This window comes from Doryrhamphus excisus, chromosome 5 (assembly GCF_030265055.1).
Source record: "Doryrhamphus excisus isolate RoL2022-K1 chromosome 5, RoL_Dexc_1.0, whole genome shotgun sequence".
In the NCBI taxonomy this organism is placed as follows: domain Eukaryota; kingdom Metazoa; phylum Chordata; class Actinopteri; order Syngnathiformes; family Syngnathidae; genus Doryrhamphus; species Doryrhamphus excisus.
The window spans coordinates 23486640-23558728 of NC_080470.1; the positions used below are offsets into that span (position 1 = coordinate 23486640).

Below are 72089 nucleotides of genomic sequence, written 5' to 3' on the forward strand. Positions count from 1 at the left end.
TTATGCCAGCTATAAATGCGGAATCCTTTTTGCGGCATCAAATGTTGTGACCAGTCAATGCAGGTCTTCATTGATAAAAGGCGCTGCACAGCATGTTACAGAACATGTTTACCAAGTAACGTTAAATACTAACTTAAAATAGAGCAGAGCTGAGCGCCGAGCTGTTTTAAACTTCCCAACTGCACCTTGTACGCGAATGAGGTCAGAGTCGGTCTCGGGAGAAGCGGTTGCTGTGTGTGACTGGCCAATCACGGAACATGAAGAGTGAATACATAATGAGCATTTTCTTTATAACGTTTCATATGGACATGTGTCATCTATCAATCAAGCCAGTTGGTTGAGGCAGATAGCCACCCCACACTGACTCTTCAGTGTGGAATTTGTCCTAATTTTGTCCAGCTGTGAGATTGATCACTGATGTTGGGTCTATTCGAGGTCTTCCATCCCAAACCCCAAACCAAGCATGCCAACAATTGTCCAAGAATGACTAATTAACTTCTTGAGGACAACCTGCGATTGGTTAATTGAGGGAATAAATTGTTCCTTTTGTCCGTGTCATACGTACATACAAGCCAGCGTGTTGAAAGGACTAGCAGATGTTCTTAGCCATGCTCAGCCAGCCTCAACAAACACACGTCATGCTTAATTGAAAGAAGGTGACAGAGGTCACGTCTGGGCCCGGTGCACCTGTAGAAACAAGCGCTCGTGAACCCGCGCCGTGTCAAGATTCCCTTTTTTAAATGAGTCTGAACACGTCCGCCTGTGACCTCACGCCGACACCGGGGGTTGAAAGGTGTGACAGGGTTAAAAACTCATCTGGCCTCTCTGCCGGCGTAACGTCCCAATTACGCTAACAATCTGAGCCGAGAAGAGGAATAGGACAGATAAAAGTCTGTCTGCCAGTGAAAGATAACTTCTTATCTTCATCTAATGACTTTGCAGCCTTAATTTGTCAGACCTGGCTCGCCTGCAAGGAGCACGAGTGTGAAAAAGTGAAGAGCGTCTTTGTAGGGTGGGGGGGGGGGGGGGGTGTGCTACATGCGCTAACAACAAGGAGATCTAACATTTTATGGATGTGTGTGTCTCTCGACTTGTGCTAACAGTTGCTAATTAGCACCTCATCGCCCTCCGAGGAGCTCCGTGCTGAGGAGACGCCAAGCTGCGAGTATTTATAACTTGTCTCCAGCGACGGAGACAAACAGCTCCACGTGGCCGTTGGCCAGCACCGACATTTTGCCCGTGCCGCCAAACTAATTAGCTGCATTGTTCGGCGGACAAAACGCGGCGTTTGTGAGGAAAACCGTTCGACGTAAGCGTACCGCCCTTATTTGCATCTCCAAATTCACAACCCTCCTGGTGGTATAAATGTAATATAAAAATCGCATCATCTTTTGCTAACAAGCAAATTAGGCTCCTGTCTCTTTAAGAAACAGCCGCCCACACGATTGGCTGACTTTTGGAAGCCACCGAGGGGCCTCATCGTTTTTTTGGCCGAGAGGAAACGTCAGTGAGGCAAATGCTAATTTAAGAAATGTACATTTTTAAGAAATACATACTTCTAAAGACTGCAACAATTATATATACTGCAATAATAAGAATAAGAATAAGAATAAGAATAAGAATAAGAATAAGAATAAGAATAAGAATAAGAATAAGAATAAGAATAAGAATAAGAATAAGAATAAGAATAAGAATAAGAATAAGAATAAGAATAAGAATAAGAATAAGAATAAGAATAAGAATAAGAATAAGAATGGCGGTCGTGTGGTTAGGTCACAGCTAGGAGACCAGGGTTCAATTCCACCCTCGGTCATCTCTGTGTGGAGTTTGCATGTTCTCCTGCGTGGGTTTTCCGGGTACTCCGGTTTCCTCCCACATTCCAAAAACATGCTAGGTTAATTGGCGACTCCAAATTGTCCATAGGTATGAATGTGAGTGTGAATGGTTGTTTGTCTATATGTGCCCTGTGATTGGCTGGCCACCAGTCCAGGGTGTACCGTGGCCTATCCCAGACAGCTGGGATGGGCTCCAGCACCCCCGCGACCCTTGTGAGGATAAGCGGATGAAAATGAATGAATCAATGAATGAATAATAGTATAGACTGTAGCAAAAAATCTAAAAAAATACAAAAATAAAGAGTAACAAATCCAAAGATATCATACTACAAATGATTATTATATTGACCGCAATAGTATAGTTTTATGTGTAGTTGTTATTTATTCATCATATACACTAATCCTCTGCCACTTTGTGGATTCAAACACCTGCATCACTTCTTTCCTGCGTGCTCATCCAGAACCAGAACCATGCCTAGCGGGCTCTAATAATGTTGAAAACACATATTTAGAAGGTTATAAACAGGTTTTCCAACTGTGTAAATATTCCATTTATAAATAAAGCATTCCACTTTGCAGAAATTTACTTATCACTGTCGGGTCTGAAACGAATAAAACGCAAATTAATGAGGGATTATTGTATTATTTAATTTAGGGATTAGAGTAGGGATTATTTCCACACTGTCTACACAAATTTCAGAAATGTTAACCACTACACGGGTAACAGTTTATTATTTTTTTAAATAGCTGTTATGAAGCTGTTACTCATGTCAGCGGAACCTCGTTTTTTGATCGTAATCTGTTTCAGTATGAAAACTGAGGCAATTTTACCCATAAGGAATTATTCCAATACAAGGCTATTTTCTTAGTCAATGAATCCGAAGCTTGTTGTTTCGATTCATCGAGTAATCAGTATGAATTTATCTATGCAGTTGTACTTTGCTGTTTGTTTCTTTTTTTTAATCCAAATTCATTTGGTCCCATGGTGGGTTATTTAACAGTTGCACTGAGACTGAGAATGAGAATATTAACTACAAATGTAAGGTGTACCTAGCAAAGTGTCCAGTCAGTATCACCACACGTTCTAAGATCTTTTGGAATGCGGCCTTTAAAAGATGGCAGCGATGGCGCTATGCTTTGCTAACCGAGGACGTCTGCTGCCTTTGACGGGACGGAGGAGTGGCGAGCGAGCACATTGTGCGCGAGCAAACCCCCGTGGATTAATTTGAAGTGCTCACTGACTTGTGATTCCTTTTAATTAATGAGAGAATTAGCGGCTTTGTTGACGCCCTCCTGGAGGAAATGAGCTGGCGGCGAACAAAAGGAGGACACGTCTCTGCTGACATTTGGAGCAACTTTGCCAGCGCCTTTTGCCTGCCGGGGTTGGAAGACGCTGTGGAGGGAAAGGAGGCTAAACTGGGAGGTGTTTGCATGGATGCAGAAAATGTTGCAGAAGTGTTGGCGACACGTTTGCTGCTGCATCTGATGCTGTGGAAAGATGTTGAAATAATCAACAATTAACTCAAGTGTGTTAACTTCTATTCACACTTGTATTAACAATGCGACATTGCCTGTACAGTTCATAAGTTTTAATAATGGTCCCAGTTTTACCTTGGAACAGACAAGCTTCTTGCGCTGGATGGTTTTTGTCAAGGTTGTGGTCTGTGTCAGAGTACCAGACTACAAGCGAAAATAGGCACCCTTAGAGTTTCTGCAGTATATTTGCGTGTTTTGCTACAAGGTGTTACACGAGGTGTTACACAATTCTTGAGCATGGGTGCATGGGTGATTCTTGAGCAAGTATTTTATTAAAAATATATACTCACAAAGACAAAAACAACATAGCAGAACAACAAAGTAGGCTATGTGTGTGTGTGTTTGTACAGTAATCCCTTGTTTATCACGTTTAATTGGTTGCAGACCTAACTGTGATAAGTGAGTAACCATGTAGGTAGTTTCTAATTTAGAAATGGAATTTAACATTATTAGAGTCCTCTAGACATGAAATAACACCCCTATAGTCACCTTTACGCTCCTGTTATGTATAATAGACATAACAGAAAATAAGACATAATCTAGACTCACACATGCTAGCACTGGGACAGTTCCTTGTTGTTCTGGTTTCTGGACAGTTCTTCCTGTGGTTGCTATTGTCTTGTCAATGTACAAAAACATTACTGACATCTAGTGACCAATGTAGAATACTACATATAATCAGAACGTCTTAGAATGCATCTTCTGAATGGCTCATACGTATACTGTAGTTCATTTAGTCATTTTTATGCTTGAAACTATTAATTTAGGCAAAAAAATAGGTCAAATGTGCTTAAATTTGCGGGCTGCACAGCGGTTGAGTGGTTAGCATGCAGACCTCACAGCTAGGAGACCTGAGTTCAATCCCATGTTCTCCCGGTGCATGCGTGGGTTTTCTCCGGGGAGAAAACATTCCAAAAACATGTTAGGTTAATTGGTGACTCCAAATTGTCCATAGGTATGAATGTGAGTGTGAATGGTTGTTTGTCTATATGTGCCCTGTGATTGGCTGGCCGCCAGTCCAGAGTGTACCCCGCCTCTTGCCCGAAGACAGCTAAGATAGGCTCCAGCACCCCCGCGACCCTTGTGAGGGTAAGCGGTAGAAAATGAATGAATTAATGCTTAAACTTGCATATTTTTGACTAATGGGCCACAGTCAAACACACTTGGTGGCTAACATTTTGGCAAACAGTCAGGAGATCTGGAAGATCTGGCTTTGTAGCTCCATTTTTGGGCATTTCTGTGAGGAGTTTGAATGTGTGGGTTTTCGCTGCATAGTCCAGCTTTCTTCCATGTTTCTAAAATATGCATGTTAAGTTGACTAGAGACTTTGAATTGTCCATAGGTATGACTGTGATTGTGAATGGTTGTTTGTCTATTTGTGCATTGTGATTGGCTGGCGACCAGGTTGGAGTCAGCTGGGATAGGCTCCAGCATACCGTGCCGTGACATAGGATAAGTTCATTCATTCATTCATTCATTTTCTACCGCTTTTGCCTCACAAGGGTCGCGGGGGTGCTGGAGCCTATCCCAGCTGTCTGGGGGCGAGAGGCAAGGTACACCCTGGACTGGTCGCCAGCCAATCACAGGGCACATATAGACAAACAACCATTCACACTCACATTCATACCTATGGACAATTTGGAGTCGCCAATTAACCTAGCATGTTTTTGGAATGTGGGAGGAAACCGGAGTACCCGGAGAAAACCCACGCATGCACGGGGAGAACATGCAAATTCCCCGCAGAGATGGCAGAGGGTGGAATTGAACCCTGGTCTCTTAGCTATGAGGTCTGCACGCTAACCACTCGCCACCGTGCCGCCCCACATAGGATAAGTGATATAGAAAATTAATGAATATTTAGAAAAACCATGATAGAGTGGCCCTGTGATTGCCTGGCCACCAGTCCAGGGTGTACCCCGCCTCTCGCCCAAAGACAGCTGGGGTAGGCTCCAGCACCCCCGCGGTCCTCGTGAGGAAAAAGCGGTAGAAAATGAATGAATGAATGAATGATAGAGTGAAGCCGTGAAGTTTGACGCTTAAGCAAAAGGACAACCCCTGATGGACTTCCTGGTTCGTCTCCTTCATGTTCCAGCTTGGAATGGCCCCACTGGGCCCCACCTGGCCCCACCTGGCCTCAAAGAAACAGTACTTCAAGAAAGGATGGTGAATGTTTCAGAATGTTTTACCTGTCAGGCCTGAACAGGAAGCACACAAATGTCACCTTGCACGAGCTTGTGCACCCCCCCCCCCCCCCCCTCAAAACACAAACATTAGCTTCACCCCCCTCTCCGCCCCAACTCCACTGCAACCTGCTCAGGCCTGTCGAGCATGATGTACGTAGCGGCGGTATCTCCCTCCGCAGAGCTGCGATTGTTTTGATATTTTTATTAAGGCGTCCTCAATCATAAATCAAGGCGAGGCCAGCGCCGCATCAGATTACATCCAGCAAGTTATCGGACGCCTTCCACTTGGACTTCCTCCTGCGTTTTTGTGCGTTTCAGACATTAGCATGGTGTGGAATAGCATATACATACTATTATGTAAATATTTCTTCTCCAGCAAGCATCTGCTGTTTATCACAGCAATTGGACTTCCTGTGTATCGCTTCAAATAACCTCTCAGCGGACGTCATCATGTGATGTTATCTGCCGGCATTGTTTAAAGCCACCGCCACCGCTGCGTCCATTTGCATCACAATAAGACTTTCCTTTCCCGAGTGGGGCGAGCGCTTGTGCACATTTTGCCGTCATGTGAAGTTGCCACCGTGAGCACAACTGTCAGCCTTCCTCACAGGCTGCGGCTGCGATGTGTAATTCCTTTAACGCGAGGGCCATGCCGACATCGTTATCATCGCGCTAATGGCCTGCGCACGCCACCCTGCATCCGCCGAGCTCGTACAGGGCAGCTGGTAATTCCTTTAATTTATTCAACTGGACCCGTGCTGTATCAGGCCGGGGACGCCGCCGTGCGCTGACGTACCAACACAGCAGCCTTCGTCCTTCACAGGCTCCTTTGAGAGACCATCAGAGGCCTGAAAAACATCATCGCTTTCTGGGCTGTATAGAGAAAGGCCTCATTTAATCAATACATCAATCAATCAGGTGTTTGATGACACCGATGGATCATAATCCTTCATTTAAAGAAGATATTTTAGACAGTTATATGTTTACAAGTGGGCGGCACGGCGGTCGAGTGGTTACCAGGGTTCAATTCCACCCTCTCTGTGTGGAGTTTGCATGTTCTCCCCGTGCATGCGTGGGTTTTCTCCGGGTATTCCGGTTTCCTCCCACATTCCAAAAACATGCTAGGTTAATTGGCCACTCCAAATTGTCCATAGGTATGAATGTGAGTGTGAATGGTTGTTTGTCTATATGTGCCCTGTGATTGGCTGGCCACCAGTCCAGGGTGTACCCCGCCTCTCGCCCGAAGACAGCTGGGATAGGCTCCAGCACCCCCGTAAGCGGTAGAAAATGAATGAATGAATGTTTACAAGTTTACAGGAAGATCCGATTTGGGTCCAAGTGCATAAGCAACATTTTTGGAAGCAGTTGTAGCTGCATAGATTCTTCACATTTCTGAGTAAATATGCTTTTAAAAGTCCAACCAAACTTCTTCAGAGTTCAAACATGATGTAATACATCTGCAAATCTTGCCACTTCACTTTCACTGAGCGAAATGGATGCTAATGAGCTTAGCTGTACGATAGTATGATGAGTAAACGTCACTCCCCGACACCTCAAGAGCTGTAATGGACAGTGACTTGATTGTTTGGGCTTTTAGACAAAATGTTCGGCTCATTCAGGACACATTAGCTATCCATCAGGACTTTCCAAAAAAAAAAAATATTGACAATGCCGAGACGAGACAACGCATGAGATTTGAGCTACAAGAGGAGACAAGATTTTTACTTACAAATTACACTCTTCTACACTCTGTGTGTATGCTAGAGGCCCCGCCACCACAGAGACCAAGAGACTGCATTACTGATAAAATGGCACATTCCGTTCATGCTGTCGTTCTAGGGAACAACGCACCAAGGTGGTGAATGACTTCCTGAAAGCGCTGCCTATGGATTGTGGCGATGGAACATACAACCTCCACACGCCAGGACGGCCTTTTGTACAACAAAGGGGAAGCTTGCATATTTGGTAACGGTGATGCTGTTGATGGAGTTGGCTCGCTCCTGTGAGTTGCTGCCGCTGCTCAGGTGGTTGAGTAGGTGGACCGTGAACGCGACCCATTTAGCATCCTTGTTGAGGGTCCTCGAGCAAAACACTCCAAGCCAAACGATTGGAAACACAAGTGTGAAGGACAGACGGCTTGTGTGGCTGCATTGTCTCCTAACCTTCATTAGATGTGATGTCCAATAAAAGTGCAGACCTGAGAGCCTACCTGCCTATCATCCACATCCAGATTCATCTTTTTATTCAAATGAAAAGTGAAGTGAAGCAGTGATGTCATGTAAGGATCATTATATATAAAGAAAATGGCTTCTAGTTTTATTGCCATCATAAAAACAAAATACAGAATATTTGGCATTATGGAATGGAATGGCCTTTATTGTCATTATACAAGATGTACAACGAAATTGGAAATTATTATTTTTATAATTTTTTTTTGTTGTACTACTTTTTCATATTTAACAATTGTGAACACCAGAATACACAATATATACTGTGTATGTGTATATAAGTACGGTACGCAACATTCATGGTTCAATACTTTTTCGATACAAAACGCATTCCATTGCATTTTTGCTTTGTTAGCTCCCTGGTATTATTTTCCTTTTTGGACGCCTGTTTCCACCTCCCATGGTGAGTTTATCTTAGCCATAGCTGTACCTCCAACAAAAAGTTGTGCTACTAGTACTTAGCTGCATATAAAAACAAAAAAAATGAAAGGCCCACAAAAACAACGGCATCGGTGAAATAGTTTTGTGAAGGAGGCAGCATGTTCGGAAACTCGGAATTATCCACAACAGAAAAGGGTTGCATGTTGTAGCTATTGCCCGAAAACCTGTTTACAACCTTCTAAATTAAAATGACATTATTAGAGCCCTCTAGACATGAAATAGCACCCCTATAGTCACCTTTATACTCCTATTACCCAGTGTAGGAGACATAATAAGAAAATACAAATTTGACTATCAAATGTTAGCATTGGGGGAGTCCTTTGCTGTTTTTGTTTTTTTTTTTTTTTTACTTCAGGGAATATGTTTTTATTCAGACGGCTATTGTACTGACACCCAGTGGCCAGTGTAGAATGCGACATATCATATTTGTACTTTAGTTCATTTGTTCATTTTTCTGTGCTTGAAAATGCTTAAGTTTTTTTACATAAATATGTCAAAAATTGCTTGAATATGCATTTTAAAAGGGCTGCACAGCGGCCGGCCGGTTAGTACGCAGGCCTCACAGCTAGGAGATCCGGGTTCAATTCCACCCTCGACCATCTCTGTGTGGGGTTTGCATGTTCTCCCCGTGCATGCGTGGGTTTTCTCCGGGTACTCCGGTTTCCTCCCACATTCCAAAAACATGCTAGGTTAATTGGCGACTCCAAATTGTCCATAGGTATGAATGTGAGTGTGAATGGTTGTTTGTCTATATGTGCCCTGTGAGTCTACATGATCCCTCCGTATCTGGACATTGTCATGATATGCTGTGATGCTGTATGTAGGGACGTTAGCACAACAATGGATATAACACACATCCTAACAATATATGGATTTGTGTGCATGCTGCTTTCACAAGAAAAAGGTTGAGTCCGCTGCTCGTCCTCAGGCAGCTGCGTAAAGTGTTGTGGACAGTAGCGTGAGGTGCGAGGACAGTGTCGGCCACTTTGGATCATGTCAGCGCTCGCGGTCAGACGCCATCGCCATGGTGCTCCCTTGTCACCAATCACATCCTTTTAAAACGCACAGGGAGCCCCCCCCCCCGCCCCCGACACACACCATTATCTGTCAGTGCTACTTAAATAATGTCATTAATGACTTAATTAACATTTCCATAATCTATTTTAATAAATCCGAGGCGGCATAATGAGCGTTTGAAAGCTGCGGGCGATGGTGGCGTATGAAAAGTAAAAGAGCGGCGAGGAGGAGAGGCCGCATGTTGTGTGACAGCTCCAGCCTGACTAATGTCATGTGACTGGGGGAATGTGTCCAATGATGGCAGGAGGACAAGGAAGGATCATCTTGGGCGGGTTCAACATGCTGCAAGGAAGTCAGAGCACAGAGCAAAGGTCGTATTTGTTTGTCTGTGGAGGCTTAAAAGGCCTTTTTTTCCAAGTATGGAGCAAGGGGTGTGGCCTGTTTTTTATTGGCCCATGGCACATTCTAAAAATATGATTTAACAAAACTTCTAAAACTGGAAAAATCAGCACTAAATTTACAAGACTAATGCCACGATATGAAAAAAGTTTTCACTAAACATGAAAAAAAACATCATTTTAAAAGAATAATGTTGTGAAATAATGTTGAAATATTAAAGAAAAAATACATTATTTTATAAAGTCATAAAACCAACAAAACAACTAATAATATATTTGTTGTGTTTTTTTATTAAGTTAGAGAAATATTTATAATATTGTAAGAATACTACCAAAATATGTGAATAAAGTCATAATTACAAGAACAAAACAATATATTTATAATTATATATAAACCAACCCCAATTCTACAAAAATAAATTAGGAATATTTATGAGGAAAAATAATGTCATTTTAATTTATAGAGTTGAAATATTGATAAAAAAAATAAAGTAATCTAATTTTGGGAGCATTCAGTTCGGGAAAAAGTTGTAATACCATGGGAATAATGTCAAAATATTACGCGATGACAATTTATCAAAAAATATTCATTCATTCATTTTCTACCGCTTTTTCCTCAAGAGGGTCACAGGGGTGCTGGAGCCTATCCCAGCTGTCTTGGGGCGAGAGGCGGGGTACACCCTGAACTGGTGGCCAGCCAATCACAGGGCACATATAGACAAACAACCATTCCAAGAAATATTTGGATACTAGAATAGACTGAATTCGATACTACAAAGCTCAGATGCAGGTTTTTAAATATATATAGTAAGTTCTATCTACATGTTTTGGAGGGGGGGGGGTATACCGTGTAACCTTTGACACAGGTGTCAGCCGCATGTCTGGTGCTGCATAAACGTTGGTGGGGGTTCTTATGATAGGCGGGCCTCACATCTTCGGGCCCTACGGCTCGTATGCCAGCGTCCTGCTGCCCCCTGTCAGGCTGCATCCCACTCACCCCTAGGGGGTGGAAGTGCCCCCCTCCCATGGCTTGCTCCCAGACCAAGCAATACATCCAGTGACCTTTTATTGTTGTGTGGTGTCTTCATGTGACTCCCTGTGCTAAATAACACGATTGCATCCTCTCCTAGCAAAGAGGCTCATTAATAGTGTTTTATTAGTTACTATGGCGACAGCATCATTGAAATAGCCTAAAGAACGTGTCTCCAGCTATGTATGTTGGAACGCCTACCTAAATTATACAGAAATGCGCTGCTAAGTCAGTCAAGGCATACATATTAAAATGATTCAATGCAATCATTTATCCTTGCTGGTGCTGTTTTAATTTTTTGCATTCATTTTAAAATGATTCAAAATAATAAACTGATTTAACTGATGCCATTAACTGGTTTATATTCATATTACATGTCCAATTTATCTATTTAATTATATTATATATATTTCATTCATTGTAGATTTTTCTATGGATTTTAAATTGATTTAATATATTTTTGTAATTATTATTATTTTTTAATTTGTATTTATTCTCAAATGATTAAAGTTTGAATAAAATAATGAATTTAAAAGAAATAAAGTATAAAGTATTGAACTGATTATTTCTAATACATACAGTATATATATTTTAGATTTGCTTCATATTATACGCTTGATTTATTTTTCTGTTTTTATTGATTTAATATATTTTTTTCATGAAATTGGTAAGCAGTTAAAAAAAAGCCAAGGTCAAATACACTGAGTAATTTGCTTAAAAATATGTATAGTTTCATACTTTTAATCATCATCACGGCGGCACGGTGGAGACCAGGGTTCAATTCCACCCTCGGGCATCTCTGTGTGGAGTTTGCATGTTCTCCCCGTGCATGCGTGGGTTTTCTCCGGGTACTCCGGTTTCCTCCCACATTCCAAAAACATGCTAGGTTAATTGGCGATTCCAAATTGTCCATAGGTATGAATGTGAGTGTGAATGGTTGTTTGTCTATATGTGCCCTGTGATTGGCTGGCGACCAGTCTAGGGTGTACCCCGCCTTACGCCCGAAGACAGCTGGGATAGGATAGGCTCCAGCACCCCCCGCGACCCTCGTGAGGAAAAGCGGTAGAAAATGAATGAATGAATGAATGAATCATCATCACAAATAGCTAAATGAACACCTGAGTCACTCACTGTATACAAAATACATGAAGTGCACATACCTGTACAATACAGAGAGTAATCATCCATCCATGTTCTATACCGGTTATCCTCATTAGGGTCACGGGTGCATGCTGGAGCCTATCCCAACTGTCTTTGGGCGCGAGGTGGGGTACACCCTGGACTGGTTGCCAATCACAGGGCACAAATAGACAAACAACCATTCACACTCACATTCATACCTATGGACAATTTGGAGTCGCCAATTAACCTAGCATGTTTTTGGAATGTGGGAGGAAACCGGAGTACCCGGAGAAAACCCACGCATGCACGGGGAGAACATGCAAACTCCACAAAAAGATCCTCCAATGTAATGAACAGTGCCTGCACAGCAGACATGGCATCTGTAGAACTGAAATGTAGGATTCATTTTAAAAGGAAAAAAGTACATCTAATTGTATGTTATGATGTTTATCTTCTACACAGCCTTCCATAAACCTTAATGTTGTTGTGTTGGACATTAAAAATAGTGATGTAAGCACTAGGATACCTTGAGCTTTAGGTTTTTATATTAAATACATGCCAAGAATAAAAAAAAAATGCATGCATATAAACATTTCCTGTCATAAAAGCGAGTGCATGCCTTAACGCCATCACAACGTAGGAGCCCATTAGCGGCATAGCCATATTTATTAATTAGCCTTCACGAGCCACATTCCTTTCAAAAGCGGCTAATGGGAGGAGAGAAAAAAAGTTACAAGCTTTGTTGATGTAAATTATAAACAGTCTTGCCTTCGCTCTTTTTAAAAAAGTACAGATGAACATTTTCATTTCGCCAAACAAGCTCAATTCGTTTTTAATTCAAAAAAATATATTTTTATTTTTTATTTTTATTTTAACAAGCCAATAATAATTGTTATTGATTTTGTTTATTTTTCTTGATACTACATTATTATTTATTTATTACATAAATATATATATATTTACACCTAATTCATGAACCATTTTTAAAATTAATTACATTTTTAATTCAGGTACATAGATGAATTTAGATCATAGAAATATAGTTTTATACTTTTTAATCATCATTTAAGTTGAGTGGTTTAGTATTTTGACTTTTTGTAATCTGATGACTTGAAGCGGCGCTGTGCGGGAGCAGATATTGTTTATGCCAGGACTTGAATTCATGACTTACATGATAGATGCTAATAAAAGCAGACTGCTCATTCACTAATGGCTCACATTTACTGGCGGCATCATTCCAATTAGCAATATCGAAATGGAGGGGAGGGGCGATTCACGAGGGTGCAGATGGGTGCGGGGCACTTTTTCTTCTCAAAAGGCATGAAAAGACGTCAATGTTGATGTTAACGTGAGTATTGATCAATAAAAAGTGGTGGCCACTTTTAATGTGGAGAGGCGGGGAGTCGCTGAAGGCAGTCACCATGCAGTGGTCCACGTACGGCACCAGGCCCAGTAGGATGCACACGAGCAGCACCGACAGCCACTGGAAGCCTAGTGAGCGCCACAGAGGACAGCGGAGAAGGGGGTACTAGACATTTTTTAGATTTTCAAGTGGGCCTTGAGTTGGTAAAGTTTTGGAACCCCTGTTATAAGAGGTTAGTATGTCGTTTTTTTTGTTTTTTTTTTAACTTGCTTCTAATGCACTTTCCTGGTAAAAAACAAAAAAACAAAACAAAAAAAACAGGGAAACCTCTCACACACTCAACAGTGGCCGTAAAGTTTTGGAACCCCTGTTATAAGGGGTTAGTATGTCGTTTTTTTTTTTTTGGGGGGGGGGGGGGGGGGTCAACTTTTTTAACTTGCTTCTAATGCACTTTCCTGGTAAAAAAAAAAAACAAAAAACAAAAAAACAGGGAAACCTCTCACACACTCAACAGTGGCCCCAGAAGCACCGCTTATCCTCACAAGGGTCGCGGGGGTGCTGGAGCCTATCCCAGCTGTCTTCGGGCAAGAGGCGGGGTACACCCTGGACTGGTTGTCAGCCAATCACAGGGCTCTCATTCTCAATGACTGGAAGAGGCCTACAGAAGGGCTGATTCAATGGTTGACCAAGGTAAGACCCTATTTGATCCAAGTAAAATTTCATCTTCCAGATATCGACAAAAGAGTTTTTGGAGCAAGTAGGGTCAGGGCAGTACATACAAGGCTCGTTGGTCTAGGGGTATGATTCTCGCTTTGGGTGCGAGAGCCCAAGCTTTACATTCTTACCATCAGGTATACTCTTACAGTAAACTGCAAAGGTTAACCTTTGCAGTTAACTCTAACCTGGATCAATGAGACACTACAGACACATTGGGTACTCATGTCGAACAAGGCGGTTTATTAGCCAGTCAAGGGTCTCTGCTGGCCATTTTTAATGACTGGAAGAGGCCTACAGGAGGGCTCTTTCGAGGGTTGATCACGGTAAGACCCTATTTGATCCAAATAAAATATCATCTTCCAGATATCTACAAAACAATTTTTGGAGCAAGTGGGGTCATGGCAGTATATCCAGGGCTCATTGGTCTAGGGGTATGATTCTCGCTTCGGGTGTGAGAGGTCCCGGGTTCAAATCCCGGATGAGCCCAAGCTTTATATTCTTCATCAGGTATACCTTCACAATGACTGGAAGAGGGCTCAGTCAGATGTTGGATGAAGTATACTTTAATGCTTCCATTCAACACTTGTAGTTTACTATAACCTTCATGACAGAGACTCTCCAGACACATTGGGTGCTCATGTGAACAAGGCGATCGATGCGCCAGTCAAAGGTTAACCTTTGCAGTTTACTCTAACCTGGATCAATGAGACACTTGGGTAGACATCATGTCTACCTTCACAATGACTGGAAAAGGGTTAAGTCAACGGTTGGATGGTGAATCCTCTCCTTCCCATTCAACCTTTGCAGTTTACTCTAACCTGGATCAATGAGACACTTGGGTAGACATCATGTCTACCTTCACAATGACTGGAAAATGGTTAAGTCAACGGTTGGATGGTGAATCCTCTCCTTCCCATTCAACCTTTGCAGTTTACTCTAACCTGGATCAATGAGACACTTGGGTATGCTGCCCATTCTCAATGACTGGAAGAGGCCTACAGAAGGGCTGATTTGATGGTTGGCCACGGTAAGACCCTATTTGATCCAAGTAAAATTTCATCTTCCAGATATCTACAAAAGAGTTTTTCGAGCAAGTGGGGTCATGGCAGTACATACAGGGCTCGTTGGTCTAGGGGTATGATTCTCGCTTTGGGTGTGAGAGGTCCCGGGTTCAAATCCCGGACGAGCCCAAGCTTTGCATTCTTACCATCAGGTATACCTTCACAATGACTGGAAAGGGGTTCAGTTGGATGGGGTATACTTTCATGCTTCTATTCATCATTTGTAGTTTACTACAACCTTCATGACCGAGACTCTCCAGATGCGCGGAGTCAAAGGTTAACCTTTACTCTAACCTGGATCAATGAGACACTACAGACACATTGGGTACTCATGTCGAACAAGGCGGTTTATTAGCCAGTCAAGGGTCTCTGCTGGCCATTTTCAATGACTGGAAGAGGCCTACAGGAGGGCTCATTCGAGGGTTGATCACGGTAAGACCCTATTTGATCCAAGTAAAATTTCAGCTTCCAGATATCTACAAAACAATTTTGCGAGCACGTAGGGTCATTGAGATGTATGCAGGGCTCGTTGGTCTAGGGGTATGATTCTCGCTTTGGGTGCGAGAGGTCCCGGGTTCAAATCCCGGACGAGCCCAAGCTTTACATTCTTGCCATCAGGTATACTCTTACAGTGACTGGAAAAGGGTTCAGTCAACGGTTGGATGGTGAATCCTCTCCTTTCCATTCAACCTTTGTAGTTCACTCAAACCTGTATTGAGAACCAACAGACACATTGGGTACTCATGTAGAACAAGGCGGTTTATTTGGTCTCTACTGGCCATTCTCAATGACTGGAAGAAACCTAGAGAAGGGCTCATTCGAAGGTTGACCACGGTAAGACCCTATTTGATCCAAGTAAAATTTCAGCTTCCAGATATCTACAAAACAATTTTGCGAGCACGTAGGGTTATTATGATGTATGCAGGGCTCGTTGGTCTAGGGGTATGATTCTCGCTTTGGGTGCGAGAGGTCCCAGGTTCAAATCCCGGACGAGCCCAAGCTTTACGTTCTTACCATCAGGTATACTCTTACAGTGACTGGAAAAGGGTTTAGTCAACGGTTGTCCTTTCCATTCAACCTTTGTAGTTCACTCAAACCTGTATTGAGAACCAACAGACACATTGGGTACTCATGTAGAACAAGGTGATTTATTTGCCAGTCAAGGGTCTCTGCTGGCCATTCTCAATGACTGGAAGAAACCTAGAGAAGGGCTCATTCGAGGGTTGACCACGGTAAGACCCTATTTGATCCAAGTAAAATTTCAGCTTCCAGATATCTACAAAACAATTTTGCGAGCACGTAGGGTCATTGTGTTGTATGCAGGGCTCGTTGGTCTAGGGGTATGATTCTCGCTTCGGGTGTGAGAGGTCCCGGGTTCAAATCCCGGACGAGCCCAAGCTTTACATTCTTGCCATCAGGTATACTCTTACAGTGACTGGAAAAGGGTTCGGTCAACGTTTGGATGGTGAATCCTCTCCTTTCCATTCAACCTTTGTAGTTCACTCAAACCTGTATTGAGAACCAACAGACACATTGGGTACTCATGTAGAACAAGGCGGTTTATTTGCCAGTCAAGGGTCTCGCTGGCCATTCTCAATGACTGGAAGAAACCTAGAGAAGGGCTCATTCGAGGGTTGACCACGGTAAGACCCTATTTGATCCAAGTAAAATTTCAGCTTCCAGATATCTACAAAACAATTTTGCGAGCACGTAGGGTCATTGTGATGTATGCAGGGCTCGTTGGTCTAGGGGTATGATTCTCACTTCGGGTGTGAGAGGTCCCGGGTTCAAATCCCGGACGAGCCCGAACTTTGCATACTTACCATCAGGTATACCTTCACAATGACTGGAAAGGGGTTCAGTTGGATGGGGTATACTTTCATGCTTCTATTCATCATTTGTAGTTTACTACAACCTTCATGACCGAGACTCTCCAGATGCGCGGAGTCAAAGGTTAACCTTTACTCTAACCTGGATCAATGAGACACTACAGACACATTGGGTACTCATGTCGAACAAGGCGGTTTATTAGCCAGTCAAGGGTCTCTGCTGGCCATTTTCAATGACTGGAAGAGGCCTACAGGAGGGCTCATTCGAGGGTTGATCACGGTAAGACCCTATTTGATCCAAGTAAAATTTCAGCTTCCAGATATCTACAAAACAATTTTGCGAGCACGTAGGGTCATTGAGATGTATGCAGGGCTCGTTGGTCTAGGGGTATGATTCTCGCTTTGGGTGCGAGAGGTCCCGGGTTCAAATCCCGGACGAGCCCAAGCTTTACATTCTTGCCATCAGGTATACTCTTACAGTGACTGGAAAAGGGTTCAGTCAACGGTTGGATGGTGAATCCTCTCCTTTCCATTCAACCTTTGTAGTTCACTCAAACCTGTATTGAGAACCAACAGACACATTGGGTACTCATGTAGAACAAGGCGGTTTATTTGGTCTCTACTGGCCATTCTCAATGACTGGAAGAAACCTAGAGAAGGGCTCATTCGAAGGTTGACCACGGTAAGACCCTATTTGATCCAAGTAAAATTTCAGCTTCCAGATATCTACAAAACAATTTTGCGAGCACGTAGGGTTATTATGATGTATGCAGGGCTCGTTGGTCTAGGGGTATGATTCTCGCTTCGGGTGTGAGAGGTCCCGGGTTCAAATCCCGGATGAGCCCAAGCTTTATATTCTTCATCAGGTATACCTTCACAATGACTGGAAGAGGGCTCAGTCAGATGTTGGATGAAGTATACTTTAATGCTTCCATTCAACACTTGTAGTTTACTATAACCTTCATGACAGAGACTCTCCAGACACATTGGGTGCTCATGTGAACAAGGCGATCGATGCGCCAGTCAAAGGTTAACCTTTGCAGTTTACTCTAACCTGGATCAATGAGACACTTGGGTAGACATCATGTCTACCTTCACAATGACTGGAAAAGGGTTAAGTCAACGGTTGGATGGTGAATCCTCTCCTTCCCATTCAACCTTTGCAGTTTACTCTAACCTGGATCAATGAGACACTTGGGTAGACATCATGTCTACCTTCACAATGACTGGAAAATGGTTAAGTCAACGGTTGGATGGTGAATCCTCTCCTTCCCATTCAACCTTTGCAGTTTACTCTAACCTGGATCAATGAGACACTTGGGTATGCTGCCCATTCTCAATGACTGGAAGAGGCCTACAGAAGGGCTGATTTGATGGTTGGCCACGGTAAGACCCTATTTGATCCAAGTAAAATTTCATCTTCCAGATATCTACAAAAGAGTTTTTCGAGCAAGTGGGGTCATGGCAGTACATACAGGGCTCGTTGGTCTAGGGGTATGATTCTCGCTTTGGGTGTGAGAGGTCCCGGGTTCAAATCCCGGACGAGCCCAAGCTTTGCATTCTTACCATCAGGTATACCTTCACAATGACTGGAAAGGGGTTCAGTTGGATGGGGTATACTTTCATGCTTCTATTCATCATTTGTAGTTTACTACAACCTTCATGACCGAGACTCTCCAGATGCGCGGAGTCAAAGGTTAACCTTTACTCTAACCTGGATCAATGAGACACTACAGACACATTGGGTACTCATGTCGAACAAGGCGGTTTATTAGCCAGTCAAGGGTCTCTGCTGGCCATTTTCAATGACTGGAAGAGGCCTACAGGAGGGCTCATTCGAGGGTTGATCACGGTAAGACCCTATTTGATCCAAGTAAAATTTCAGCTTCCAGATATCTACAAAACAATTTTGCGAGCACGTAGGGTCATTGAGATGTATGCAGGGCTCGTTGGTCTAGGGGTATGATTCTCGCTTTGGGTGCGAGAGGTCCCGGGTTCAAATCCCGGACGAGCCCAAGCTTTACATTCTTGCCATCAGGTATACTCTTACAGTGACTGGAAAAGGGTTCAGTCAACGGTTGGATGGTGAATCCTCTCCTTTCCATTCAACCTTTGTAGTTCACTCAAACCTGTATTGAGAACCAACAGACACATTGGGTACTCATGTAGAACAAGGCGGTTTATTTGGTCTCTACTGGCCATTCTCAATGACTGGAAGAAACCTAGAGAAGGGCTCATTCGAAGGTTGACCACGGTAAGACCCTATTTGATCCAAGTAAAATTTCAGCTTCCAGATATCTACAAAACAATTTTGCGAGCACGTAGGGTTATTATGATGTATGCAGGGCTCGTTGGTCTAGGGGTATGATTCTCGCTTTGGGTGCGAGAGGTCCCAGGTTCAAATCCCGGACGAGCCCAAGCTTTACGTTCTTACCATCAGGTATACTCTTACAGTGACTGGAAAAGGGTTTAGTCAACGGTTGTCCTTTCCATTCAACCTTTGTAGTTCACTCAAACCTGTATTGAGAACCAACAGACACATTGGGTACTCATGTAGAACAAGGTGATTTATTTGCCAGTCAAGGGTCTCTGCTGGCCATTCTCAATGACTGGAAGAAACCTAGAGAAGGGCTCATTCGAGGGTTGACCACGGTAAGACCCTATTTGATCCAAGTAAAATTTCAGCTTCCAGATATCTACAAAACAATTTTGCGAGCACGTAGGGTCATTGTGTTGTATGCAGGGCTCGTTGGTCTAGGGGTATGATTCTCGCTTCGGGTGTGAGAGGTCCCGGGTTCAAATCCCGGACGAGCCCAAGCTTTACATTCTTGCCATCAGGTATACTCTTACAGTGACTGGAAAAGGGTTCGGTCAACGTTTGGATGGTGAATCCTCTCCTTTCCATTCAACCTTTGTAGTTCACTCAAACCTGTATTGAGAACCAACAGACACATTGGGTACTCATGTAGAACAAGGCGGTTTATTTGCCAGTCAAGGGTCTCAGCTGGCCATTCTCAATGACTGGAAGAAACCTAGAGAAGGGCTCATTCGAAGGTTGACCACGGTAAGACCCTATTTGATCCAAGTAAAATTTCAGCTTCCAGATATCTACAAAACAATTTTGCGAGCACGTAGGGTCATTGTGATGTATGCAGGGCTCGTTGGTCTAGGGGTATGATTCTCACTTTGGGTGTGAGAGGTCCCGGGTTCAAATCCCGGATGAGCCCGAACTTTGCATACTTACCATCAGGTATACCTTCACAATGACTGGAAAGGGGTTCAGTTGGATGGGGTATACTTTCATGCTTCTATTCATCATTTGTAGTTTACTATAACCTTCATGACCGAGACTCTCCAGATGCGCGGAGTCAAAGGTTAACCTTTACTCTAACCTGGATCAATGAGACACTACAGACACATTGGGTACTCATGTCGAACAAGGCGGTTTATTAGCCAGTCAAGGGTCTCTGCTGGACATTTTCAATGACTGGAAGAGGCCTACAGGAGGGCTCATTCGAGGGTTGACCACGGTAAGACCCTATTTGATCCAAGTAAAATTTCAGCTTCCAGATATCTACAAAGCAATTTTGCGAGCACGTAGGGTTATTATGATGTATGCAGGGCTCGTTGGTCTAGGGGTATGATTCTCGCTTTGGGTGCGAGAGGTCCCGGGTTCAAATCCCGGACGAGCCCAAGCTTTACATTCTTACTATCAGGTATACTCTTACAGTGACTGGAAAAGGGTTCAGTCAACGGTTGGATGGTGAATCCTCTCCTTTCCATTCAACCTTTGTAGTTCACTCAAACCTGTATTGAGAACCAACAGACACATTGGGTACTCATGTAGAACAAGGCGGTTTATTTGGTCTCTACTGGCCATTCTCAATGACTGGAAGAAACCTAGAGAAGGGCTCATTCGATGGTTAACCACGGTAAGACCCTATTTGATCCAAGTAAAATTTCAGCTTCCAGATAACTACAAAACAATTTTGCGAGCATGTAGGGTTATTATGATGTATGCAGGGCTCGTTGGTCTAGGGGTATGATTCTCGCTTTGGGTGCGAGAGGTCCCGGGTTCAAATCCCGGACGAGCCCGAACTTTGCTTTCTTACCATCAGGTATACCTTCACAATGACTGGAAAGGGGTTCAGTTGGATGGGGTATACTTTCATACTTCTATTCATCATTTGTAGTTTAACTGGTAGTAGTACCATCTTCCGCTGCCTGTTTACATTCATGGGATGCACCATATAAGTCTGATTTTATTTTTCTGTTGTTATCAGTGGAATGAAACACTGCTGGTGTGTTGAAAAAGAAGAATGAGACCCAACGGCATGATTAAAAACACATCATGTACAAATACTACCAAAAACACACCTGATACATTTTAGTGAGTACAAATACTACGTTTGTTGTTGTGTGATCATAAATTCCAAGAGCACGTCCACATGCTAACATTGCAATAAAAAGCCAGCATTAAAAATCCCAGCGTGTTAATTACATGCTGGTGTTTTATGACTCTGACCTTTAAACACTAAACTAATCAATCAATACAGGAGGGAGGCGGTCTATTGGGAATATTTAGATATGCAGATTCCAAAAGTAGGGCACAATTTATCCCAACACAATCATTATTAATCGCCGGACAGTCAACCCAAATACATTTTCTGCATATTTTCCACATTGTATCCCCTCTCTCACTCTCGCTCTCTCTCTCTGCACAAGTAACGGCTAGCACAAATACCTGGGTGTTATTAATTAGCTGCCGCCGCTACAGTGCTGCAGCATATGAGACAATACAGTATCATCAAAAGTTCTGGTCAACTGTGTATGACCCACCTGGCTAACACAATGTCTGATAACAATGAAGTACAGTAAACTCTATTTTGTTGTGGTTCATTGGTTCCAGGCCCGACTGTGTTAAGTTCCATCAAGTAGGATTCCTTACTTTTATATTTTCATAGTTCAGAGCATAGATAACCTGTTCTGACCTCCTAAATATTATTATTACTTCCCTCAAGACATTGAATAACACCCCGGTCACCTTTACACTTGTATTAACAAATGTAGTAGTCACAGTAAGAGAAAATAAAACATTTTTGACATAAATACTCACATGTTAGTATTGGGAGAGTTCCTTGTTGATGAATCCTCTCCTTTCCATTCAACCTTTGTAGTTTACTCTAACCTGGATCAATGAGACACTACAGACACATTGGGTACTCATGTAGAACAAGGCGCTTTATTTGCCAGTCAAGGGTCTCTGCTGGCCATTCTCAATGACTGGAAGAGGCCCACAGAAGGGCTCATTAGATGGTTGACCACGGTAAGACCCTATTTGATCCAAGTAAAATTTCATCGTCCAGATATCAACAAAACAATTTTGCGAGCACGTAGGGTCATTGTGATGTTTGCAGGGCTCGTTGGTCTAGGGGTATGATTCTCGCTTTGGGTGCGAGAGATCCCGGACGAGCCCAAGCTTTACATTCTTACCATCAGGTATAGGGTTGATCACGGTAAGACTCTATTTGATCCAAGTAAAATTTCATCGTCCAGATATCAACAAAACAATTTTGCGAGCACGTGGGATTATTAGGATGTATCCAGGGCTCGTTGGTCTAGGGGTATGATTCTCGCTTCGGGTGTGAGAGGTCCCGGGTTCAAATCCCGGACGAGCCCAAGCTTTACTACCTTACCATTAGGTATACTCTTACAATGACTGGAAAACCTGTTCTGACCTCCTAAATATTATTATTACTTCCCTCAAGACATTGAATAACACCTTTACACTTGTATTATCAAATGTAGTAGTCACAATAAGAGAAAATAATTTTTTTTTGACATAAATACTCACATATTAGCATTGGGAGAGTTCCTTGTTGACAGCGTACTTCCTGGTAGCTATTTTCTGTCAATGCAACCTTATTGAGGGCCCCATGGTGGCCCAGTGGTTAGCATGTTCTCCCCGTGCATGCGTGGGTTTTCTCCGGGTACTCCGGTTTCCTCCCACATTCCAAAAACATGCTAGGTTAATTGGCGACTCCAAATTGTCCATAGGTATGAATGTGAGTGTGAATGGTTGTTTGTCTATATGTGCCCTGTGATTGGCTGGCCACCAGTCCAGGGTGTACCCCGCCTCTCGCCTAAAGACAGCTGGCCAGCATACTGATGGATAGATGGCTTCTCTCTGTGGTTCACTGGAGTAGCAAAGCTTTATAAAGGGCTTTATAACCTTCTCCACACTGATAGATTAATCAATTAATCTCAGTTTTAACTGTGGGGGGCAATCCCATCTTTACACAGGGCCATATGGGTTTGGATCGTCTCCCTGAGTAATAAAAGGTTGAATTCAAAAACTGCATTAAGTCATTTATATTTAAAGGAGGCTTGTTATGGTTTTACACATTGTTAGAATGTAGTATTCTCGTGTTAAACAATGACAAATTGTCAGATAATGAGGTTTGCACATTTGGAAGTGAGCCCTGAAAGAAGTTTTGGATGGCTCTCCACACTCTGATTTACAGAGTAAATCCACTCTGCAAACCAGATTTCCTTCCTTCCTACCCGGTAGAACCCCCCTGCTTAGCTCTTTATAGCATTAGCAATGACACAGAGGACATTTTTGTTTCGGTGTAACAGAAAGATAATTTTGTTTAGCTTTCCTAAAAAGGCAAGAATCAGGTAAAAGTGGTTGGAGTTCCTCATTCCCAGCCAGCAAAAGAAAAATATGCTCATCAATCAATGGCACCCGGGACTGTTTCGTGAACACAAAGGTGGACCATACAAAGTTGGACTATCCGCCAAGCTGTTGCTGAAGTCTTTGCAACGTTACTCTGTCGTATGGAAGCTTCAGAGGAGCACGTGTAAGTGTAAGTAATTGGGCAAAATGAGCTGTCCGGAAGTCCTCAAGAGTGCTTGGGGGTGTGGGAGTGGGCATACCTAGAGCGCAGTGGGCATACCTAGAGAACGGCTAGGGGTGAAGTAAACAATCTGTTCCAAGGAAACACTACAGAAAGAGGTGCATGATCTGGAAGATCTAGAAAGCTTTCTATGCGGGTTGTTGTGTGTAGCTACTCTATAGGAGTCTACAACTCAATACAAAGGGCCGAGAATAAGCACAATAGGTCCCCTTTAAATTTGTTTCAATTTCACAAACATACAAAAACCAAGAAGGGGCAAACACATTTGCACATTATTAAAAGTAATAAAAGATGCATTCATTTATTTTATTCTGTCCAATTTGATTCTGCATAGAAAATGATTGCAGTAGCTAATAGCAACTGCCCTCCACAAAAAATGGAGTCCTAAAACCAAAATGTAATCGTGGTGGACTGCCACAAATACCTGTATGTGGGAAACGCTGCCCTCGTTATTGTTTGTTTGTTTGATAGCGAGCAGGCTACTTCCTGGATGGCGGAGGGGGATGTTACAAATGAACAGTGCCATATTTAATCAAACTAACTAATTAAATCTTGCATAAAAGGTGTTGACGCGCAAACCACTTCTCGATTCTCCACCGTGTTTTCCTTGAACTGCCTCTCAACCTTTTTATTCGACATTCAGCACATCGACCACGAGGTGTGAGGCAATTAAAATCTATCTGGTTTGCTAACAAGCACTTAGCATCAGTGCACCGCCAACAAAGTCTATCAAGTGCTGGGGAGGGAAAAAAAAAAAAAAAAGAAAAGCCTGATGCAGACCCTCCCTCGAGGGTGATTGATGAGCACCATCAGGCCCTCGCTCATTAGACTCCTGACGCCCCCCATCTAGGCGGGGGAGGCGCTGACTTTTCATCCGTGTTTTTTTTTTTTTTTTTCCAGAGATAAGTCAACACGCCAATAGTCCATTTACATCAGAGGTGTCCAATAAAGGAATGGATGGGAAATATTGCAGTGGGCGTGATCACACCCTGGTACGTCATTTTTGTGCTCACTCCAAATGTTTTTTGTCTCCATTGGCCACAAAGGTCCGCTAATTAGTTTGCTGCTTAGCCTCTCGTAAGGACAGTGTGAACAAAGTGCATGTGTCATTCCGAAAGGTTAAATGTCCTTTATTGGAAAATGATTTAGGAGCAGACTGCTCATTGAACATGTGAGTCGTCTGTCACGCAAGAAGTCGCCCCGGGTGTGACTCATCCTAAGACACAGCAGCAATAAGTACAAACCAGCATGTAAACGTTAAAAAAACATGTTGGACTGCTTCCTGCTAAATGTGTTGCGCAGCGAACTATATTGATTGGACATGAATGGAAGTCATTTATCCGTCACGCGTTACTGTGACACCACCTTCCGGCTGCAGGTGAGCAGCTCATTGGTTTCTCTTTGGCTTTTTCTTGCCTTCTGGTCTGCTTCTTGCTCATGGTCTCTCTCTCTCCCCTCAGACCCCGGTTCGCCCTGATGGGAGGAGCTACCCGGCCAGCCATACGTGTTTTCCCGCTAGCTGCTCCCTGCTCGTCGCCCGCCTTAGCCTTACCTGAGCTTGTGCAACCTTGCTAGCCTTCTTCGTGGTGCCTTTGTGTTTTTTTTTGCCACACCATAGTTTTAGTTATTTTTAGTTGTTGCCACTACTACTTATAATTATTATTATTCCGATAATATTATGACTTATTTCTTATTATTGAGTTGTGGTCTCCTATAGAGCAGCTACACACAGACTCTTTAGATTTTCTAGAATCTGCACCTATTCCAGCTGTTCCGGCTTCCTGCCAAAACGGGCTGTTTTAATTTATTCCACCCACGGCCCGCCCCCCCAGGCATGCCCACTCCGCTGTGATTGGTCACACGCCCAAAGTGCTTGCACACTATGAACCATATGAGGAAGTACGTCCATCTGTGACATCACAAAGGAACGGTTTTACCACGCCTTTTCAAACAGAGCGTTTTTAGCCATCCCAAACTTCTTTCAGGGCTAACTTCCGAATTCACAAACCTCATTATCTGAAACTTTGACATTGTTTAACATGTAAATACAACATTCTAACTACATTTATAGGTTTTCCATTTCTGCTGCTGTTGTGTTTTCTGAGTCTACATTTTTCAACTTTACTCTTGAGTAATTTTCATAACTTTTTTCTCATAATATTATGACTCCATTCCAATGATATGATTTTATTCTCATAATATGAAGAAATTATTCCCATATTATAACTTTAAAAGTATTTTTTCTTCAACTCTATACTACTAAAACGGCATTATTTTTCTTTTCTTTTTCCAACTATTTCAACTTTAAACGTTCTTATTCTGGTAAAATTACTGCAGATTTTTTCATTTTTACTTTTGTTGTTTTGAGTTTTTTTTTTGTTAAATTGTGCTTTTAGAAACAGCTGCGGACTGCACTTTAGACACCCTGCTTTACATGAACCAAGGAGCTGCAGCGCTGTTGTCTGCACCTGTGCATTCCTGCCAGCCTTGTCACGTTTCTGCTTGGCGGACTCAGACTTGCCCGCCGCTCGCACCGCCTGTGTCGCACTGGCTCGTCTGTCAACAGAGACTCATTCATGTTGGCTTTTCTGGACGTGTCCAAACAAAGAAAGTCATCAGTGTTCGCGTTCATGTTTGTTTGATTAAACTCTTTTACCTTTGGCACGTGAACACAACCCGTCAGCCCCCCGGTAGAATCAAGCAGAACATTAATATCTATTGTACAAGGCCGCAATAAATCATAAAACACTTTTGACGATTATAAATAATGCACAGCTCCAACAAGGCCAAAAGGTGGTACTTTGTTTGGTTTGTACATTTGTTAGCTTGTAGCTAACTAACTAGTTTGCCGCCACATGGAATTCAAATTGCCCATTAATGACTAGGACTGCAATAACAGTAAAATATTTTTGTTGGTTGTTTTGTAAATGGAAGATGACCTACTTGACTATTTGACCTATTTGACTAACTCGCAAGTTTCCCCTGACATTAGGATCCATTCTGCAGGCGCACACTAAATCACAACGTTTTGGACAATTAAAAATGGAGCCCAAGCTCGGAAGTGTCTGATTGCGATAGTTACGATGCGTGTCGCCAGGGCCTGAATTGAACCTTTTACAATAAAATGGCAGGCGTCGTTGCACATTACGAGTGTTGAAATGATTCCACGCGGGCAGGTGGCCCTATGAGGGATAGATGGTGTCAGTGTGAAGAACTCTGAGCAAACCCCTGAGAGAGATAAACTTTCGCTGTAAAGTTGAACACAAGAAGTTTACACAGTGAGTCCAGGCCTGACAAGCCTGTTATTGATTGACTGATCGGAATCTTATGGGACCTCTTATTTTTGGCCCTTTATATTTAGCTGTGAACTCCTATAGAGCAGCTACACACAATAACCCGGACAGAAAGCCATCTTTATCTTCTTCTGTTCTTCTGTCGACTCTGCTTTGATTGGTCACACTCCCAAGGGCTCCCGAGGACCTCCGGACAGCTGCCGAGCTCTCCACTTTGTAATTTTGTCAGTGTAGGAGTTGATAATAAATGTTGAAACTTAGTATGCTTTTTCCACTTTTCTGACCTCTAAATGTTGCTAGAATGTATTATCGCGTTAAACGATGCCAAAGCTTCAGATAATGAGGTGTGTGCATCTGAAAAAAGTTTGGGATGGCTCAGTTTCAGAGAGTTTTTTAACACTGGCTCACTGTGATGTCACAGTGAACCGGACTTCCTTATATGAGCATGCCCAGGTACAAGCTGTCGGCTTGCCCTCCCACCCCCCCCGTTCTGCTGTTCAAAGATTTGCCATGTTAGCACGAAGCAATAGCTTCCACAAAATATTTGTTCAGGTTTGAGGGAACGCAAGCTTGCCTAAAGATGCAAACATCAGGCCGAGGTGGTTGGAGTTGGAGATTCAATATCGAGTATCAAAGTGTTCCATTTACCTTGCGAGTTTAGACAGTCTCAAATTTCTGAAGTTTGGACATTGTTCCTATATTTAGTGACGACAAAGCTTAATAAGAGATTCATGGTGACATAAAAGAATCCCCCATCTAAAAGCCTTCTTTGTGACATTTTTTTTTTTACAAACAAGCGACAGAACAAAGTTTATTTGTGCTTCGAAACTTACAGTATTTTTTTGCTACACCCCTCCCCCCACACACACTATCGCTACAAGTAGCTACATTACATCAGTGAAGTAAAAAAAAACATGAGCTGCAGACTAATATTGCATGTGGTTTAACTGCTGTCAACGTTCCACATAGATCAAACAAATTAAAAAGTCAAAGATTAAAGTTGTCACAAGCCTTACAAATATTTATATAATAATAATAAAAATAAAAATGCTTGGGGCTGTAAATGCCGGCTTACCTGTGAAAGGAGCCAATAAATAACTCCATCACATTTTTCATTTCGCCAGAGTGCTGAACAAACAGGAATCTGTGATTAACAGTTTTAATTAGGATTCTAACTTGACAAATTCTCAGAGCGTGCCTACAGGAAAATAAATCACAAGGCTGAGCTCACAGGAACGCCTCCACGGTTAGTCACACGGGGTTGACTTTCTATACCTAACATTATATACATTTTAGCCCTCTGGGTCATTTTCACGTCAATGCTGACGTGTCTCTCAGCTTTTAAAATGCAATCGGTATGGAACATGATGGTCTACTTCAGGGGTGTTCAAAGTTTTTCCACCGAGGATCACATTGTGAAGAATGACTTTCACTTGTATAGCGTTTTTCTACCTTAATGGCACTCAAAGCACTTTGTTACTGTTAGCAAATTTACCTACTGATGACACAGCATCAGGAGCAAAGGTGGGTTTGGTGTCTTGCCCAAGGATACTTCAGCATTGCCCTAGGTGGGCTGAGGATTGAACTAGCAACCCTCAGGTTGGAAGACGACCACTTTTTGAATTATAATCAAAACTAGCCAGCTACAAAATGTGACAAACGACAGTATTTCCTGAGTGTTTGAATTTGTTAGCGAAGAAGGATATGTGAAGAAATCAGTGATTATTTCACCACAAATGATGCTAATGTTCTTTCCCCTGGCGTTTTATTTCTCGCACGATGCAGTGATGATGTGACGCTGCCGATGCATTTCAGCCTAATGAGCTGAGACCAGGGTGAATTAGCAGCTCCCAAATTGATACATTGCTCGTCTTGCCACTGATTTCCCCACCGGGAGGCCCCCCGAGCTACTGGCGGCCCACCACTGGGAGGAAGCACATTTGTTGTCACACTGCTAAAACGAGGCGCTTATTTGTATGATTTTAATGTTTCTCACTCAAACGTTGAGGTTGATTAAAACATATGGCTGCAACAGGAGATCAAAATCAAGTCCACTAATGACAGCAAAGGAATAGTGTTGTGGGGAGGCACATAATACAAGCAAGAACTCAAAGATGTTGTTGTCCAATTTACATAATTATCAGTGACACACGTGGAATGAACACTGTAGGCAAAAGGAATATCATGGGAGACATAAAAACAAGTAAAAAACATAGAAAGCTGTTTTTTTTTTTAATGTCACAAACAAGACGCAGCCGCCTGCGAGTGCTTTTAGATGAGGGAGTGGCCACAGCAGCAACCGCTGCTTGTTAAGAAGAACGATGTGTGCTTTCATGTCTGTGTCCAACAAGACCAAAAATTGCCAGATAGTCACATTTTCAGAAAACAGAATCTATTCATTCATTCATTTTCTACCGCTTTTCCTCTCGAGGGTCGCGGGGGGTGCTGGAGCCTATCCCAGCTGTCTTCAGACGAGAGGCGGGGTAAACCCTGGACTGGTGGCCAGCCAATCACAGAGCACATATAGACAAACAACCATTCACACTCACATTCATACCAATGGACAATTTGGAGTCGCCAATTAACCTAGCATGTTTTTGGAATGTGGGAGGAAACCGGAGTACCCGGAGAAAACCCACGCATGCACGGGGAGAACATGCAAACTCCACACAGAGATGGCAGAGGGTGGAATTGAACTCGGGTCTCCTGGCTGTGAGGTCTGCGTGCTAATTATGTGGTCGCCGTGCAGGCAAAAAACATGAAAAGCATAAATATGTTTAGAAAAATACACATTTATTTTTTTCTTATTTTTAGATGAGGGGGCGGTGGCTGAAAAGAGAAATATGTGCTGTCATGTTCGAGTCTCAAAGTGTTTAATAAGGCCAAAAAAAGTGACAAGATTTCTGAAAAAAAGAAATCGAGGCATCTGAATAATCGCTAAATATAGCCACAAGGTCACGAAGTTGACGACATCGGTCCCTCCTGCTATGTCTTCTTATTCTCCGGCAGACTGGGTGTGCATGAGATGTGATAAAAAGCAGAGTTTGGATGCCATCTACTGTATGGAGTTGGAATCACATGCTACACAACACTCCTATTATAATGTGTTTATGAGAGAGCGCCAACAGGTAGCACCAAATCTATTTGTGACGATCCAAATGTATTTCTGTGCGGTCTCACTTGCCCAGACACCCAAAACTACTCGAGTCTAAATAATACCCAACCATATAAAAAGTTTGGATATGCCTATCCTATGGGAAAAAAGGTTTCTGGAATCCCAACATAGGTTGCAACGTGTTGCTGGAGTCAAAGATTCTATTGTGCGTATTTGTTCATCCATAACCACATTGTGTCGTTTATCAAAAGATAAAAGGTTTTATTGTAGCTTTCTGACATTTCCCTCGACTCCAGCGTCTAATTGCTGGAAGGTGGCAGATTAGCGTCTGTCACTCAAGCGGCGAGTGACCTCAAGTGTTCACCGTGCCGTGTGACGACCTAGCGGCGGCAAGCCAAGCGGGTCCGGACCCCGCGCACGTGGTGCCGCTGACCTTTAATTTCATTGAGAGCGCCGACAAATGTCTCCAGCCTGGACCACTTAGGGAGAAAACGGCAGAGAAAGAAAAGTGTGGACGCGATGGCGTGCGCTCTGACTTGGCATTATCTACTCGGCGGCTTTTAATGACTTCCTGCAGAGCAGCGCCCGGGCAGCGGTGCTAAGAATAGCATTAGTCACAAGGTTATCTGGCCATTACGCTCAGTGTAACATGCAATTAACTCCACTCCCCATTTTCATTACACAATCATTCATTAATGTCAATTTAATTTTATGCATTGTTCTACATGACCAAAGCCTGATTACGGCCTCTCTCGCTCCAATATCCCAAGTTAAGCGCTCGCAGGCCCACTAATTGCAATTTAGCCCTGGACAGCAAGTTGCTCTTTCGGCCCTCCTTAATGGACCCACTGATTCGGCGACAGGTAACGATCGGAAAGACAAAGTGCTGCTGGCTGTGAATGGAAAACAAATGGCCGTTGCCGCCAAGCTGTTTGCTTAGCGATAGCGCCTGCCGCTGCCCTTTGTATTCCAAGGGGCTGCAGAGCTTATACGCGTCCTCCAGTTCCATTTGTCCCGCCATTCTATCTCCGGCAGGATGTCAGACGGCCAGTGGGGGTCTCATAATGTAGTTTTAGGCGGGAGATAACATATTGAGGCATTAGGACACTAATTCTTTTTTGTGTAAAGAAGAACTTTACACTCCCAGGCTATTTAGGTGTACAGTAATCTCTTGTTAATTCGTTACATAAGTACATTTCCTCAAAGTAGGATTCTTTCTTTATAAATCTAATATTGTCTTAGTTGGCCGAGTGGTTAACATGTTAGCCACACAGTCAGGAGTCGGGAAAGACCTGGGTTTGATTCTCCGCGTGGAGTTTGCATGTTCTCCCCGTGCATATGTTTGTTTTCTCCAGGTACTCCGGTTTCCTCCCACATTCCAAAAACATGCTAGGTTAATTGGCGACTCCAAATTGTCCATAGGTATGAATGTGAGTGGGTCTACATGTGTACTGCAACAAGTCCTGACAGTCGGGATAGGCTCTAGCATACATGTAACACTAATGAATGGATATTTATGAATACAGTATTTTCATATTAAGAGCATAGAAAACATGTTTATGACCTTCTAAATACACATTTTACCATCATTTGAGCCCTTGTGATATAAAATAACACCTCTATAGTCACGTTTACACTCGTTTTACCCAATATAATTGGCATAGAATAATAGAAATCTTAGGCATAAATGTAGCACCCATAAAATGACGGGTGCTTGGGTTCGTTCAAACACAGGTAGATGCCACAATGGTGCACCTAATAGGTTGCGGACTCTAAACGAGTATGCAACGCTAACTTGCAGCGGAATAAGACACTCGAAAGCCCGGAGGTAACATTTAATTCAATGGTGATCCTGTATTAGAACATACCCTTTGGGCAAAAATATACATTAACTTTCCCGCGGCAAAAGATACGCCAAAACCCTGTGATATTTACAGTCTAAATGGGGATCACACAAAATATATACAATAGGAGCGGTTTCTCTTTTTTTCACCGTAAGAGTCGTCGTCCCACAAAATGGCGTCGGTATTTAAACACACACACATTCATGGTCAACTGTACAGATCTTTAGTTCAAAGTAACGTTGCAGGCCTGTTCCAGTGGGTCTTGCAAAACACAGAGCTTATCGAAATATCACTTGCAAAACATTGACAAAGCATTGAAACGTCGTCAAAGTCTTTCTTTTCCGCCGGTCGGTTAGCACTAGCCTCCACTCGCTCGCTAGCTACTTAGCTTCGGTGGATGCAGTGGCTGTCTCATTCACTCTGAGTATCAAACAGTCACAACAGTTCAATTCACAAAGTTATGTTTATGACATCAACACTCACTTCTGATACCAATATTTCATACTCAAATCGCTAGGGATGGCTGTCTTTTCCTCTCTGGAATTTTCGTTGCTTCTGCTTCCCCTTCCTCCTCCTCCTCCTCTTGTTCTCCCACCTTTCTTCCTCCTCTCCTCCCACTGGCCCCACCCCATTCCTCCTATCCACCAATAAGAGCTAACAATCACAGAGTGATAACGGTGGGAACCAATGAAAGTCTCCAAAACCACTTAGTATCATAACACATTCATGACACACATTGGAATTATTCTTTTACAATAGATAAAAACTTTTCCAAGTACAAATACTGTATAGTTTCACACAAGCAGGTGGTGATAAAATATATTTATATTAAAGGCCCATGTGTCCGTAGGGGGGCCGAGACATTGCAGGTTTTCTTTCCAACCAGTTTCTCCCAGGTGATTTAAGTGAAGTGATGAGCCCCTTCCCTCAAACTGAAGAAGGTTTTGATCATTAAAATCACCTGCTTTGGTGACCGGCTAGAAAGAAAAGTAGTGGCTCGGCCGTCCATGGCATGAGTTTGACACCCCTGACCTAAGGTGACTAACATTTTCACCCCAAAACATAAACAGTAAAAACACGTATTCTGGATGATAAAGATAACACCTTTAAGATGATTGTGGATTAACCACAAGCTTACTCAAGTAACACTGTATTTGTAAGTAAATAAGACATAATACATACTTATACATTAGCATTGACTTTCGTACTTCCTGCAGTGGCTATTGTCAATGTAGCGTTGCAGAAACAGTGATAATGTATTAATTCATTGTTTGAATAATCGCCATTGAGTGAGGGCGCAATGTTCAAATCACGATGTAGCGAGGGACTGCCGTACTGTATTTGTATTTTTAAAGTATGCCCCTTTCTCGACTACTATTAGAGCATAGTCAACTACCAAACCGCGATTTTTTTTTCATTCATTAATTTGTGAAAAACGGCGATAGACTCAGGGTGCGATACATAGTTGGTCCTGATGCGGTGTCATCAGTAGGTCAATGAGAGTGAAAATGAAAGGTTGTTGACCACATGTGAAACTTTTTGCGTTACAACGGATGAGGCAAAGATGCAAAGTCACAAAGTCCTGATGCCGGACGCTTTGGGAGCCGTGATGGTTTTATCTGAGCCTGGCAGCCTGCTTGGTTGGTTAGGGGGTGGAGGGGGGGGACAACAGACCACCAGATTCCCGTGAGACTGAGCTGAGAGCGGCCATGAGTGACCTTTAAGTTCTTCCCATCTGAAGGTAATTAGATGCTTTATGAGGGTATTAACACAACAACTGTTGGGGATTTTGCTCCCATCCGCTCTCTCCTCCAGCTTGAAGGTTTTTTTTTTTCCCTCTTTAATCACGCATGCAGTCATCGTGAGAAGTTAGTGATCATCTACTCCTGCTTTCATACACCTGATGGGTGATTCAATTAAAAGCTGATAATCTGCACCACCACCCCAGAGGGACAACTGGTACTTTTGTTTGTGGGCGCCACTGTCCAATCTATTAAAGAATTATAGGACAATACTGAAAACATAATAGACTGGAACCCCGACACAATCTCCCATTGGAAATAACAGAAATCTTTGGTCACTGAAAAGGTGACTAAGCTGCTTATAAAAAGTGTTTGTGCCCAGTATATTATAAATACATCTTGTATTCCAAGCTATTGTGGTTAATTGACCCGAAAGTGAGAAGTGAATATCTGCAAAGTAAGACATTATTAATATATCATTTTAATACACTTCCTTCATTCATTAATTTTCTACCGCTTATCCTCACGAAGGTCACTGGGGTGCTGGAGCCGATCCCAGCTGTCTTATTATATATTAATATAATGGTAATGGTTTTATTTCTTTTGAACATGCATCAGATTACAATTGAGTGCATCACATAATCAGTTCACAGTTCCACATGTCCAAAAGGAGTAGGAAGAAGCAAAGCTTATTGAATCCTACCCCTCCATCTGGTAGTTTTACAATTAGTAACTGTTACATTTGTTCACTTCCTGCTTTCCTAATGTAGTTTAAGGTTTTTTTTTGTTTGTTTGTTTATTTTTATTTTTTTTATTTATTGTTTTTTTATTTGTAATTATTTTAGAAATTTATTTTCATAGAACATAGAAAACCTGTTTAAAATTAAATTAAAATTAAATACCCCTATGGTCACCTTTACACTTCAATTTCACAATATAGTAGACAAAATAAACATAAATAAGACATATAAAACGTAAGTAAAAAAAAAAAAAAGTAAAGGTATGTGTTGGTAGCGGGTTGAGACTTCGGGATTCATACATACATATCATCAAAACGTCTTTGAATGCTCCATATTTGTTTGTATTTTGTTTACGTCAGCCATTGTTATGCTTTAAAATGCTTCATTTAGGCAAAAAGTCAGGAAATATGGTAAAATTTGATTTTAATAGGCTGTATTCAACCACAATTTACAAAAGCAGCATGAATCATTGATATAGTGTTTGTGACAAGCTGACAGTATAAGTGGAGAGAACGCATATAATGACATAAAAAGGTAAAATGATGAAGTAGAAAACAATGTAATAATAATAACAATAATAATAATTCTTTCTTAGGTCTGTTACTGTTGTCATATTTTTGGTTTTCAAGATGGCTCAAGTAATTCTAGTCTTTGGAAATGATGTCTTTTCCCACATTAATCGTCCACACACGCTTAATGGTGGGGGCCTGCAAATGGACATATCAATTGTCCTAAAAGCGTGTTTCATGCACAAAACAAGAAACGATAGCGAAAGACGGCGTTCGTGGTTACTAATATAGTACGCCATTGTTGAGCGAAAGGACTTGTGTGTATTGTTGGATCCTGCAGATTGTAAGCAGGAGGGCGACAATTACTGTTCATTTTCAGGCTGACAATCATCACTGGACACAAAAGAAAATGAGATAATAAGTGTACCAAACATGAAAGGAAAGAAGTGGAGTCTTCAGTCCAAATAAAAAGAGACATGATTAGCGCGTGGGTGAAAGCTTTAAATATATATTTTTTCAAAGCATGAATAGAAATAATCACCTTCACGTGGATTTGACCACAATAGGAGAACAACAAGGAGGGAATGCTCAGAAGCTAATTTGTGTTTGCTTTTACGCCATTGTACTGACTATTCAACGATAGCAACCTTCAACATTTGCTATAAGTTTGATGAAAAATGTTGAGGAATTTTGAATCTGCAGCCATTCTAGTTGCATAGATGCATGCAGCACGAGCTCAGGTGTTAGCAATCATGTCGCTCTATGACTTCCACCTGGGCCTTTTCAACATAAAGTGTCTTTCTCTTGCAAAAGTGCACTATCAAGAATAGTTTTATTTAGATTATCAGTCAGATATTGGCGGCTAATTGGCGGGGTTGATTTCCATCCAGCCTTTGATTTTCACTCCCTTCCTCGTAGTCAACCCCCTCCACGCCCCCCAACTCCCGTTCATGTTTTTGTCTTTTAATTAAAATCTGGTTGACTTCACCTCTGGCGGCAGCGTGCAGCAGGTCGGCACAAATGAAGGAGTGGCTGCCTGCAGGATGATGCACCCCCTCTTCACCGTTTGGCAAGATGAAACTACAACAGGCGCTGGCGGAAGAGAAGGAAAAAAGCAACTTCAACATGAATGGATGTAATAATTAACCCATGGAGTGTTTTTTGTTGTTAAAAATGTAAATATCACAGCCACCTAACTGGACTACAGTCATCTCTTGTTCATCGCAGCCAATTGGTTCCAGACCCAACCATCCATCCATCCATTTCCTTTGCTGCTTGTCCTCACTTGGATTGTGGGGTATGCTGGACTCAACCACCAAAAGTGAATTTTCATCAAGTTTTAAATATATAACTTTAAATAAATATACTAGAATATACAATTTTTACCATTATTAGAGCCCTTTAGACATAAAATAGCACCCCTATAGTCACCTTTACACTCCTATTATTCTCCATCTAGACCACTTTGTGCACTATTGGTCAGCCACCAATGTAACTAGTTAGTTTCCAATTTATTTGTTCTAAACTCAATAAGGGTTTCAAATGGAGTGGGAGTGAGAACAAAGTAGTCAACAACATATCACTTCCACACAGAATGGGAAGATTAAGGTAATGTAATGTCTAATTATGTCTGATGCCTAATGACCAGCATATTATGCACACTTTGTAACAAAATTTGTCATTAGCTGTGCTTGTGATAGCTGCCTAGCAAGAACAGGGCAGCTTATCCTCACGAGGGTCGCGGGTATGCTGGAGCCTATCCCAGCTGTCTTTGGGTGAGAGGCGGGGTACACCCTGGACTGGTCGCCAGCCAATCACAGGGCACATATAGACAAACAACCATTCACACTCACATTCATACCTATGGACAATTTGGAGTCACCAATTAACCTAGCATGTTTTTGGAATGTGGTAGGAAAACCACACACGCACAGGGATAACATGCAAACTCCACACAGAGAAGCCCAAGTGGAGATTCAAACACGTCTCCCCTGACTGTGTGGCTAACATGCTAACCACTCTCCCACTATGCGGCCCTCTTAAATATCTTATTATAACTATGTCTACTATATTGGGTAATAGGAATGTAAAAGTGACTATAGGGGTGTCATTTCATGGCTGAGGGGCTCTAATAATGTTTAAAAATATTTAGTAGGTCTTGAACAGGATTTCTATGCACTAACTATGAAAATATTCCATTTACAAATAAGGAATTCTACTTTGCGGAAATTCACTTATCACCATCGGATCTAGAACCAGTTAACCGTGCTAAACTAGGAATTGCCATATAATGAGACATGGTAAAATGATCTGAAAATGGACAAATACTGATCAACATTGGCCGTATGCATAGTCCAACCACTCAAATGACCATCATGAAGGATAAAGATGGTATCTTTGACCATGTAAAAGGATCTAATTTAAGTCAGCCATGCTCAATAAGCCTCTCCCTCCCTGGCAACATTGTGGAAGACAACCACAGGGATAACTGTTTTTTATGTTGTTGTTTTTTTAACACAGTTTTTCAACATTGGTATTACTGTTTTTATATGTCCACCATGTGTTGTGTGTACAATGTGAGTAACTAAAGGGTTCATTTTATCATTGACATCACGGTTATAGAAACGGAACACACACCAAAGGCCTAGCTTAAGCTATTTTTGTTTACCGCGTCGCCCTCAACTGGCCAGGACCTCGAATCTCTCCTAACAATATTTCACTAATAATCAATCTATAAACAAATAAGTGGCTTAGTCTTTTCCACGCACTCTGCCTTTTGAGTTTGCGGCGAATGAGACTCGTAAAGCCGGCCTTGGCATCGTCCCTCCTGTCTGTTTTGTCTTAGTGAAACATGGCTTCCATAACAACAATCAGTGCCGCCTCTAATTACTGTTGGCACTGGCAGGTTGCTCTCAAGGAGAAAAAGGACCAATTTGAGGGCTTTTAAAAATGCCTCCAACTACGTTTAAAGAGCCAATTACTTTGCTTATATCCACACGTGGAGTTGGTGGAGAGAAAAAAAAACATAAATGAGTAGTAGTTATAGCTGACGTGTACAAAGTTCTTTGTGTGTCTGTGTGTGTTTGGCTTGAACATGAAGTCAATTAGAGTGAGATAAACTTTATTGTCCCACAAATAGGAAACGTGTCTTTGTGCTAATAATTAAGGACCTCGTTTTGTTGGACATAAAAAGTGGATGGAAGCTGAGATTTGATCTTTTTGATCTATGTTGGGTATGTCGTGACACAGCCTTTGTAAAAGCGCTATAAAACGTGTAACATGTTCTTTTGAATTTGAATATTATGGGGACTTTATTCCAAATAATTACAGTTCTTCCTAAAGTTTCACACACCATAATGTTATTTGCTTGATTTTAATTAGCGCTTTTTAAATGTTTTACCAGCTTGAGAAAAAAGAAATATAGAGAAAAACATTTACAGAGTTTCTGCTGAGATTAAAATTTAAATAACTTGCCTATAATCACCTTTACACTCCTGTTATTCATTACATAATGCATGGTGCATGCTGATGGGACTTGAGATGGCTACTCGCTAGCTAGCGAGCATGCTAACTAGTTAGCCTCAAATTTATGTCTTTTAAACTTAAGAAGGCAAAAAAATCATGATTTTATGCAGCATTAAGGTAATGTAATTCAAAGTAATATCCCAATGTTTTGGCTGCACGGTGGTCGAGTGGTTACAGACCTCACAGCTAGGAGACCAGGGTTCAATTCCACCCTCGGCCATCTCTGTGTGGAGTTTGCATGTTCTCCCCGTGCATGCATGGGTTTTCTCCGGGTACTCCGATTTCCTCCCACATTCCAAAAACATGCTAGGTTAATTGGCGACTCCAAATTGTCCATAGGTATGAATGTGAGTGTGAATGGTTGTTTGTCTATATGTGCCCTGTGATTGGCTGGCCACCAGTCCACAATACACATTAATAATACAACATTTTAACTACATTTATAGGTCAGAAAAGTGAAAAAAAAACATTATAGGTCCCCTTTAAATAAGTTGATAAATATTCCACAATTCACGTGTCGGTGATGGAAGAGGAAGTAGGAAGAGTCATCGCCATTTTTATTCATACCTCATCAGTGTTCCCCATACATTTATACCGCCACAAATAGATTTGGCACTACCTATTCGCCTTTGCTCATAAATGCATCATAATGGGACTGTCCGTGAAACTTTGCTTGGCAACACACTAAGATGGAAGAAGAAGATGCAACAGGAAGGATGCAACTTCGCAACATTGCAACAAGAAGTAATCAGACCCCGGTGATACTATTTTTGAAAAACAAAAAAATGACTTCTACTGAAGAGACTTGAAAAAAACTATGTGGCGGACTAATGGCATTAGCGTAGCAGCGTTGGAGAAAGTTAGGTTCTTGTGGGCTTTCGAACAGAGACTCTGACGTGAAAGCGTGTGACACACAGGCTCAGCCTCCATGACTGATGGAAAAACACTGACAGACACAAAGTAGATCAACTGTTGTCACTCATTTCCTCACACAAGCTTAACTTTCACATCCACACAAACTTAACTTTCACTTTGTAGAGGGGCTGCTGTATAGAACTGCTGCATAGATTCTGTACTTTCATTCTGGTTGATGTAGAGCCCAGAGCAGTGTGACTACTTCTCTGAAAGCAATGCGGTCCAAGCTAACGAGAAGGATATTAGGTGTGTTTTTCCTATTTTAAATGTTGCTAATATTCATGGCTGCCATTGCATTGCGAGTTTCAGTAGTACGTACCTTTATGTGTCAGTGTTCTCTGAAGTCTAAGCTGCTCGTCGTCACGGTAGCGTGACGTTGTCGTGCGTTTAAATGGATTTGAGACAGGTGACTTACAAGCTGGTACTAATGCACGCATCCTCTCAGCTTACGTACAGTATGTCAGTGTGCCGTGCCGTTTCGCCACATGCGTGAAGAACCCGAGATAGCGACAAGGGCGTGTTGTGATGTCACAGCGATCCTGCAGCGTGAATGCTGCGTGGCTCAGGCCCAAAGACAAGCAGGAGAAGCAGTGAAAGGCTGATGTACGACCATGTTTGGAGGCAATAAAAGTGTCTCCACGGTGATTTAGATCAAGGTCATTAACGCTGATGTGTGGCATTGGGAAAACAGAAGATCCATTTCAAACTTCCACTGATTACAAAGAGAATTGCCGCTGCGTTGATCTTTGACCTCACATACCGCGGCCATCATCATCATCATCAAAGTCATTAGTGTTTTTGCTTTGCCAGAGACCAGACCAGGACATACGTACATTCTTGGACCATGATGGTCTTGGATGCGATTCCATTCTCCCAGTGTACACACTGAGCATTACTTCTACGACCCCTTTGCTTGTCCAATCAATTATTCTGATGTTTTACTGCAATTTCCCTGACTGGTTATTTTGTACAAGGTTGGCACTGGCAACAATCACATTCATTAAATGACACGAGCAGCGATCACTTGAATGTGGTTGCGGGTGAGCGGGCGTACCTTGTATTTGACTTTTGGATAATTTGGGGTCTTTCTATTGTATTTACATTATGAATTCAGTCAGTTGTCATGATATGATCTGCTTTGAGTGAACACATGACAGTCGTTTTCTGACTCTGCTACAGTGATCCCTCATTTATAGCTGGTAATTGGTTCCAGATCAGGGCGTGATAAGTGAATTTCCATTCAGTAGGGTTCTTTATTTAGAAATATTTTGTAGTTAGAGCATAGAAAACCTGTTTGTGACCTTCTGAATATGGGTTTTAACGTTATTAGAGCACTGTAGACATGGAATGTCACCCCTGTCGTTACCTTTACACTCCTTTTACCCTATATAGTAGACATAATAGGAGAAAATAAGATATAAATAAGACTCATGCTCATGTGTGTTGCTATAAATGTGTGGGCAGACAGGAAGTGACGTTCAGATGGGAGTTTTAGGTGGGTTGTGTGGGCTACAGTAGGAAGAGTAGCCCGTGTTAGGCTTGGCCCATTGTTCCAGCAATAAAGTCTGGTGCTTGTGTGTCTTCTTGAAAATTAATATAACATTACTGACACTGAGTGACCAGTGTAGGATTTTTATCATATATCAAGTATTATCAAGTCTTTGAATGTGTCTTCTGAATGCCTTTGTACTTAATTCAGCAATTTTGTAATTTAGGCAATATGCATATTTGTTATAAGCTGTATACATGCTGTACACTGCACTCGTGCAATGCACTCACAGTCACCAAATATACCGTACTTTAGGATGTTAGGGAGGCTCAGATATGGTAGGACTGGCTAGCAGTAGTATGCCAGTGTTTCCCATATCTTCATTTCTAAAAAACAAATTTGGCATGACTTGATTGCCCGTTATTAACGCATTATAACGTGACTCTTTGTGAATGTGTGCACTGTGAAAGCAGCTGAGAAGATCATTGGTGTCTCTCTTCCCCCCCTACTGGACATTTACCACACCCGCCTCACCCGCAAAGCCATCAGGGAGGAGACTACAGAGTCTCCGGGCCAAAACCAGCAGGCTCAAAGACAGTTTCTTCCAGCAGGCAGTCAGGATGCTTAACTCCCTCCCTGCTTTGCCACCACTTCCCCCCCGCTGGCCTCCACCATTGACTCTGGGCCCCTGACTCTGCCCACGTGCACACCTATCTCAGGACTGCACACCTCACTTTACCCTTGCTCATTTGCACTACCTTTACATATACCTCATGTCTGTTCATTTCACTTTACCCACTTTCACTTTGTCTGTTTATAATGTTTACATTGGTAATTATTTAGTTTAGTTGTTGTAATTTTATTTATTACTTGCTGCACCGAGGGTCCGAGAGGACTGAAATTTCATGGATGCTGTATGTCGAGCATGTATAGCAAATTTGACAATAAAGTTGACTTGACTTGACTTTGAAAGTAGCTTGTCGTTTCAAGACCATACAGTAGATGCCATTGTAAATCTGCTCCCTAACATATGCATCTGCCAGAGAATAAGAAGATGTAGCAGCAGGGCACAGTGTTGCCAACTTGTTGTTGCTTTATGTGGAGAGTCCCCTTCTAGATTGTCTTTTAAAAAACCAGCAACTTCTTCTGGTCTGATTGGACACTATTGGAGACATGAAAGCGCGTATCGCTCTTTTCACCGAGCAGCGGGTCATGCTGCCCCCCCTTCTGAATGTTGCTTTTGTGTGAGCATGTGGTCAGTTGATTGTGACATCATCAAAGTCAATAAGGTCATGACCACAGGAGATGAATTCCAGGGGTACGTGCTCCCAGATGGGCCTCATCAAGGATGCATCAACATGTTTTAATGTTTTTTTCCCCCCACATTTACTAGCTTTTGATACACTCCTAATTTCCTTACTGCATCATTATTAGCTTTTGATACCACTGTGCCATCTGGCAAACGTGAACGCACACGCAGATAAGAACTCATAATGAATACGCTTGACTCGCTGGCAGATTGTAATAAAAGGAGCGGGGATGTGACAATTATCGGCGAGTCGGAAGCGTGAGGGCATTCTGTAATGTGGCAGGACCGCACTCGCTAATTGCAAAAGCTGCTTGTACGCTTGCACCATCTCATTGATCCCCAGCCCCGTTTGTGTGCGCGCACATACAAATGTTTTGTTTCGTGGTCAGATGCACTTCTCTGATATGTGTGACCCTGTTTATTTTTGTCATGGGGACATTGTGCAGCCATATCTGAGGAAACACTTTGTGTCCCTTTTTAATTAAATGTACCTTTCCCCAGGCTCTCCACTGATCTCTGTGAGTCACAACCAGAACAAACACTCTTAATTAAATAAGTTTAAGCTCAAGATGAGCAGGTTCTGCCCCAGTGTCAGCTCTCATGTCATCAGTAATGAGTTTAGCATCTCTCCCCTTGAAGAAGCCTTGTAATAAACCTGAGAACAGATCACAGACCACCGCCGAGGTGAAAAAGCGTTGTAGAGCACCGTATTTGTGTGTTCGACCGTATGTTAGCACTATGGTAGCTTACTAAAGTAGATCACGAGGCCCATTTTTTGTGGATTGCAGTGCTTTGCCAAAAAATACCATATGAAAATATTTAGTTGGAGCATAGAAAACCTGTTTAGGACTTTCTATATACAATGTTTAACATTATTAGATAGCTGTAGACATGAAATAACACCACTACAGTCATTTTAGACATTTTTTAACACACTGCACAACTCTTGTCTTGTCTTGCGAGCTAGCGAGCTAACCAGTTAGCCTCAAATACAATTTTTCTAAACTTAGGAAACCAAAAACTTACCACTTCCACACAGAATGGGAGGAGAACTTATTTCACTCTGTCATGTCGGGCATCCCATGGTGGACTTCATGCAGTGTTAAGCTAATGTAACGTAAGGTAATGTCCCAATGTTTTGTGTCATTACTGCCACCTCGTGACCAGAATACTACATATTACTTGTATTGCTTTGTATTGCAAAACAGCAAGAATCTATTAATTAATTTTTGGGAAAAAACACGATATAGAAAGGGAGTGATAATCGAACCGCAATATTGCGAGGAACAACAGTTCCGTTGGAAGTTGCTGTTAGATATTGGTTGTAGGGGTGTCCCAATCTGATACTGATATCAAAAAAATCAGACTGATATCGGCAAAAAAAAATAAAATGATATCAACCTGCAGGTAAAATTTCCGATATTGGCCCTCTGCAACTCTAACGTGACAACGAAGCAGATTTTCCAAAGAAATCATAAAAACACATTGCGTACATTGAGTACTTGTCATGCACGAGTTTCTCGTGGTGGCACAGAACCGGGTAGCTAGGCTAGCGACTAACCCGTGCAAGCCGACTATTTCCACCAACGGTCCTGTGTTCTGTGTGTAGTGTTCGCTGGCAGGTGGAGTGAATCCTAACTGAAATTCCCCAAGAATCGTAGACATATTATGTACTGTATATGTTTTTACAAAACAGCCGTAAAATTCCCGGCTGTGTGAAAGGGGCTTATACATCCAGTCTTAACAATTGAAGGGGGTAACCGTGCCAAAGGGTAACCATTAACTATTGTAGCCACAGTGCTAACGATGTGATCCTGACTCGGTCATTGTAAGACTTGTCAACGTCTGATGAGGATTTAATGCCCTCAAGAGGGGGACTGGCTTTTCTGGCATTGTACCATGCATCTCACCTGGAACCTGACTCTTTCGGTGAAGGGTGTGGTACTGCTTCCGCCCTCCTCATTGTCCTCATGTGATAGTCATGAAGATAAATCATTTTTCCACAGCCCACACCCCTCACTAGTCACCGTCCTGGGAGTGGATTTTATTTAACCTAAGCCCCTAACCATGTAACCCCCCCTGTTGGCTGGTTAGGATTACACACTTTGAGTAGAGGTTGGGTTTTGTGCCAAGGAAGAACAAATTTTTTCAGGCAGATTGATTTTCTGAATTTCTTAGCACATTTCCAGGGAACACTATGAATCTTGGAGCCATAGTGTAGTGGTTAGCGTTCTGGATGCCCCAGCTTTGAATCTTCACTAGTTAGTGTCATCGGTATTTGTCCGGAAGGGGATCCGGAATATATAGGGCTCAAAAGGTCCGCTGTGGCGACTCTGTAATCAGGAAAAAGCTGAACGAAACAAACAAGGGTATGAATCCTGCAAGGGGTGGCGATCTAAGAACCTGTACACTTGGATTGTTTGGGACTCGCTGTGACTTGCCACTCATACGATTTGGCTCAGTTCTCCATTGTTTTTTTCAGTGCTGGGTGTGTCGGCGAGATGCCTGATAGCTAGCATGATGGCATCGTAGCATACCAAGAAGATTTTCACTAATTGAAACAGCAAAAAAATGACCAATGTCAAAAGGGGGTGCTGAAAACTCAAATAGTTCATCCATTCATTTTCCGCTTTATCCAAGGTTGGTTTGCAGGGGCAGCAGCCTAAGACAACAAGCCTTCTACCTGACTGCTTTGCACAGCTCCTTCTGGCGCATCCTGAGGCATTCCCAGGCCAGCTGAGAAACGTAATCTCACCTGGGTCTTCCTCGAGGAATCCTACCGGTCTAAGGTGCCCTGAACACCTCTCCTGAGACATCCTCACCAAGTACACCATCTGGCTGCACTCTGAATGTCTCCCAAATGACAGTGTTCTTCACCTTCTCTCTAATGGAAAACTCAAGCACCCAACAGAGGAAACTAATTCCGACTGCTTGTAACTGTAATCTGATCAGAACGGATATTTTTGGTATCCTTTGCAACAGAAAACCAATGTAACGCATCCCATAGTTGACCCTACCACTTGGTGGAGTCCCGAGTACTAAAAGGAATTCAGGACTGCAGAATATTGAGGTAAACGTCCAACCCAAAGACCATCATGGCTGCACTTCCTGGTTTTTGTCCACCTCCCGCTATGACGGTCCAGCACATGAAAGGAGCGCAAACACGGCAGCGATTTGCAAGTTAGCGGCAGAGCGCGGCACAAAGGGAGATTGAGGGAAGATTACACTGATGAAATAGTCACATTTATTATCTTGACAGCTGGATATTCCAATTTCTCCGCCGCTGAGCCATGTAGGTTTGCCAGAGTGCAAACACCTTGAAGTACTTCTTCTTCAGACTCGATGAAATCAGATACTGCTTACATTTCCATTTTTATTAACCCGCAGGTTCACATTTCTGTAATTTTAATCACCGCTGGCAAAGACTATTAGAGCGGCTTTCCTGTGAAGACAAAGGCAAGGGTCACTCAGAGAGCGGGCGGAATTAATCACACAATGTCACTTCAAATCTACCTTTCAATTGGCCTTAAAGCTGCCGTATGATTTACACGTGCACGGAGGAATTAGGAGCAGCGCATGCTTGAAGCTTCAGAAAAGTTGAGCGTCACACCTGAGCTGCCGTCGGATTATTAAGACGACTGGCTGGGCCTCGTTTCATGAGCTTTAATGGCGCCATTAAGGAATCCAAAGATTAACTGCTGTCAATATCGCCGCTCCCTCCTGCTCCCCCTCTCACGAGTCCACCTCGGCAACGCCCCCTTTCCTCCTCGTCCACAGGGCGAGTGGGCAAGTAAATGATATAGCGAGAGAGCATTAACCTTTACATGTGCAGTCTCCATTAATAAGAGTAAATAATCCTTGTGGTTACTCTTGGCTGGCCTTTATCTCCACCATGCGCTAATTAAACCCCCCCCAAACCAAACATGAAGAAGCAGTGCTAATGAGGAGCTGTGTGGAGGCATCGCATGGCGCCATGTGGGAATGTTGGGAGCTTTAATATGTTACCGTACATGTATCGCAGGGAACATTATGGCCTTGTTATTTCACAGTGTAAACCGCTTATGTCGACGTCCCTCGGACATAAGCGGTAGATTGTAGTCCTGTGCGTTTAGTCATCCTCAATTTTACTCTTTCCCTTCCCTTTTTTGTGGCTCATGTTTCTTTTTCTAAGTCCCGCCTTCCTGGTCTGTGAGTGTCAATGGTCATTGGCTAGCTATTTAGTCACCGGTCATCTAGTCACATGTTTACACAAAGGATTTAGTGTTCATTATTTGTTGTTTTTGTCTTATGTGAGAACTGAAATTAAAAAAAAAACTGTGTAAATTGATTGTTTCCCAAGGGGGACAATTAATCTGCTTTTGTTTTTCTTCTGCTCATCGTGGTAAACATAACGCCACAGGCTCCTGAATGCAACATCGGTGCTATGGTCCGTCGCTATTTTGCATCTCCCCTGTTAGCAGCAAGGGCGCTACATTAAGACGTGCACGGGTGCAGAAACCAGGCTTCTTTGGGCCGGAAAAAAAACCCAAAAATAAAATAGCAGAACGAAAGAAACCACCACAAAAACCTTGTCCAAAAACCATGTCCAAAGTAAATGCGCCATCTTTAGCTAACCTGACCTTCACTGCAGTGTTAGCGGTCACATCCATTGCCAGTGTTGGTGTTTTACAAGCTAGCACCCCAAGATGATCATCAAATTGCCTTCTATTTTAGCTTTCACAGGGTTTTGTAGGTTAAGGGTTTAATATGACCATTTCCAAAAAGCTATTTTTAATTACCTAAATTTCCAAACGATTAAAATTATACGAATGGTCTTTGAAGCAACAGATTCTGGGCTTTTAAGCGCTATAAGTGTCATTACGGTAATCATAGAGTAAGTCATTTGATAGAAAGCAGAGTACTCTGCTGGATAGCTTCCTATGTAGTTTTATTGGAAAACACGTCAGAGAGGTGGTCTGTGAAGTAAACGACAAAGGACTTTCACATCCTTTTGATAGTCAGTGTTTTATCATTCACATTGGAACCCCACATCCCTTATTCATTGACATTTGGGGTTTTTTTTCTCAGTAAAAACTCTGTTCCGCTTTTTTTATTTCAACTTTCTTCTTAAATAATCTTTGTATATTTTCTTGTCGTAATATCATGACTTTATTCCCGTAACATTATAACTTTCCCTCTAACTTATTCTCAAAAAAATCCAACTGTATTTTATTTTATCTCTCATAACAGTTTGACTTAAAAAGAAACTGTTTTTGTCTTTAATATTTCACTGTATAATATATTTTTCAGTTTATTCTTGTAAAGTTGGGACTTTTTTCATTACAACTGTATTTTATTTTATTTCTCATAACAGTTTGACTTAAAAAGAAACTGTTTTTGTCTATAATATTTGACTCTATAATATATTTTTCAGTTTATTCTTGTAAAGTTGGGACTTTTTTCATTACAACACGACTTGTTTCTCATAATATTTTGTTTTTGTTTTAATAAAATTACAGCTGGGGTAGGTTCCAGCATACCCTAGTGAGGATAAGGGACATAGAAAATGGATGGATGGAAGAATGGATGGAAGAATGGATGGAAGAATGGATGAATGGACGGTTGTTTCTCAATTTCTGTTGTTGTTTTTTTCTATTTCAAATATCTTCTTGTGCATTTTATTCTTATAATTCTGACTTTATTGATTATGGTTATGATTATGATTTATTGATTAATTATGACAATTATATTTTGACTTTATTCCTATAACATTTCCCATACATTTTTTCGCAACCTAATTTTCCAAAATGATAACTGTATTCTTGTTTCTTTCTCACAATATTCCAACTTTCAGTCATTCATTCATTTTCTACTGCTAATCCTCACAAGGGTCGCGGGGGTGCTGGAGCCTATCCCAGCTGTCTTCGGGCGAGAGGCGGGGTACACCCTGGACTGGTGGCCAGCCAATCACAGGGCACATATAGACAAACAACCATTCACACTCACATTCATACCTATGGACAATTTGGAGTCGACAATTAACCTAGCATGTTTTTGGAATGTGGGAGGAAACCGGAGTACCCGGAGAAAACCCACGCATGCACGGGGAGAACATGCAAACTCCACACAGAGATGGCCGAGGGTGGAATTGAACTCGGGTCTCCTAGCTGTGAGGCCTACGCGCTAACCTCTCGTCCGTTGTGCAGCCTCCTCATAAAATGTAATTCTTGTAAAATGACAATTTTCTTTTAATATTTCTTGATTTTTTTAATAGTTGCTGCTGTTGGGCTTTTTCAGTTATCTCAAATTCTAATCAATGTTTTATTGTTAAGTTACATTTGTAGTATATGCAGTGAGCCAATGTAAAAATAGCAGTGGGCCACAAATGGCCCCGTAGCCGCACTTTGGACAACCCTGCTATATCCCAGAGTAGACCATGAGTCAGGTCTTTTTGTCCATTTGTGTTTCCTCCGTCCCCATTTGTGTCTTAACGCTGAACAAGACGGGAACCTCCATTAGTCACAACCAGGCCTGCCCCCTGGTGGTTGAGCTTTTCACTCAAGTTAAGGTCCTCGTCTGTTGCGACTGTCCTCTTTCCTCATCGTGATGAGTCCCGTTGTCACCTCGGCCCTCGCAGACATTTATTTCTCACTCTTTATGGCCTGCAATAACCTCCTAATGACCTCATTTTGCTGATTTATTGGCATTAAAAGTGAGCAATAACATGCACTGACGTTGAGCTGAACCGTGCTGCTGTTCAGTTCCCGTAGAACTTTTTCATGCTTTGGCTTTTTCATTAATTAATATTTTTTCATTCCTGTAAGCCACGCCCCCCCGTACAGAGTCGTTCGGGCAGTAAATTGGCTAACGAGGCGGCGGCGGCGGTGGCCACATTTCCATCAACATCCAGCGGTCGTTGGCGGCGGTGCCGTACATCAGGAAGTCGACGCTTTATTAGCATCCCCGGCGTATCCCCGCTGTAACGAATGAGGCTACTTAAAGAGGATTTACGATATCTTTAAAAGTTGATTGCTGAGAATTTGAGAATTATTCATAAGAGCGAGGCGTCGTTCGTCACGGCGCCGGCGCTGTTTTGCGGCGAACAAATGCTTTTGTAGTAGTTGTCAGATGAACTCCTCTTCACGCACTCTTGCAATTAGCTATTTGTATGCATGCGTGTGCATGCCGACGCTGTAATTAAAGCTAATGTGTCTCAGGTGACACGTTTGTTGTTTTTTTTTTTGCTCACATGGATGCAAATGATTGGGATTTTGAAGTCGTCTGCATATTTGGAAGGATGGTAGTTGATGTGGTTGATGTAACCGTTCTCTTCTTTTAACATACAATGCACTTAAGGAATGAAATGATGTGGCCTGCAGTCATGGCTGCGCTCTCTCAGCCGTGTGAGGCAGGGAGCATCCTCATCCTCGCCTCGTTACAAAGATTATTGTGCCCGGCCTCCTCGGGCGCTGTGAGCAGGCTTTGTGTGCGATGCCCCGATCATCTCGCAATTACACCCAGGTCCTGAGGCGCAGGGTGGGGACCGGTTATGTTCACACACACACACACACACACACACACACACTCTCTCTCATGCATGGACGCTGCCGTGGCTGCGAGGCACAGCTTATTATGGCCGCCACCCAGGCCAGAATGAGGCCTCTCAGGATAGATTTACACACAAATAAAAAGCGGTCTTATCTTGGCCCACATGTGAACGCCAGCTGATTACACGGCCTACATTTCAATGCTCACATTAAATGGACTCAATTTCCCATGCTCTATTTAAACCAGCAAAGCACAATGAAACAACAAATTTGATATTTTTTTGCACTCCAGGGCGAGGTGCATGGGGTTGGGCTCTCAAAAGAAACTTCTGAAGTTTGGTTGTGTGAAGCTTATTTAAATTTGAACCTCAGGGCGTTAGAAATGAGAAAGCGGTCATATTTCCCTTGCATTTCAAATATTGTATCATGTCATAGAATCATCACATCTAAACAAAAGTCACACTCGAACTTCTACTCTTATTTATTGGGGTTATTAGATTTCCTTATTTATAAATGATATACGTATGTTCATAGCTCTTAGCCTGTTTACAACCCTCAAAATGTTTTTTTTTTAACCTTAATAGAGACCACTAGACATGAAATAACACCCCTATAGTTAGCGTAACATTCGTATGATCCAATATATAAGAGAAAATAAGACATTTAAGACATAAATGAGATGCATGCTCATGTGTGTTGCTGTAACTGCTAAGGGTCCGCGCTACTCAGTGCGGACAAATTATGTCATTTTCGCACCCACGCCCCCTGAAGTGGCCCCTTTCACACGCAAAATCTCTGCAACGCAAACCTCCATCCGCACTGCATGGATGGAGACACGGCAAAAATATGGAAGACGAGCAGGAGATGCTCGTAGCTTAAGTGCAGAAATAGCTGCATTTATGAGGCAGCTTACAATGACGGTAAGGCTGGGCCATATTTTAAAAAATATCAATATTTCTGTTAAGCTCGATATCAAAAACATATCCTTCATATTCATATAGACTGGATTTGATGCAGAGGTCTCATGTTTCAAGATGGCGCCACCTGAGTGCAAGCTAGTTACGATAGCTCCATGTCTCCTGCAGCGTTTTTAGTGTTTAATAGTGCTTTATTTATGACTTCCTTATTGTTTAGTGGCAAACTGACCCCTTAAGCAAGTGTGAAGTTATGGATGTTCATCTTATTACGTTTGTAGCTTGCCGCTTGCGCCATTGTTGACAACTCAGGGGCAGCTGTTAGCATCCCTTCGCTATGTCAAATGATCGGATATCCCCACGGAAATATGGAGGTGGAGAGGCTGCATAGCGGGTGTGAACAGTGAAAAAGACGGTATAAAGGTCTTCAAAGACGCCATCAACCAATCAATGTTTACCTCCTCTCGTCATGGGGAATATTGTTAGGGATTATTGTGCCTGTTGCGAGATTTTACAAAGGTGCAATAAAATCCTGTTTTGCCGGCGATCAAGTCTGGTGCTTGTGTGTCTTCTATCTCTCTTTCAGTTTTCAGATCCGTGTTTTGCATTTCTCACCAACGCCAATGTAGGTCTAACAAGATACTAATTATTATTACCATCATGTAGGTAGGTCTAATTTTCAGCATTGTTGTCTGAAGACAAAAGCAGACTCAGGCAGGGGTCGGTATGGTCAGGAGAAAAGTAGATTTTATGGACGTTAATGATAGATGGATATTCAAAGCTGTTATTAATCGCGGCATCTGCTATTGGAATCACTGGTATCAAGTGGCATCGTATCACTGTGCATCATTAACACTTAGACCCAACCTGCTATGCTTGTTGGAGACACAGCCTTGTCCCCTTTTAACAAGCTGTCCTAAATGAGCTGAGGTAACGTCCCTGGAAGGAGGTGCAGTCTCACACACACACACACACACACACACACACACACACACTCACACACACACGTAAGAGCAGGGTAGGAATTCCTTTCAAGTGTCGTCTCCTGTCAAAGTGGCGGCTTAGCAATGCGTCAGAAGGCCTTGACACCGTGTCCTGCTTTCAGTCAAAACCAGCTAATCTTCTGGCTAAACTGTACAAATATGAACTTTTCCCATCAACGATGGAAGTGTCTAGTTTCTTTTAGGGAGGTGCTTGGCGTTGGCTTTAAAAAATTGACTTCACTGTTGACGGACTGGGTAGAGCGTTCAACACGCGGTACTTTGTTACATTTATACATAGGAGGAGAATGTTCTTTATTTACTCAGGACAGCATCATATGTATTTATTTATTCATGTTCAGCTGCTCACAAATACCCAGGGTTGAATAGCAGTCTTTTAATTTTTTTATTTTTTTTATTTTGTTATGTGCTGCTGCTGTCCAAAAAAACAAACAAAAAAAACAACAACCGCCCCCCCCCACAGTGGGAGGAATAAATAAAAATACAATGGCGGCCATGTACTCTCACATTTGAAAACAATATCTACTATCATGTTCCGCATGGCAGGTTGAGCTTTGGCAGGTTTTTGTATGTTCCTCCTTTATTTCCTGCATAGTGATTTTGTTTTGTATTTCTACTTCCTGTTTGGTACCATTGATGGCACCTTAACTTTTGACTGAGGGCTGTGAGCGCACCTGGGGAGGATGTTTTGATCAGGGTTTTATCCTGCTGATACTGATACCGACAATCCATGAGTGAATTCGGCCAATACCAATACCAATACCAATACCAATACCAATACCAATACCAATACCAATACCAATACCAATACCAATACCAATTACAAAAATGCAGTGTAAATGTTTAAATGTACTACTGGCTATATTTGTCACGTTCGGGCATGGTTGTGTAGTGTAGCGACCCCAGGATGAAGAGATGAGGACCCAATTGCAGGTAAAAATGTATTTAATGAGAAGGAACTCTTCCAATGTTAACGTGTGAGTGTATATTAAGTCCTATATGTCTTATATTATATTATTTTGTGCCCCGCCTTGCTTTTACTCATGTTTTAACTGTGTATTAACGAATGAATGTTGTATTTTGGTGTGTCTACTAATCTGTTTACTTGCTTTTATTCAACTCCATTCTTTTGTAAAGTGTCTTTGAGTATTTTGAAAAGCGCTATACAAATAAAATGTATTATTATTATTATTCTAATAATCTAATAATGTCTAATAATGTAAAAAAAATTGCTTACTTTAGGTGGTAAACAGGCTTTCAAGTCTTAAACTATGAAAATATTTTAGAAATCTTTCATTTATAAATAAAGAATCCTACTTTGTGGGAATTCACTTACCACGGTCAGGTCTGGAACCAATGAACTGTGATAGGCGAGGGATTATATATTTCTTTGCTTTATGTTTATTCTCTTTTTGCTCGCATGTTTCCCGTTTCCACGTTCCATGGTGAGTTTTATGTCAAAGCCAGCTGGGCCTCCTAGACTTTCGTCATGATTTTTGCTGCTTTGATTTTTTTGTCTTTTGTGAGCTAAATTTTTGTTTCATTGGCGATACAAGCCAGCGTGTCTTCCTGAGGTTTTGATGACTTTTTTTGTCAATTGGAGCTGAGTTTATTAGTGCAACCGGAAATCAGTGCATCATCATCGGTATCGTAAGCAACTGGAGGGTGCCCGTGGGGTTGTCTAAAATCATTTCTGGTTGATTTTTGCACAATACTTGGTGATACTTGATGGATAATGAACCATTTTCTGTGTAAGAAATCATGAAATATCCTTTCGTTTTGACACTGGCGCTGGTGAGATATTGATGATGACGTGATCAGCCATGAATGAGCTTTCATTATCGTCATGTGCATCAACTTAATGAATTAGGACTTTACAACACAAACGTTTTTTTTTTCCTTTGGTGTTGGTTATCTTCTCACGTGAATCACCGCCCCTCCCACTGACCCTCCGCCCCATGGCGTGAGCGGCCTAATCAGGGCCAAAGACAGGAAGTCTCCCTCTTGCAATGTCCACCCCCCGCCGCCGGACTCGGCCGCGTCGGAGCGCGGAGGCCGTCAGGCGTCTCGTTAGCGCTGCGCCCTCCTGGACTGACCGAGCACCAGCTAGCCCTGCGCTCTTTGTGCTAATTAGTCCAGAATGTGAGCTGTCAACATGCAAACATCGTGCCAGCAGGGACCCCCCCATCCGCCCCCACGCCCCCCCGCTGCAATCGGCATCCAGCACCTTGCCTCAGCACGGCGATGCGTTCGCATCCTATTCCTCCCTCGGCGACTCGTGTCACATCCAGGTCCCTCCCAACAAAATCTTAATAATTAACTGGCAAATTTTAACATGATTGCTTGTGACACACCTACTCTGGTAATTATTGCTGTGAGGCCATGTGCTAATGAAATTAATGCATTCATTGCCCCAACAAATTAGCATAACTCATTTGAATGGCCCACATTCCACGCCGCAGAAGAGCCAAAGATAAATAACGCGGAGTTGGGCCTGGATGAAGGTCTTAATAGCGCAGACGTCTTAATGTTAAGCAGGCAGGATGGCGTTAGAGTGATAGCAGTGATGATGATCATCATCATTACGCTCATTGCTGGCCTGCATGTACACTACATCTCTGTATTAAATGGCAGTGCCAGCGTACGCATTAAAATGTTATTATACTGATAGATATACTGCAATGTCTGTGTCGATAAAGAAGAAGCTTCCCAACAATAATGCTCGTTTTGGACCTCTAACCCCCACTTCTAAAAAAAAGGAAGGCTTGGGTGGTGGTGCTGTGTAAAGACCCGACTCCCTACTGTGGTGCAAATGTGTTATTTTACCGATGTGCTGCTTTTATTTTGAAGGCTTTCATGGCTTCCTGCTGTGGATGAATTGGCCCGTGGTGGCACATTTCAAATAATATCACAATAGGCGCAGTAGTAATAGTAATAGTAGTAATCCCCATAGCTTATGCTGAGCGAAAACTCAACTCTGAACCCTTGATGTCACTTCCTGCCAGCCCCCCCCCCCCCCCCCCCACACACACACACACACACAAAACATTTATTTAACAAATAAAACCACAAGTCTTATTTACTTTTATTATGTCTACTATATTGGGTAATGGGAGTGTGAAGGTGACTATAGGGATGTTATTTCATGTCCAGAGGGCTCTAATAATGTTTAAAAAAAACACATTTAGAAGGTTTTTTACATGTTTTCTACACTCCAACTACAAAGATGTGCCATTTACAATTTACAAGGATATAAGGATTCCTACTTGGTGGAATTCACTTATCGCAATCCGGTCTGAAACCAATTTACCGCGGTAAACGAGTTACAACTGTATATGGTCTGGTTTTAAGGAATCCTCTGGACCCCTATTCATACATCTTGGCAGGTCTGCACTAATATTGAAGCTCTCCCTGCCTCTCCCTGTTAGCTCACTGCACCCCTACAGGGGGGCCAACCCCACGATTTGAGAAGCAGCGCCTTAATTGAATGTACACAATCACTTCTGGTAACATTACGGCCTTGGTGGAGGTCTGCGCTCAACTGAGTGATTTAGGTACAGTATATCACATCATTATCAGAATGGAGGGGTATGCTGGAACCTATCCCATGCGTCAAAACATCGAGCGAGAGGCGGGGTATACACCCTGGACACTTATAGACAAACAACCATTCACACTCACATTCATACCTATGGACAATTTGGAGTGGCCAATTAACCTAGCATGTTTTTGGAATGTGGGAGGAAGCCGGAGTACCCGGAGAAAACCCACACATGCAAACAGAACATGCAAACTCCACACAGAGAATGCTGATGGGTGGAATTAAACTCTGGTCTCCCAGCTGTGAGGCCTGCAGGATAACCACTTGTTCGCCGTGCAGCCCACCATTGTTCATATATTCATTTACTTTTGTAACACGCATGATTTGGCTTTATGCCACGGAGCCTGAACATCTCCAATGGCTTGTGTGTTGTGGGCCTGGTTGGGAATCAAACCCATGGCATCTGCACCAGAATGCAGCAGCGTGTATCATTACACCTTTAGAAGATGCTTATAGTATGGCTAAACTAGGACATAAATATGTTTGCAAAGTAGCATATGTGTCAATAATAGGGTGAAATGGTTCATGTAAGGGTTTTTGAAGGTGTTGAAAGAAAGTTAAAAAAAACAACAAAACAATGAGCCAGTTGCCCTTTGACCACAAGCGGTGTCAGATTCCAAGATGAATCAACAACAATCACCGGACACCTCCCACCATACCAAATGTTTCATTTAGTTTCCATTAGCGTGGATCATGTTTAAAATCACCTGGCGAAGACACTGTGACATTTGGTGTCAGCGCCATGCATACACACAGCAAGCACTTCCCCTGAATAAAACACTGGGCCTCCGCCAGCTCGTGGCGCTCTGACCCGCAGCACCGGCATGAATACATCCAACACATCAGCGGGGAGGCTCGGCAAAGCGCCTCGTCCGCCGTGCGGGCCCATCTGTGGCGCCACATCCGCCTGCCAAATAAACGCACAAACACAACGTGCCGACGAGGACATTAGCATGAGGAACGCGCAGCGGCGGTGGAAAAGCGCGATTAACTCGGGTGCATGAAGCGAATGGCGAGTTTGTCATTACACCGCTCAGCAAACGTAGCGCGGTTTCTCCGGTGTTGTGCTGAAAAAATAATAAGGAATAAAAGGCTCAACCGTCAAGCAAAACAAAGACTCGATGATGAACATTAGCATCAGCCACAGGCTAGGGTGATATCTGCTTTATGGCATGTACACGCTGTTTAATGATTTCTATGCTGTTTGTTTAAATGCCAACTGAAGCTTTTAGTTTTACTGCAAAACAAAAACATACCTTGGCTTTGCATACTACACAGTGTAGCCTGTCTTTACTGCACCCACCCTGCAAGGGAACACGTTCGAAGGTTGGAAAATACATTCAACAAGCTCAAACGTTATCACGCAAAACACACGTAAAAAAGGTTGTAGTGATGCATCATGATTTTTTGTGGAATTATAAGTCATTGTAAGACTTTAACAGGGCGGCACGGTGGACGAGTGGTTAGCGCGCAGACCTCACAGCAAGGAGGACCAGGGTTCGATTCCACCCTCGGCCATCTCTGTGTGGAGTTTGCATGTTCTCCCGGTACTCCGGTTTCCTCCCACATTCCAAAAACATGCTAGGTTAATTGGCGACTCCAAATTGTCCATAGGTATGAATGTGAGTGTGAATGGTTGTTTGTCTATATGTGCCCTGTGATTGGCTGGCGACCAGTCCAGGGTGTACCCCGCCTCTCGCCCGAAGACAGCTGGGATAGGCTCCAGCACCCCCGCGACCCTCGTGAGGAAAAAGCTGTAGACAATGAATGAATGAATGAAGACTTTAACATTCATATCCACTAGTTCAGTGATTTTCAACAAGTGTGTCGTGAGAAATCGTCACGTGTGCCGAGAGGAATTATTCAATGTCACTTTTTTTAACTATCATGTATTAATAATTTTCTGCAAATATTATGTCATTGTCACGTGTCATTGGTGTAAAGACTGGCAGAGCAATGTAACATTCCTAGCTGATTGCCTCGTTCCTCTAATAGACTTAGTGATGCACGTGAGAGGTAGTGTTGACATGTTGGAACATTGTTGGTTAAATTAGTATGCGGATCAAAAGCGGATCTGCTGTGGCGAGTCCGTAATCAGGAAAAAACAGGAACGAAGCAAATAATGTTGGTTTTTGGTGTGCCGTAAATTTTTTCCAACGTAAAAAAACGTGCCATGGCTCAAAAAAGGTTGAAAAACACTGCACTAGTTTATGTAGCACAGTTGCTAAATCCAACTTCGAAATCAATTAACAGCCCTTGTGTTTACATACAGATTTGTTTTCCATTGCTTTTGGGGAAAGAGAGAATCGAGAGTAGTCGCAACAAAGTTGCTAAGTTGGCGACACCGGTCCCTCCTTCTACATCTTCTTCTCATGGGTGAAGTGTTTTGCGAAGCAGCGTTACGGTGGCATCTGCTGTGCGGACTTGGAAGGACAAGCTGCATAGACAGATAGTCCCATTATAATGTGTTTATGAGTGAGGGGGGTAGGTAGTGCTAAATCTATTTGTGGGAGGTCAGAAACAAATTCCCATCAACTTCCCTAATCATCAATCAAAGAAGTTCTGTTTCCACCCTGCTGTCCACGGACCAAAGAGGCAAACAACAACCAGCGAGACTCAAACGCACAGCTCCCGTGCGTGGCATATAGCTGGATGCTAATGGCGTATAATTAAAGAAGGCCGCTATTAGGCAATGTGATTTTACAAAGAGGGCCATTGCCCCTGGCCCTGTGGCCTGATTGCGTGTCGGCTAATGAATGTGAAGCAAGTCCCTTTGCTGGGATGAGAATTAGCAAGCCATCAGGGAGCATCAACGAGCATTTATAGATCTAGATAGATTTGATCTTTGGTTGACTTTTTGCGAAAGATGTCAGCATCAACGTCTGCAACTAGTTAGTCTGTCCAGGGTACCGAGTACAGTAGCCATGTTAGCTAAAGCAAGCTTTCACAAAGCTTCTATTCCTGTTTGCACATCATTATGACTCTGCTGCTGCTGCCATAGCTAATTAGCTAATCAGCTAATCAACACCCAGTTATGCTTTATTCTAATCTGTGCCTTTTGCATTGAGCAGCGTGGTGCGGCAGTTTAAACATCGTATGCCGCTTCATTCACTGCCATATGTGAAAAACAGTCACATTTTAACATTACATATTCATATTCATATTCATAGAAGTTAAGCCCCTATTGTACAGATGCAGTAATCCCTCTTTTATCGCAGTTCATTGGTTCCAGACCCAACCGTGATAAGTGAATTTCTACAAAGTAGGATTCATTATTTATAATTTGAATATTGTTGTAGTTTGAACACAGAAAACCTGTTTAGGATCGTCTAAATACATTTTTAACGTTATTAGAGCCTACCCGTCCCCTACAGTCACCTTTACACTCCTATTAAGAAATATAGGAGACATTTAAGTTGCGGTAAATGTGTTCTGGCGTCAGACAGGAAGTGACGCTGGCGGTTCAGAGTTGGAATTTAGTTTGGTGTAGGTTACAGATGCAACAGTAGGCTGTTTTAGGGATTATTGCTCTTGTTTGTCTCACCCACAGTAACATTACTGACACCTAATGGCCAGTGTATAATACAACGGTGTCTTCTGAATGCTGTTTACTCATTCATTCATTTTCTACCGCTTTTTCCTCACGAGGGTCGCGGGGGTGCTGGAGCCTATCCCAGCTGTCTTCGGGCGTAAGGCGGGGTACACCCTAGACTGGTCGCCAGCCAATCACAGGGCACATATAGACAAACAACCATTCACACTCACATTCATACCTATGGACAATTTGGAGTCGCCAATTTTTGGAATGTGGGAGGAAACCGGAGTACCCGGAGAAAACCCACGCATGCAAACTCCACACAGAGATGCCCGAGGGTGGTCCCTGGTCTCCTAGCTGTGAGGTCTGCGCGCTAACCCCTAGACCACCGTGCCGCCCCTGCTGTTTACTCATATTTTAGTTAATTTAGTCAGTAAAATTAACTGAGAAGTCATTGAGAAGTAGAATGTACTTACATATGCATAATTCTTTACTAATAACAGTTGGTATTCAACCACAAAACAGCATTAATTCATATATATTTTAAAAACCTGACAGAGTCAAGTGGCCAAGGTCAACTGGGATAGGCTCCAGCATACCCCCGCAACCCTAATGGATGGATGGGCAGAGTGAAGCCGCAAAATTGAAAGTGCGACCATACTGTGGGCAAGTCATGTATGTAGAATAAAGCTCTTAATGTGGCGGGTCAGCAGAGGAATCAACACGGCGTCCTTGCCGTGTCACCTCCAGGCCCGCATGGACCATCCGGAGTGCCAGAGGTGGCGTATCAGGCCCGACTGGGCTGGTGCGGCCCGGCACATGCGCTGCTCCCTCGCCCTTGCACTTTCCACCGGGGGGGTTGGGGGGGGGGATCCACCCCTCTAGGAATGCGCTCCCCTGTAATGAGGGTCAGGGGTCAAAGTGCTGCAGCGCCTGGAGGCCGGGATCTCCTCGGTGCACTGACTGTGTCCCTATATTTAAATCCTGCCTGAGGACATGTTTTTCAAAGGGCAGCTTCTAACTAGTTCCTGGTTACTAATTAGTTTTTGCTCATGCTATTTGTCTTTGGGAACCTGCACAAATGAGTGGGTCTAAAAAAAGAAAGCGTATGGCTCGCCTCACTGCACATGATAATTATTCACATAGTCCTCTACTGCCAGCACGCCAACTTGCGTGTATGTGTGTGTGTATGTGTGTGTGTGTGTGTGTTGTCTTTGGATTGTCCACCGTCGAGACGCAATATCGCCTTGTCTTTGTCAAATGGAGAATTTGTCTTTTTCTGCCTGGCAAGTCCCGTCCTCCTACAATTTGTGTCGTCACGAAAGGCCGCTAAGTGGCACTTTCTACACGTGCGGAGGCAAAGTGACAGGTCAATTGGTGATTTGTGTGCCGCTAAAAAGGCCAAAGAGGCTCGCTAGCTAAAAGCTCTCCGCTGCAAAGTAGTCTGGCTGTGCCCGTGCTCACACTTTAGCACGTTTGTGTGTGTGTGTGTGTGTGTGTGTGTAGTGATTGTATAGTGGCAAGACGTGCTCTTAATGGAAGTAGCGCTCCACTCTGACAGCTGGGAGGAGCAGAGGAACGTTGTCAAGCATCAAGAACATTTTGCTTTCAGTTGACCCACCGTGAATGCAACCAATAATAATCGTTGAAATTGTAAACATCAAGGGTTTCAGTGTCTGAAGCACAGATGGAATCCCTCGCCACTTCACACTTCAAATTTTGTGATTTCACTCAAAGCTCACTGTTTTTCAAAAATATATGAATTAATAAATCATGGTGATGTGACAGTCAATCAGTCAATTAGCAAAAAAATATACATATTTAATCCAATATTACGTATTTTATGCCTAAATCACCCACTGAGCATTTTTGGGATGCTCTGTATCAGCGTACAGTTTGCGAGTGAGCATGTGTCTCAAGACCCTGCAGTTGCGCAATATGTTGTAAATAAGTATAAAGTATAAATGTGACTATAGTCGTGTTTTGTCATGTCTACAGGGCTCTAATAATGCTTTGTTATTTTTAATCTGAAAAAAATAATTTGTCTACCCACCAACTATATGTGGTTTCTTAACTTTTTATTATTTTCCGTTTTATTATTATTATTATATTTATTTATTTATTACTGATTGATTGATTTTCTTTATTCTTGATTTGTTTATTTATTTTTCATCTTATTTTGTGTAGAAAAAAAAAAGTAAGATATTTGAGAACAGTGGAATGTTTTATCAGAGCTTTTCTTGTAGAAAATTGGAACCAAAGCGAAGTTTTAAATTTTTTTTTGTTTTTAATAAATGCGTTTTTTTTTTTGGAAAACCTGATGCGGCCCAGTCTCACCCAGACCCGAGCTCCAGTGCCCCCCCCCCCAAGTAAATTGAGTTTGAGACCCCTGCATTATAGTCTTAAATTTCTGGGATTCGTAACAAAAATATAGCAGAATGAGGGTCATTCAACGACTTGTGGTTGCCAACATAACCAACACCAGTGGGGGTATTGCTTGCATGTTTAATTGAGATTTTGTCCAGAGACAAAAGGAGAATGGGTGATAATGAAGTATGTTTGGCCCTACGGCAGTTTTTGGACATGGTTCTTCTGCTTTTATCATATCTGTATTTTGATTCTTGTGTTTCATATTTTATACTGTAATCTAACAGAGCAGCTACGCTAATTTTATCCTCATCGATCATGTTCTGTTTTAGCCTATTTAAAGGTTAGGGGTCTCCCCCACGTGTTGCTTCTTACCGACTGGATCCACGCTGAAATGACGCAAGTAAGTTCTTGCAGTCGCAGAAATTCCTCTAGCGGGTCGCTGGGCTGCACTTGAATATCCCTGCATATGAAACACTCGGGGAGCTCTCAAACACAACAGGACAAGTCATCGTCGTATATTAACGTGATTGACAGTGGATGAGTTTTCCTTGTCGCGGAAAGAACCGTATCATTTTCACTAAGACAGTGTGCAGCTTTTACTCAGCCCGCTAACACAAGGAACGTCGGGTTGTAGCTGTCAGATGAGAGCCGTGTACCGCACGTTTGATTTAAAGGCAACAACATCTCAGGTGGACGAGGCTTTGAAGCAAAGATATCGGACAGTAGCCCCGAGCCACATTCGCTGGTTCCATCCCATAATAACCACTGGCTGTCATGTCAACGCTGCCTGAGTGGCGGACAAAGTGCTGCCTCAGAAGCCGCCGTCTCTTCTGGGCCTCTTGGTGAACCACTTTGCCGCAGGTGAAAATCCATGAAGAATCTTTTAATCAGAGGCAGGCTGTTTTTTTTTTTATACCTTCAAGTAAGCCAACAATCTGTGTAAGCAATTTTTCTTACTGACCACGCACTTATGATAAATCTTTCAACTTTCTTCAACTCGCTTTTTACAACTTTGCACCACAAATTGCGATTGCAACTAAACAAACAAAAATATAACCAAAATATTAGAAACAGGACAATAAAAAATATCATTAAACGCACGTGTCAACCAGAATTCAACAGCACCCGTACTATCTTTACTTAGTTTTGCTTTCATTCATTCATTCATTCATTTTCTACCGCTTTTCCTCACGAGGGTCGCGGGGGGTGCTGGAGCCTATCCCAGCTGTCTTCGGGCGTAAGGCGGTGTACACCCTAGACTGATCAAGGTCGCCAGCCAATCACAGGGCACATATAGACAAACAACCATTCACACTCACATTCATACCTATGGACAATTTGGAGTCGCCAATTAACCTAGCATGTTTTTGGAATGTGGGAGGAAACCGGAGTACCCGGAGAAAACTCACGCATGCACGGGGAGAACATGCAAACTCCACACAGAGATGCCCAAGGGTGGGATTGAACCCTGGTCTCCTAGCTGTGAGGTCTGTGCGCTAACCCCTAGACCACCGTTCAATGAAAACCCAAAGTGCATGCTACCACAACCTGATAAGGTGTGAATATCGTATTTTCTTCCTTGTAGACACAGAGCCCTTGGGACACCTTGGGTTCGAATATCCACTAGCAGGAACGGCATCCGGAATATAAAGGGCTCAAACCAAAAATCAGTATGCGGATCAAAAAGATCCGCTGTGGCGACTCCGTAATCAGGAAAAAGCCGAAAAAAACAAACAAACTTCCTTATTGACATGATATCACATATGACCCATCCCTAGAGCCCGTCCTGTGAATACACGCAAACTTTTCTCCAAAAGCAGGCTTCGCCCAAAATCTGGATGTTGCGGAAATATTGCAAACAAAATGGCAGACTGTCCATATGCCCAAATGTTCAAAAGTAGTGTAGTGTCTGTTTTCCATCTGAAGGGGGCGGTGATCCATAGACTATGTGTTACCTTTCACTTTCACATCAAGCAAGACACTATTCTATCAACATTTTATACAAAATGTATTTAAAAGGGCACGGCGGTCGAGTGGTTAGCGCGTAGACCTCACAGCTAGGAGACCAGGGTTCGATTCCACCCTGTGTGGAGTTTGCATGTTCTCCCCGTGCATGCGTGGGTTTTCTCCGGGTACTCCGGTTTCCTCCCACAATCCAAAAACATGCTAGGTTAATTGGCGACTCCAAATTGTCCATAGGTATGAATGTGAGTGTGAATGGTTGTCTATATGTGCCCTGTGATTGGCTGGTGACCAGTCCAGGGTGTACCCCGCCTCTCGCCCGAAAACAGCTGGGATAGGCTCCAGCAACCCCCACGACCCTCGTGAGGAAAAAGCGGTAGAGAAAGCGTCAGAAAGATGAAAAACCTACCCAAGTACAAACTTTGGCACTACTGTGAATGGTCTTCACTGCCCATATTTAGCAACCTTCTACACCCGTGTCTCTCCGCTTCTAGATATCAGCTCCCTCTTTTACTTCCTGTCCACATTCCCTCGTTCTCTCTCACTGAGACGGTGTGACCATGACGGGAGGGTCAAGGGAAGCCAGCAGGTCCCAGCAGCAGAGAGATTTACAAGATAGCTACAAGCTTCTTCCCAGCTGATCGCTCTGCTGTTGTTTGAGTAAGTAGCTTCAAGACGAGACCAGCAGCCAATCACACGACTTCCTCTGGTGGAGGGCGGGGGGACATCAAAATCGGAAGCAGCACAAAAAAGAGAGATGTGTGTAGTGTGTGCAGCCTAAGGACGAGAAACAGATGCTTGACAAAGAACCATGGTGACGGATTCTTTTCCATTTCAGCTTAGTTGAAGAAGCCTGACATCATCAACGCTTCACTGGACATTGAGTCTACATGATATTGATTTTGCTTAAAATTAGGCTCATTTTCAGCCCTTTGTATTGAGTTGTGGACTCCTACAGAGCAGTTACACATGATAATCAGCACAGAAAGCTTTCTAAATCTTCCAGAATCTGCACCTATTCCTTGGATTTCCTGCTGTCTGACAAAATGGTCTCTTTTAATTCATTCCACCACGGTCCGCCTCCAGGGATACCCACTTTGCTGTGATTGGTCACTCTCCCAAACGCTCCCGAGGTTTTCTGGACAACTGCCGAACCGCACGTTCTAATTTTGTTCTAATTTTGTTCTAATTTTGTTCTAATTTTGTTCTAATTTTGTTCTAATTTTGTTCTAATTTTGTTCTAATTTTGTCCCTGACTTACTGTGTATGAACTCAAAGAGTGGTAACGTAAGTCCATGTTTAGTAAGTACAGGCAATCTTAGCAACACGTTGGTCGTGGAAATGTAGTCATTACACGTTTTCGCGAGGCTACTTGTTTAAAAAAAACTCGCTTAGAGCCAATGATTGTGGTGGAAAAAGGCTATTTGTGACTCCAAACATCGGTGAGCTTGTAATTTGCATGCATGCAGGTAACACTCACTCCACTCCCTGCATGCGCACTCTATAATGCTACACAGACAACCGCTTTTGTTCCATTACTTACACATAATAAATATAGGACACTGATAAGTGGTTACTTACAGCTTGCTCTTCGGACTCTTCCACACGACTAAATAAGGTTGACAGGAAGAATATCGTGTTATAAGCATATATTAATTGCATTGTGTCATATTGGGTAGCTTAAAATTTAAAAAGATGCCCCATCCTTTAGATATTAGTAAACTTTTTATAGAGTCTGTGTGTGTGTGTGTGTGTGTGTGCTATGACGAAATTGGAAGTGTATGGAAGAACTGTGATGACACTTCTCGTACAGTAAAAGCATGACAATAATTTGGTGTCATAACGTCTTTTTATTTTGCCATCTTTAGAATGTGAGTATTCGCCATAAAGGGCATTGATCGTTGTTAGCGAGGCCTCTGGCGATTCCACTAAAAGTCTCCAGAATGTGCACCGGCGTGCTCTTTTAAAGCAAACACTGGAGAGGCGAGAAGAGCTTCATTTCCAAATCAAACGTAAAAGTGTCCGCTTTCCACTTTTGCTTCCACTGGAATCTGAATATTTCAAAGTGAAGTAAAGCAGGCTTAGTGCTGATAAAACACTTTTCAGGAGGATAAATAATGTAGGCAGCGCTTAGTGTTAGCGTGTACTTCTTTGCATATTTTAAAAGCAATGAGCATTAAAGACGGAGTGCAAGAAAAGGTATGTGAAAGAGTTTGACCTCCAAGTAATCTTCTTTGTCTTGCGCGGTTCTCGGCAGGTGATGCCAACGCCATCTTGAGTCCTTTCATTCGCTTCGTCGTCTTTAACAAAAAAAAAGGACGACACCTCTGGGTCGACATGACAACTTCAAGTAAGTTCCTATTCGTTTGAAAGATGACGTGATAAAAAGCACATGATCTGAGGAAGAATGGTTCATAAGGTGTGGCGCTCGGACATTACAGAGGACAGCAACTACTGCCGTTGGTGGAACTGAGTCTGTAGCTTTAATGCTAATGAGCTGTATTTGTCTCCAACAGCAATGTTGCGTACTTAATCCACTTTTCACATGTCCAATCCAACATATGCACCCGTCCGAGGTAATAGATGCCATATATCACATACAACAGCGTCACATCAAGATTTGGGACAGGAGGACACAAACGCTAGCAAACTGTGTGAGCTAAAGTGCTAACATTAATACCATTCTAGATTCGCCTATTTGCTGAAGAAAAACTAAACAATTAAACTTACACCTCCCACGATTCACGTAGCGGATTGCTGCATAGTTGGAAAAGCCTCAGGATCAATTTTAAGATGTGTAGTGAAGCCTGATTTAAAATACTTTATGCACTTTTTAATTAACTCTGCCCAAAATGTTTGGATACCATACATCACATACAACATGTCCAAAGTGTGGCCATTTGAGCCCCATAGATGTTTTTTATTATTGTCCCGCAACAAATTTTACAAATTATAATATAAAGAAAGCAAGAGCAAAACTGACAAGTAATCTGCAGTAATTTAGGAATCAAGTCAAAATATTAAAAGAAAAAAGTTGTAATCTAAGGAGGAAGTTGTAATTTTATTACAATAACATTGTAACATTATGAGGGAAAATATTGTTATTTTAGGAGCATAAAGTTGAAACATTAAAGAAAAAATTGTCATAGGAGAAACAAAATAAAGTTGTAATTTTGGAAAATTAGTTTGCGGAATTAGTTACAATGTTATGCCAATGCCAGTCATAATTATGAGAACAATTTGAATAGTGGGGGAAAAACAGTTCTAATTTTATGAGAATAAAATCGTGATAATGTGAAAAAAATGTCATTTCAGTAGCATGAGGTTGAAATATTGAAGAAAATATGCATAATTTTTCCTAAATAAGTTCTAAAGTCCAAAAACAAAACAAAATTATAATTTTGGTTATAAATAAAATTGTGGTTATAATATTATAATATTATATTAATGCTCATAATATGATGTCACTCTTCTCAATGCTATTCATATGTAGGTGGCGCCCTCTTATTTACGACAACAGAAAGTTCATATGTAGTTCCAAACGTGTGCTTTTTGCTTTTCATGTTTGACAATGACATCATTACAAATTGCCACAAATAGATTGTAGTCCTGATGTGACCTCCGCCTCTTTTATGAGCTGCACAGGCTGTGAGGGAACAAACTTATCTTGGATTTTCTTCTTTTTAACTTGCCTCTTAGCGCAAGGTCACATGTTCAAGGTTGCGTCACAGGCCACTGGACGCTCCGGGAGGCGGGACTCTTTCATTCCATTAGCAGAGGGGACAAGCGTAATTATGAAAATGCGATAAGGGAGAATCAAAATGACCTGATTGGAAGGAAAAGAGAGCGAGGGAAGAATAAAGTCCTCCAAGTGGGGAACTTTGATTGATTCAGTGCAGATGGGCCCACGGCCTCTGCTGTAATGATAGCTTTATAATTAAGATTAAAGAGCACAGAGCACTGACAAGACACCGCTGCCGTGTTGGGGGGCTTCTCCGGTGACACCGCCAATAATTGAAGTGTCCTCCCTCCTTCTCTGCCTCCCTCGCTCGCTGAGGACAACACGGGACAAACTGACCCACACTCGTCCGTCCAGAGTGTGTAAAAGTCATTTGAAACAGGACAAAGGCGGCATGGATGTGTTCTTACCGTGGCGTATCATTCAGGAAAAAAGCAGGCAAAATGCATCAACAGAAGATATGATGCAATAGTGATGGTGATGATGATGATTCATTCTTTGCATGAGGCAGATTGGAGCGCCATCTGGCCTGTTAGCACCAAGACAGACTGGCGCCCATTGCTAATGAGCTGGACTGCAGGAAAAGAACAACTCAATTCTACAAAAGAAAATGATTGGGGAAAAATAAGACAATTATTGCAAAAGTAAATATACTAAATTATGTCTGAAAAACAAAAAAAAACTGTCTGGAGGAGGAAAAAAGCTATTTGGAAATACAGCAACATAATGCACGTAAAATTAATTTTACAGTACAATAAACAGAACAGGCGGCACGGCGGTCTAGTGGTTAGCGCGCAGACCTCACAGCTAGGAGACCAGGGTTTAATTCCACCCTCGGCCATCTCTGTGTGGAGTTTGCATGTTCTCCCCGTGCATGCGTGGGTTTTCTCCGGGTACTCCGGTTTCCTCCCACATTCCAAAAACATGCTAGGTTAATTAGCCACTCCAAATTGTCCATAAGTATGAATGTGAGTGTGAATGGTTGTTTGTCTATATGTGCCCTGTGATTGGCTGGCGACCAGTCAAGGTGTACCCCGCCTCGCGCCCCGCCAAATTCAGCTGGGGTAGGCTCCAGCATACCCCTGCACTGCCAGTGAGGATAAGCGGCATAGAAAATGGATTATATTTAGAAGACTACAAAAAAGATACTTACTTTGTTGAATGAGCAGGAAACATGCTAGCAGCCTGTCTTGTAGTTCACATTTCAAAGTTGTATTTTTCCATAATTTTATCAGTTTGAGGCGATGGACGATGCGGCGGGTGTGCAGTCAACGAATAGTAATCATATCAAAGGTGTGTCAAGCAGCAGATTTAAATAAGAAGGTTTTGCGGGAACATTTGCACGCCCGGCCGTCTAAGCGGCTAATGTGGTAAAGTACAGCACAGACATGATTTCATGTAATCTGTCATGTCATATGCTAATCTTCCGCGCTCATGCTAAAAATGCGGCGTGAAGGCAGAGGTGTGTGTTTGTGGTGGCGTCGGGGGCTCATTGTGCTCGGCCCCGTTGCGTGCTTTGTTGGTGTCGATGGTGCAGATGTGTGGGGATGATAAATGTTTGTATCACATCATGTAATTATTCGGCGGTGTGGCATTACGCTACGTACGTGATTGGAACTACACTGATAGCACAGCGATGAGTCGAGCAAGGATTGGAACCATGTGGGGATTTTTCCTCATATTTCCCAATTGCACGCTGTGTAAAGTTGAAGGCTTATTGCAGGGGTGTCCAAACTTTTTCCACTGAGGGACGCATACAGAATGGGAGGGACACTTACACACATTTTATGTCATCAAGATACAACAATATAGATCAATATATGCTACGCCAGGGGTGCTCATTAAGTCGATCGCGATCTACCGGTCGATCGCTGGTCGATCGCGGCGTGACATTAAAAAAATATCATCCCAGCATCAATGCCGTCACTTGATTGACATACAGGGCAGCCATTCAGATGACAACTGAATGTTGCCCTTCGGGCGACCAATCAAATCAAACAACGTCTCTAAGTGCAGCAGAACTTACGATGTCAGCCTATCATCCATCCCCGTTACTTGATTGACATACAGGACAACCAGTCAGATGACAACTGAATTTTGACCTTTAGGTCACCGCTCATGCGTAAACAACGATGCAAAGTGCTAAGCTAGTCGGCGAATTGCGAGATTTTAAGCCCTCGCTAAAGTTTATGGTCACTAAAATGAGTGAAGGAGCTGGACCAAGTAAAAAGGCAAAAACTGGACCAAGTAAAAAGGCAAAAAACATATCACTTCCATACGGATATGGAATATTATACGGATATTATGATATGGATATTATCCATGACTGATAAACATTTGGAAGTGTGCTTGAGGCTGGCTATCAGCAGCTACTGTCCGGACTATGCATCCCTGGCTGGTTCAATTCAGTGCAAGTCATCAAAGTAAACTCAGGTAATTACAAAAAATGTTAATAGTTAATTATGTGTGTTTTGCAATATTGGCTCATTTGGTTATGTAAGGTACATCAACATACATTGTACGTACAAATAATCCTCAATACATTTGAAAATAAATAGATGTTTTGCATTTTTGTAGTGGGTAGATCATTTTGACTCGGTCATTTTAAAAGTAGCTCGCATGCTGAAAAAGTGTGAGCACCCCTGTGCTACGCTATCTGAACAAAACATCTTAGCTTTGTGTTACAGCTGACAAAGCAGGTTAGTGTTATAAGTAATAATTAGCGCTGTCAAAGTTAACGTGTTAATAACACAATGGTGGAAGTTCCCTTTAACTGCGGCAAATTTTTGGACCATTAACGTGTGCTCCTCTTGTTTGACCCTCGGCCCCCACTGTAGTTTGATTGTAGCACGATAACTCTGTAGCCACAAGCTGCTCAATATTGATCAGAAATGGAGAAAGAAAATAATATTTTGATTGGTAAAGTTAGCTTCAAAGCCCTGAAAGATGGCTCTTGTAGCAGGACCAAAGTTATTTGGATCTACTGTCGCTGTGTTTGACTTATCATGGATTCCATGGCCTGCCAGAGACTGGAGCAGTGCAGGTATTGTTTTTATTGTCGTCTACAGTGCTACCTTGGCATAAGTAGGGGAAGTAAACGATTTGATGTGCACCTACAATGATAATTACATCAAAGTTTATGTAAAAGGATATTAATTTTGGAACTTTGGAGCGTTATTTAAAAAAATACATTCAGCAAGCATATTTTGCATTGTATTATTTTTCTTTATTATTCGATATTAGCTCTTAAAATCGCCCACAAACGTTTAGAAAATACAAAATGTGAGCAAGTGAGACCTCTCAGACGTGTACTGTCTGCCATCCCTTGTATAGAGCACCTTTATATTTTTACGGATTTTGGTGACGTAAAATACATTTAATTATTTACGATTTTTTTTATTATATAATTACTCTATATAGAATTTAGTTATTGTGTTTAATATATTTTTAAACAATAACAATAATGGTGCACTTTTAGCCTTGTTTTAGCTCTGAATTAATGTTTGGATATTGTATTTTAATGCATCTTTTACTCTGTTTTTACTCAACTCTATTTTTATTTCTTTTTCTCTACTGTAAAGCGTCTTTGAGTACTCTGAAAAGCGCTATACAAATAATGTATTATTATTATTATTATTAATAATTTCATTAAAGGCGGCACGGTGGTCTAGGGGTTAGCGCACAGACCTCACAGCTAGGAGACCAGGGTTCAATTCCACCCTCGGGCATCTCTGTGTGGAGTTTGCATGTTCTCCCCGTGCATGCGTGGGTTTTCTCCGGGTACTCCGGTTTCCTCCCACATTCCAAAAACATGCTAGGTTAATTGGCGACTCCAAATTGACCATAGGTATGAATGTGAGTGTGAATGGTTGTTTGTCTATATGTGCCCTGTGATTGGCTGGCGACCAGTCTAGGGTGTACCCCGCCTTACGCCCGAAGACAGCTGGGATAGGCTCCAGCACCCCCCGCGACCCTCGTGAGGAAAAGCGGTAGAAAATGAATGAATGAATGAATGAATTTCATTAAACTGTATAATAAGGTAGAATGAATTCATAACACTATTACATTAATAATAATTTTTATATATATGATCAATATAAACAAAAAATAACTAATAAATTCACCAAAATGAAAGAAAAATTTTAATTAAAAAAAATCATAATAAGAAGAACATGGGGAACTTGGACGGTTGGTCGAGTTCCCGACATAAGCAGGTTTCACTTTTCAGCTTTAAGAATAACAGAAGAAAAGCATCCGAGAGTGTTCCAATAAAACCAGCAGGTCGGCGGCCATGAGGGGAAGCATGGAGGTCTGATCCCACCCCCGCCAAAGACCCTGTGTGCTGGTTTCATGTTGGTCCAGGTTGGTAAAGTCTTTCCAGTGATTTCCCTTTCAAGTGGTCTCGTAGCGGCACAGGATATGCTTTGTATCAGCGAGATGCTGCGAGCTAATAACTATTCAAGCCTGGCAGACAGCCTGATGAATTGCCTGTGGTCATTTAAATGATTAAGTGAGAAGTGCAAAATGGTAATTTATCCGCCGATGACAGAGTAAAGTAAATCTGCTTATAAAAGCGGCTAATTAGCGGTGGTAAAATAGAACACGGGGCGCTGCGCTTGCTTCAGAAACATACTCTCCGTCCTGGCGGCTCTGCGACGTCATCACGGACATGTGCACTCTGACCTTTGCGTCGCGGCCAAGCCCACCCTCCCTGGCCTGGTAGTCCCCAACATGATTGGAGATGATTGAAAGCTTTTTGATTTGGAAGTGTATTCTCTTAAGCTAAGTGCTCTCAGAGCGCATCAAGGAAATTTAATTGCCTCACTTAGAGAGAGAGAAAAAAAGAAAGCAGCTTTTCTGACCCAAACAATATCAGAGCCTAACATCTCAATAGCGACTCATGGAATTGGATGGCCACGCGGGCGCCTAACGTCGTTGGCAAATGCAATTTTCTGATGGCATTTCCTACGTCTGCCTCACCAAAAGCACAAGATTGATCAAAATCTTAACGAGCCATTTTCAGAAGTGGACTTTGGCTTTATGGAAGCTTATGGAGCCAAAGCGGCACGGAAGTTGACCTTATAAAAGGGACGTCTCCTCCGTGGGAAGACAGCTGGCCTGCAGAGAGTGCACTAAAGCACCGCGGGATTTAGGCAAATCAAGTTATTAAAAGGGAATATAACAATACGCACGTTGAGGATTTCATCCAATACTCGGAGAAGCAGTCATTTCAGCAATCACATTATGTCTGCAAAATGAAATATAGCCATATTGCCACTG

The 72089-nt window shown here is 42.5% G+C and overlaps 16 non-coding genes across 16 annotated transcripts; all 16 read left to right on the plus strand.

The window, feature by feature from the left end:
* The first annotated feature begins 14284 nt into the window (after positions 1–14284).
* Positions 14285–14356, plus strand: trnap-cgg (transfer RNA proline (anticodon CGG)). Its single transcript has one exon. It is a non-coding gene; the product is annotated as a tRNA-Pro (tRNA).
* A 632-nt stretch (positions 14357–14988) lies between these two features.
* On the plus strand, positions 14989–15060 carry trnap-ugg (transfer RNA proline (anticodon UGG)). Its single transcript has one exon. It is a non-coding gene; the product is annotated as a tRNA-Pro (tRNA).
* Positions 15061–15454: 394 nt separating this feature from the next.
* On the plus strand, positions 15455–15526 carry trnap-ugg (transfer RNA proline (anticodon UGG)). The gene has a single exon. It is a non-coding gene; the product is annotated as a tRNA-Pro (tRNA).
* Positions 15527–15856: 330 nt separating this feature from the next.
* Positions 15857–15928, plus strand: trnap-ugg (transfer RNA proline (anticodon UGG)). Its single transcript has one exon. It is a non-coding gene; the product is annotated as a tRNA-Pro (tRNA).
* Positions 15929–16254: 326 nt separating this feature from the next.
* Positions 16255–16326, plus strand: trnap-cgg (transfer RNA proline (anticodon CGG)). Its single transcript has one exon. It is a non-coding gene; the product is annotated as a tRNA-Pro (tRNA).
* A 339-nt stretch (positions 16327–16665) lies between these two features.
* trnap-cgg (transfer RNA proline (anticodon CGG)) lies at positions 16666–16737 on the plus strand. Its single transcript has one exon. It is a non-coding gene; the product is annotated as a tRNA-Pro (tRNA).
* A 394-nt stretch (positions 16738–17131) lies between these two features.
* trnap-ugg (transfer RNA proline (anticodon UGG)) lies at positions 17132–17203 on the plus strand. Its single transcript has one exon. It is a non-coding gene; the product is annotated as a tRNA-Pro (tRNA).
* A 330-nt stretch (positions 17204–17533) lies between these two features.
* Positions 17534–17605, plus strand: trnap-cgg (transfer RNA proline (anticodon CGG)). The gene has a single exon. It is a non-coding gene; the product is annotated as a tRNA-Pro (tRNA).
* Positions 17606–18237: 632 nt separating this feature from the next.
* On the plus strand, positions 18238–18309 carry trnap-ugg (transfer RNA proline (anticodon UGG)). Its single transcript has one exon. It is a non-coding gene; the product is annotated as a tRNA-Pro (tRNA).
* A 394-nt stretch (positions 18310–18703) lies between these two features.
* Positions 18704–18775, plus strand: trnap-ugg (transfer RNA proline (anticodon UGG)). Its single transcript has one exon. It is a non-coding gene; the product is annotated as a tRNA-Pro (tRNA).
* Positions 18776–19105: 330 nt separating this feature from the next.
* On the plus strand, positions 19106–19177 carry trnap-ugg (transfer RNA proline (anticodon UGG)). Its single transcript has one exon. It is a non-coding gene; the product is annotated as a tRNA-Pro (tRNA).
* Positions 19178–19503: 326 nt separating this feature from the next.
* trnap-cgg (transfer RNA proline (anticodon CGG)) lies at positions 19504–19575 on the plus strand. Its single transcript has one exon. It is a non-coding gene; the product is annotated as a tRNA-Pro (tRNA).
* A 340-nt stretch (positions 19576–19915) lies between these two features.
* On the plus strand, positions 19916–19987 carry trnap-ugg (transfer RNA proline (anticodon UGG)). Its single transcript has one exon. It is a non-coding gene; the product is annotated as a tRNA-Pro (tRNA).
* Positions 19988–20381: 394 nt separating this feature from the next.
* trnap-ugg (transfer RNA proline (anticodon UGG)) lies at positions 20382–20453 on the plus strand. Its single transcript has one exon. It is a non-coding gene; the product is annotated as a tRNA-Pro (tRNA).
* Positions 20454–20783: 330 nt separating this feature from the next.
* On the plus strand, positions 20784–20855 carry trnap-ugg (transfer RNA proline (anticodon UGG)). The gene has a single exon. It is a non-coding gene; the product is annotated as a tRNA-Pro (tRNA).
* A 1512-nt stretch (positions 20856–22367) lies between these two features.
* trnap-cgg (transfer RNA proline (anticodon CGG)) lies at positions 22368–22439 on the plus strand. Its single transcript has one exon. It is a non-coding gene; the product is annotated as a tRNA-Pro (tRNA).
* The last annotated feature ends 49650 nt before the right edge of the window (positions 22440–72089 follow it).